Source organism: Gastrolobium bilobum, unplaced genomic scaffold, assembly GCF_033153095.1.
Source record: "Gastrolobium bilobum isolate Gb01-03AN ecotype WA unplaced genomic scaffold, APGP_CSIRO_Gbil_v1 utg40732, whole genome shotgun sequence".
Taxonomy (NCBI): domain Eukaryota; kingdom Viridiplantae; phylum Streptophyta; class Magnoliopsida; order Fabales; family Fabaceae; genus Gastrolobium; species Gastrolobium bilobum.
This window is the reverse complement of record NW_026895402.1, coordinates 1-72,089: the sequence shown is the minus strand read 5'-3', so window position 1 is coordinate 72,089 and position 72,089 is coordinate 1. Positions and strand designations below refer to the sequence as shown.

Here is a 72,089-nt window from a genome sequence, read left to right as displayed (position 1 = left end):
GATTATGATCATCGTATGACATGTGATTTTTTTTTAATCCACTCTCTTTTTATATTATTTTCTATATTTTAATACATGTGTTCGAAATATCTAATTACAGGGAGTTTTCCCTTTCAACCAATTATTCCTGATAATAAATAATATTATAAGATATTTATTAATTATTTTCTCTCTAATTTACATATTTAATATTGGTTTTAACATATTTTTAATATTATAATTAAAATGATAGATATTCAGTCATGCACAATTGCACATACAACAAGAATTTCTCTTCCTCCCCAACTTCGTAATTATTCCATCTATTTTAATCTTGGTTCCCATTTCATGGCAATTTAGTTACGTCACGTATACAAGGACTCCACTAAATTATTGACACGAGAAATTTTAGAACTTCATAATGGATAATTTAATGAACGTTTTAATTTATTTTTCATTGGAAAATAATCTTTTTAATCAATCAAACTATGAAGTGTGTAGTTTTTAAGTTATTAAATGTTTTATTTTTTCTTTATTTTCTATTTAAAAAAATGTTAAGTTAACTTTTTTAACAAATTAGTATTAACGTGTGTTTAAATCCACTGATTTTACATTCAAAAAAAATTTCATCTTAAAATATTTGAGAATAAGAAGAATTCTTAAAAATAATTAAAACTAAACGTGCTATCAATTACTGTGTCCGAAAAATGAAAATTCATGAGATTTAGAAATAATCAATCCTATTAATCTATCCGTCTAAAAGTTACAGCTAATAATTACGAAATATTAAACAACTTTTAAGATGCTAAGATTAGTAATCAATGATTACTATTCAATCAAACAAGCTCTAAGAAATGCTCTAAACTACTAAAAAAGATTGGAAGGGGGTCCCTTTCAGCCAGAATTTATGACTAGAATGTATTCAAATTAAGTTGGTAAAGAAATCATGATTTTATGAGGCTGTAGCTTTATTATATGTCTAACCAAAAAACTTGTTGGCCACAGTTGCGTTACGAAACTCACAAATTCATTCATTGTTGTTAAGATTTGTTCTAGCACGATTTACTTTCATATGTTGAAAGAATGACAGCTAACCAAGAAATTGGACAATGATTTGTTGGTTAATTTAATTATTTATAGCAGTTGGAGACGATGCAATATCTTATTTTTTTATCATCTTTCTTCAATACAATTTTAGTTAATTAATCTTCATGCCATGTCAGAATCTAATCCTAGTGCAACTTTTGTTTTGTCCGGAACAATTTTGGATTCCCTGTCAAACGAAGAGGTAATTTTTGGACTATACTTGCAAGCAACGTGGTGGATCAGTTATTCAAGAAACTACCATTTCTTTATCTCATGGATATTAAAATGGTTGTTGATTGATCATAAAACATTTCAAAATTTGATTCTTGATTAATACAATTGGCGACAAAGTTTTTCCTTATCATGTTTTAATGTTTTAATACAATTGGATGCTCAAGAACTCGAATTTGAAATTCCTGGTTAAATTGAAATAATCCCTTACCCGCTAATCCTCGATGGTAACTAGTATATTCTTTCTATATACCATTTATATTGGTCTTTAGCATGAACCATTAGCAATTTCTTCTGGATAGCCACTCATTGACCACAGTGACAGTTCTAAGCTACTTGTTGCTAGTCTAAAGTAACCATTTTAATAACCACGTTAGTGGACGTGATGGTTTAACATCTTGTCTCTTTAAACAAGTGGTTGGGGGGTTCGAACCCCAACTCTTGTGAATGAAAAGTATTCCGTGGCCAGCTCTTTACCGCTTTGTGCGCTGACCCGGAGCGAGGGATTAGTCTCATGGCTATCGCCATTAGGGATACCCGGATATAATCCAAAAAAGTGACCATTTTAATTAAGAGACAATAACATGCCAACCCCTCATTAACTAGGATTGGGGAAAAAACTTATCATAAGGTGGTAATATTTGACATATTTATTTTCCTAGATATGTGCACACGTATCATAAGGTGGTAATATTTGGCATATTTATTTTCCTAGATATGTGCACTTCTTTTATACAAGTATACATGACAATATGAATTCAAATCATACCTACTTGAAACTTTAACTAGGCTTTTATTTTATTTTATTTTATTTAACTTAAAAGTCTATACCCTACATACTACATGTGCTAATATCGTTTCCCTTCTTTCTCTTCTGCTACTTTTTTTATTGGTGTGCTTTTATACCCTATGCTCCCCCATAACTTTGTTGCTTGCTTCTATAGAATAAAAGTTAATAAACAATTGAAGATTCCATAATCTATTTAATTGAAATTTTTGCAAGATCATAGTGGAGTAGCAACAACCCAAGAACCTCCCTTCACCTCTATGCATTGTCTAATTGGGGGAGTTATTTTGTCCATGTAATTACTCTAAAGCCAGTGGTATTATTTGAATTTTTGCTAAAATATTATTACATGACATGATAGCAATGTTATTAAAATCGGCCCGGTCATTGACCCGATAGAAGTATTGGGTCACTGGGTCACTGGTTCAACTGCATGACCTGGTAATTATATATAATTTTATAATTTATATTAAAAAATTATAAATATACTCAAATATCTAAAAAAATAATTAAAATTTCAAATATTTTAATATAAAAAATAATAAATCACATATTATTATCCAATAAAGGATCAAACAAAAATATAATGATCGTGATACGAGGTTTTAGGTTCAAAAAATGACATTCATAACTATAAATCAAATCAAATTTTTATAAATGAGATAATATTAGTATTGTAAATACATAACTTATGTAAGTTAATAAGTAAAAAAATATTCAAATATGTTTATTATGATTTTTTTTTTGAAAAAAAAAATTTGGAATTTATTTTTGTGACCGGACTGGGTCACCGGTTAACCGCTCGGGTCACCAGTTTTCATGAAAACCGGTCGGGTCGGACCGGGTCATACCGGTTCTGATGCATGACCGATTTGTTGCTTCAACCGAACCGATTATATGACTGGTTTACCGGTTCTCGGATCGACCCAGCCGAGTCGGTCCGGGTTTAATAACAGTTCATGATAGCCTATTGCTTGCAAAATGGAAACCTAATTGAATATTTATTACATTACACTATAATTAAAGCTTAAGAGTGGATGCATCTGTCTTCCTATATTCAACAAGTATGAACTTTTTCCCAAAAAAATTGCAAAACATGAAATATTTCAAACAAAATTGAGAACAGATTCTTTACAACAGGAGCCTCCCAAAGAATGCAGTGCCATAGCCACTATACGGTGTTCAATGAGTAAAGACTATAAGTCCAATGGCCACCATAAATACTGTCTCCATTTGTTGAATATCTACAAGGGAAACTAGATATCTTGCTCTGAATGCTTGAAACTCTGCCAACAGAATGTAGAATTTGACTGGTCACATTTTAGGCCTCAATTCTCAAGGACCTCATGGTCTTCTTAGCTTCACCATTTTAGAAGTTAGAGAGGATTATTATCATCAATTAAGATTTCTTTGGGAAACTTCAAATATAATTGCTGGGTATCCCACTCAGCACCTTTCAACTTCTGAATGAAATCCTCAAACCTATCTTCCAATTCCATTAGGCTATTAGCAAGTTGATCACAAACATTACCATTGTTATCCCAATTCTTACTTAGCCATAAAGTCTGCCACACACTTCACAATACCGAGACACTTGTAGCTCCAACCTGCATTATGATTATAAATGAGAAGGTACCATAAACCTACTAAACTCAAAGCTGAGATACTCCTAAACTCCCTAATAATCCTCTCCCCTTTGGAGAATTGGAGATGCAGCAGCTCGAGGAATCAAACACAAAGTAACAGCTCGATGAATCAAAGAAAAACAATTGCACATCCCCTCATACAAGAGCTATTTTGGGCTTGAAACATGAGGCACACCTACTTTGTGCTAAAACTCAACTTCTAGTTAAAAAAGAATAGGGAGGCAAGAATTGAACTCCTAACTTCTTGGTCTTAGAAGCTCTAATACTATGTCAATGACCAACTATCCCAAAAGCTTAAGCTATTAGGTGAATGATTATGAATGGCTTTTATGTCTACCAATAAAATCCAGGTCAAATGAGGACTAAGCTTCCAATTAATTATCACAAGGAATTAAACCCCTGAGTGTTCGTAAATGTATCCCATGAAAGGTATAGTATGTTGATATAGGGGTGTTTTTAGTAACCGAGGTAGGAACCATGGCTCCATGGGAGCTTCCTAGGTGCTGAATGTAAAATTTGGGGTCATAAAGATTATGATATTGAAGTTTTGATGATAATAAAGCGCCTAAAAACTATAAAGTGAAAAACAAACAAAAAACTCCATGACAATGTGATTTGTGCAAGCTATTATTCAGCTAAAATAATCTGGATAGTGGGGTGGCAAATGAAAAGAAAGGAAGCTGGACATAATTATATACGTGGAACGTAGGCTGCGGGACAATTATATAGACATGTATTATTAGATAGTACTGTGATGTATTTTTAATATTTAATTGTATTTTGTTAGGCCAGAATTTTAGCTATCCGAGCTATAAATTGAAGCTCTTGTGCCGTGTCTTATATATAGAAATGTAAGAGAATGAAAATAAAAAAAGAGAGTGCTTCGATGTAGTGTGTCTTATGTGTAATTGAAGCAATAGAAAAGAAAGAGAAGAGGTGTTGTGTGATAGAAAGAAACAAAAATAAGTGTGGAAGTTAACAGAAGTTGCTGTCATTCGCAGCTTGATGATATATCAAATTGGGTCTATTATATAGACCAAGATTTACAATTGGTTACATCAGGAAATCAGCTAAACTTAAGGAACAGAAAGCATAAATCAAGCTAATCTATTTACATCAGGAAATCAGCTAAACTTAAGGAACAGAAAGCATAAATCAAGCTAATCTATTTACATCAGGAAATCAGCTAAAACTAAGGAACAGAAAGCATAAATCAAGCTAATCTATTTTAATATACAAGGTAACAAACCGTGATAGTTACAATCAGGATCCTAACAAATTAATGCTACTCTAATACTCCCCCTCAAGGTGGAGCATGGAGGGAGGAGATGCCCAACTTGGAAGTCAAAAAATCGAATTGTTTGGATCCAAGTGCTTTGGTCATAATATCTGCGGGTTGAGAACTAGTGGGGATATGTTGAGTAGAAATAGTCTTGCTGAGAAGATAGTCCCGAACAAAATGGCAATCTAACTCGATATGCTTGGTACGCTCATGGAACACTGGATTAGAAGCAATATGAATAGCAGACTGACTGTCACAAAACAGTTGCATAGGGGCTGCATGAGGAATATCAAGAGAGCTGAGAAAAGACTTTAACCAAATAAGCTCAGAAGTCGCAGCTGCCATGGCACGGTATTCAGCTTCAGCAGAGGAGCGGGATATTGTGTTTTGCTTCTTGGTTTTCCAAGAAATAGGAGAATGTCCAAGAGTAACAAAATAACCAGTGACTGATTTTCGAGTCAAGGGACAACTAGCCCAATCCGAATCACAATAGGCACGAAGAAGAAGATCACTGTCAGATCGAAGAAGGAGTCCTTGGCCAGGATTGGACTTAATGTACCGAAGAACACGAATAGCCGCATCGTAATGTATCTGCATAGGATGCTGCAAAAACTGAGAAAGTGTGTGAACTGCATAACTAAGTTCTGGTCGTGTAATCGTGAGATATACAAGACGGCCAACAATACGTCTATAACGTTTAGGATCATCAAACGGAGGTCCTTCAGCAAGAGCAAGCTTGTGATTGGGATCCATAGGATAAGCAACCGGTTTACAACTTTGAAGTCCACATTCCTTAAGAATATCCAAAGCAAATTTGCGTTGAGTAAGAAACAAACCGGTCTTGCTTCGAGCAAATTCAATGCCAAGAAAATACTTGAGGGGACCAAGATCTTTGATTTTAAACCAGGTTTGTAAATGAGCTTTGACACGGTCACAGAGAGAAGGATCACTACCTGCCAACAAAATATCATCTACATAGACAAGTATAGCAACATAATGGGAACCAGTCGAGTAAGTGAACAACGTATAATCAGCACGAGACTGAACAAAGCCGAAACTGAGGAGAGAACTACGAAGCTTAGCAAACCAATTTCGTGGGGATTGCTTGAGACCATAAAGTGAACGTTGAAGCTTACAGGCGTGACCAGACTTGGTTTGGGAGAAACCGGGAGGAAAACGCATAAAGACTTCTTCATCCAAATCGCCATGGAGAAAGGCATTTTGAACATCCAGCTGAAAAATGCTCCATTTTCGAGCTACAGCTACAGATAAAAATGTACGCACACTTGTCATTTTAGCCACCGGTGCAAAAGTCTCAGTGTAATCTTCTCCTTCGATCTGATTGTTCCCAGCAATAACCAGACGCGCTTTATAGCGTTCAATGGTTCCATCAGAATTGTACTTGATGCGGTACACCCACTTACATGGAATAGCTTTCTTACCAGAAGGGAGAGGTTGAATTTGCCAAGTATGATTGGCTTCCAATGCATCAATTTCGGCTTGCATGGCTTTCTGCCAATGAGGATATTGCATAGCCTCTTTAAATGATTTGGGTTCCAGGTTACTATCCACGGCGGCAAGAAAAATCTGATGGTGCGAAGAAAATAATGCATTAGAAACATAATGATCAATGGAATATTGAATACCTGAGTCGATTGGAGAAGTGGAGAGACGAGGAAAGGGTGTAGTCATTGTGTTGCATACATAATCCTTTAAATGAGATGGGGGACGTCTGGCACGCTGTTCACGAATATCTGCCACAGATGCAGTGTTGGGTTCTGTCAACGGAACCGGTGAACCAGGGACATCCGTGGATGAAGTAATAGAACCCGGAACTGGGGAGGACGAACTCCCCCTGTCATCAAGCTCCGCTGTGGGAGTATCAATAGCAGTAACAGGTGCCACATCATAATCGGTGAAGACAGCTTGTGGTGACGGTACATGGACAGAAGGTGCAGATGAAGTTGCAGCCAATGGAAAAATAGTTTCATGAAATAAAACATCACGAGAAACAAATATTTCATGAGTGGAGATATCCATGACCTTCCATCCTTTTTTGTTGAAAGGGTAGCCAACAAACACACACTTACGGGAGCGAGGAGCGAACTTGTCATGTGGTTTGGGTAAAACAGTAGTGTAACATAAACTCCCAAAGACCCGTAAGTGATCATACTTTGGTGGAGTGCCATGCAAAACTTCATAGGGACACTGACCACCAAGGAGTGGAGTCGGTGTCCTGTTGATGAGGTGAGCAGCGGTCAAGATGCATTCTCCCCAAAGAGATATAGGTAAGTGACCATCAAAACGCAAAGCACGAGCCACGTTGAGGATGTGACGATGACGACGTTCAACGCGTCCATTTTGCTGTGGGGTGTAAGTGCATGATAATTGATGATGAATACCGTAGGATGAGAGAGCCTCTTGGACTACAGATGACAAAAATTCAGTCCCATTATCACTCTGAATTCGCTTAACAGATGCATCATATTGGGTGCGAACCAAGTGGAGAAACCGAAGTAAACATGTGGAAGTTTCAGTTTTATTGCGCATCAAAAAAATCCAAACATGTCTACTAAAATCATCGACTACAGTTAAAAAATAGCGGGCACCAGTTGTAGATGCCATATGATATGGCCCCCATATATCACAGTGAAGTAAATCAAAAGGATGTAAACAACGTTTATTATTAATAGGAAAAGGACTTCGTGGTTGTTTGGCTTTACAACAAACGTCACAAGGAGCCAAATTGTTTGCATTGGAAATAAAAGGTAACAAAGATAAATAACGGGAAGATGGATGTCCTAGACGACGATGCCATAGTGCTGCAGAATCTGACGTACTGGCAACATGAGCAGAAGCTGATGATGCACACAATATATACACCCCTTCTCGTTCAACACCCGTTCCAATCGTCCTCTTCTGCTTTAGGTCCTGTATCAAACAAACAGAATTAACAAACAATGCCAAGCAAGACTGGCGCAGAAGCTGAGATACAGAAATCAAATTACAAGCCAACGAAGGGACATAAAGAACATTGGAGAGATGAAGAGAAGAGCCCAAATTAATGCTGCCACATTGCGTAGCAATATCATGAACTCCATTCGGCAGTCCCACAGAACAAGGAGAAATAGAATGCACATTGGATAGATAGGAGAGTGTGCCCGTCATGTGTTGGGATGCACCACTGTCGATGATCCAAGATGGGTGTAAAATTTTACCCGTAAGTTTATCAACTGGAGGGGCAGAAGAGACAGCCAAGGACATGAGATGTTGTAGAACTTCTGGTGTAAAATCTGCCATGGAGATGGATGCTGATGACGGCTCAGAAGGAACCGAAGGCAGAGAAGTATGAGCAGCCCAATTTTCATAATTGGATTGTCCACGGAGGATGACCGTGGTGAGAACAGCACCAGGATTGTCGGATGGGTGCAGGTAAAAGGGTGACTTAGAATCAGAAACCTTGAAGGTTTTAGGTGCGGAAGTCATGATGAAAAAAAAAAAAAAAATGAAGGCTTGTTGATCGTCAAGCTCTTGATACCATAACAGAAGTTGCTGTCATTCGCAGCTTGATGATATATCAAATTGGGTCTATTATATAGACCAAGATTTACAATTGGTTACATCAGGAAATCAGCTAAACTTAAGGAACAGAAAGCATAAATCAAGCTAATCTATTTACATCAGGAAATCAGCTAAACTTAAGGAACAGAAAGCATAAATCAAGCTAATCTATTTACATCAGGAAATCAGCTAAAACTAAGGAACAGAAAGCATAAATCAAGCTAATCTATTTTAATATACAAGGTAACAAACCGTGATAGTTACAATCAGGATCCTAACAAATTAATGCTACTCTAATAGAAGTGAAAGTGAGAAAAAGTGCCTTAGTACTTATATGTGAGAGAGTGATTGTGAGATTCAACAAATTGATAGTATGTGCTTGTATTTTGTTCTTTAGTGAAAATTTAATACAAGAGTTTCTTCTCCATTCTTCATCATCTCTCGTAGATTTCCCACACTATGGTAAGTGAACTGTCATATTGGAATATAACTGTCAGTTGCTGATCATTATTTTATTATCTCTCCCTTGTTTCTCTCCACAGCATCAAGCTTACCACATATGACATTGTTAAGCGCCAAATTGCAGCTAGTGAGAAAGAGTTTCAAACAATTACAAAGGAAAACCGCATCAAACAAAAGAATATCAACAATCAATGAAAGTAAACTTCGGATTCATATTGTTTTAGCCATTTTTGTGTAATTAATACTCCATGCAGAACTTTTCATTATTTGTGGGAATTGATTTAGCCTTTCTGCCAGCAGTGATGATAATTATACGACTGCCAATGTTTCTGTATCCTTTGGCTGAGAATTTTGTAGAATATACATTTTTGCCAGGGTACTCTGTAAATGCTATACTTTTTTTTGATGAATACATCATTAGCTTTAATTTTTTGTGAACTTGGTGATAGAATATGAAAAAATGGTTGTTCTTTAAACACCTTTGCACACAACCTTTTACATCTGATCATATAGTGGTATCTGAATGATTGTTATTTTATTCTTAACCAACTACAATAGAGTCTTTATTTACAGGGTGCAAAGAAATAAAGAAAAAGAAATAGCAGTACAACACACTAGTGCAAAATGTACAAACCTGAGTGAGTACACTTACACTTATTCTTTTATTTCTTGGCCGTGGCACACTTTCATATACAGTGAGAAAATGCAGTATAAGGTATGTTTAAAAGCACCAATAACACCTTACTGGTCATTACATATTCATATTTAGATATATACTATATTGCATAATTCAAATCATCATAAAACGGGGGAAAGCGCTCTATCTTGATGAACAAAGCCATTCAATTAGAGGTGCATAAGACATCTCAGTGACTTCCCAGTGACCAAAAGATCGAATGCATTGTTTATCTCCTCGAAGGGAAGCTCGTGAGCAATGAAATTATCCAGCTTCACCACCTAAAAAGTTAATTAATGCCATAACAAATAAGTAATAGACAAGCATGAGTTTAAACAAAAATTTTAATTTTTAATTTTTTTAAAGAAGGAGAAGAATATTGCAACAACCAATTAGTGTTACTACCAATCAATTTCACCGTTAGATCGATTATGTTGATTCAACGGTTATATTTATTTTCATCTTTATATGATTATGATTCCTTATATTTAATATTTTATATTTATTTTCACTTTTGTATAATTATGATATCCTATTTTTAATGTTTTCACATTAAATATGGGAATCATAACAATATAAAAATATAAATAAATATAACCGTTGGATCAACATAATCAATCTCATAGTGAAATTGATTGGTAGTAACATTGATAGTAACACTAATTAGTTGTTATAATATCATATCCCTTTCAAAGAATATGCAAGTAGTGATGATCATTACTCCTTGTACGCATTCTCTGGCAAAATGAGGCAACTGACTTTTCCCTTTGAAACCTCCAAAGACAGATCCTACAATTCTGCGACCATCAAAGAGTTCCATCGGGTGGATGGGAAGCATCTTTGGTGTTGCTTGAATTCCCAATAATACCGTCAATCCCCAACCCTGTATCACAAAAAATTGACATAAAATTTGAAAGAGTAAGGTAATGACTGATTTTTAACTAGTAAACATCATTTGTAATGAGTTAGAAATTGATCTTTGCTTTCACATGAGGAATAAGTTTAGAAAGGATTGTTGAAATATTAATTACGGCAATGAAACTACGGAGAAGATTATATTTACAAATTTTTTTGTTTACAAACTACGCTGTGTCTGACCGGTTATACATTAATCAAGACTGTATGACCGGTTATACTTAGTATAATTTGTAAAAAAAAAATTGTAAACGGATCATTTCTCATTAAACTATACCTCATGAGCAGACAAGAAGGCATCCCTTAGAACATTCAAGTTTCCAGTACATTCGAAACTGTAGTGTACACCTCCTCCAGTCATTTCTCTGATTCTCTGCAAATAAATTTATCATTTTTGCTAATGAAAATGCATGTGTATATGATATTTTTCTTTTGTGAAATGGGAGGAGATGGAAGATAGAAAAAAATACCAACCTCATATACCGGCTTCTCTTCATCCCTTGAATTTATGAAGTCTGTGATTCCCATTACTTGGGCTTTTGAGCACAAAGAAAAAATGTATTATACACCCCATTAGAATGGAAATTATAAAGTCCTTATATTTAATTTTAATCCTAACTTTCAAAATCAATTAAAAAGATTAACATCATAATTAATACCACTTTGACAATGAATAGGCTACCTTTAATGAATTTGTCTTTGTTGATGTCCACACCTATTATTTTGGATGCACCTCTGGCTCGTGCCCCTTCTGCAACCTGAGCCATGTCCAATATAAAATTACCCATCTAGAAGTTTTAGTAAGAGAAATTGATGCTAACGCAAAAAATAAAAATTAAGAAAAATACTTAAATTTAAATTACCTTTATGAATATTTAATTTTTGGCAAAATATAATAACTTTTTTAATAAATATAACTAGCTCCACTTAAAAGAAAAAAAGGACTCTTATCGTAGTTGTTAGGGTTGGCAAAAATGAGCCAACCCATCAGATTAGCTCGTAACTCGTCAAAAATGAGTCGGGTTGAGTTGGTAAAAATGAGCTGCCAACCCGCGGGTCAAATGGGTCAACTCGTGGGTTGAGTTTTTTTTTTTATAAAAAAATACAAAATATAATATACAAAAATGGACAAAACCCACACACACTGTCATTATCTTTCTTCTCTAAATCTAAGTCTTTAATCTTCTCACATCGCTGCCATTTTTATATTGTTAGGCTGTGCTGGCTCTGTTTGGTTCAAATATTTTATCCATTTGGTAGTAAATGGTTCTGATTGTTTTTCGATGTTTGTGCAAAATTGTTACAAAGAAAATTCGAAACTAAGAACAATTTGTTTTAACTTCTCATTCTATAACTTTCTATTTTGCTTCTTTAATAAACTATTATGTAAGACAATTATAATGTTTAAGCTTACGAAGTCGTATAGCTGGTGCATTAATACTTCATGTTCATTTAAATAGGATGAAAACAAACTAACTCGCGAACCATTTTTTCAAGTCAACCCATGAGCTATATTTTTGAGTCAATCCTAACCCGGGTCGGGTTGAGTTAGATTTTCTGACTCATTTTTTTTTTCCGAATCAACCCTAACTTAACTCATTTTTTTTGGATTGGGTTAGATTGGCCCATTTTGCCACCTAGTTGTTGCCGTCTACCGTCTCTATTTGGATTTTGATGCCGTGTAGTTTCTTAATGATAGGTGACATAGATTAAAGGCTTGAAATTTTTTTTCATCTAACTCATCTGAAAGAAAAGAGGGTCAAACAATAGAGAGGTGACCTCTAGATTCAGTCTTTCTTTTCTAAATACTTTAATTTTTTTTTAATCAAGTGTCCAAAATCTAAATGGGTTCGAGTAATTTGATTTCGAATTTGAACCTGTTTATTCTCTGAATTATGATTCTCGCGAATTGAATCAACCCTTTTAGGCAGATCAAATAGCTTAGGACCATCAACTTTTGGGTATATACCCTATTTTAGTTGAGCCAAAATCATTAATTTATTATTTCAATTTTATTGGGTCCACAGATTTTTTCTTATTACTGAAATTTCAGACATTTTTCGATAAATTTCCTTTTTTGGTTTAGGACTATTCTAATGTTTTGTTCCATTAAAATCAAGGGTTTTGTTATAAAAAAAAAAAAAAAATCAAGGGTTTAGTGTGTGTCATATAAAAGGACACAAGTTATGTTTTTTTAGTGATTTATACAGAGTACGACTGGTCGTACTCTATGTAATTATGAAAAGTTACTTTTTTCACTTTATACGTCAGCGATATGACTGGAGAGAGAAAAAAAAAAAAGTAACTTTTCAATTTTACACAAAATACGACCGATCGTACTTTGTGTAAATCACCTAAAATGACAGAAACTTGTGTTATTAAAAAAAAAAAATACTTCTTTTTTCCTAAAATCAAAGAATAATGAGCAAGAAATAGAAAGATGTGACAGGGATGTGTTAATAATAAGTAGCAATTAAGAAGGGTGGCAGAAAATGAGAAAACTTACAGCGAGGCCAACAGCACCTAAACCAAAGACTGCCACAGATGAACCTGAATGTACATTAGCAGTATTCCAAGCAGCTCCAACTCCTACATTTTATTCAGTTTCAATAATTCACAATCACATCTATTTAACATCACCGACATGTTATCAGAATTTAATACACAATCTTGTTCAAAAAAAAAAAAAAACAATTAATACACAATCACATTATATTATGTAACATCACTGATATGTTATCATAATTGAGTTCATATAACTAAATCTACATTTATTTATAAAATAGTTAAATTTTTAATTTTCTAATACAAAAATATGATACATGTATTTTTAATTTTCTAATTTTTGAATTTAAATTTATTTGAAATTAATTACTCATGTCTTTATAATTTTAAATATTTTTAAACTTAATTTTTATATTACTTAAATTAGATATTACTCAAGATAGCTTATCAACTAGAGTTATTTTCAAAAATAGTTTCTTAGGTTGAAATTTTTTTTACGAGCTCTCTCATGTAATAGAAGAAAAATTATTAAAAAAAATTAAATAAGATCTACCAACTTTTTTTTTAAAAAAATAGCTCATGTTTCTATGTGAGAAAACATAAAATGCTTAATCCTACAACATAAGAAAATGATTTCTTAAATTTTATTCACCAAAAAATCTTTGGTGTTTTGAAGGAAACTAATTGTATAAACAACATTATCATTAATTACCCTTCTTGATATGAGGTTGACTGGTTACTGAATTTGGTAATTGTACAAAAGAGGAGGACATATCTGGCCCACAGAATCCTCCGTCCTTAGCTTTTATTTTATTTTTATTTTTTTTTTAAAAAAGACAAAAAGTTGAGACATTTTCTTTGAAAACAAACAAGTATTCAAAAAAGTTGTAAACAAACAAGGAAAATTATTTTGGCAGTTGTGGCCCAGATAAAAAAATTGATTGGGCTTCATCACTTTTTCTCTCTCATTTTTAATTTTTTTTTTCTCTTATTTTTATATCTGTGGCAGGAAAACACAAGTTGATGCTTAAAGTTGCAAGTATCATAACTCTGATTTTGTCAATGAACTTCTTTATTTGTTTCCTTCTTTTTCTTTTTCTGTGTCTAAGGTCCGTACATTATTTTTTTTGTGGTAAATGCTGATAATGGTAGTGTAAAGAATCTTGGGATACACTACCCTATAAGCTAGCTCAAAGGGTGGGAGTGCCCAAGCTATTTGGTGTAAAGAAACCTTCTCAGGACCAAATGACTTCAGCAACACCCCAAGCTCTTCAAACCTCTATTTCTGTAGTAGCTCTGATACCATGTAAAGAACCTTGGGCACTCCCACCCTTTGAGCTAGCTTTTGGGTGATGTATCTCAAGGTTCTTTATATGGTATCAGAGCCTCTCGCCGTCCCCCACTTTCTCTTGTGAACTTTCTTAGCACAGGTAGCCTGAGCCTGTTGCATCTTCTACTCATCAAGCCCAATGGGCTCTCGTGTGAGGGGACGTGTTGAGATATATAGTCCCACATTGGTTGTATGTGCAACTAATATGGAGTTTATAAGGTTCTTTATATGGTATCAGAGCCTCTCGTCGTACCCCACTTTCTCTTGTGAACTTTCTTAGCACAGGTAGCCTGAGTCTGTTGCATCTTCCACTCATCAAGCCCAATAGGCTCTCGTGTGAGGGGGCGTGTTGAGATATATAGTCCCACATTGGTTGTATGTGCAACTAATGTGGAGTTTATAAGGTCTTGAACACTCCCACCCTTTGAACTAACTTTTGAGGTAGTGTATCTCAAGGTTCTTTACAGGTAGCTCAGAGACACAAACGGTAAGCAGAAGAGACATCTTTATTTTATATATATATATATATATATATATATGAAAAGTAAATTTCCTATCATTGTTGAAAACCCACAATGACGGGGTCTATTTTATTTGCTTTGTCATATTTTTATTATAGGATTTTATAAGAGTTATGTTGTAGGAAAAGTGATTGTGTAATATTATAGAGATTCGTTTTGCGTGCCTTAATTTTTTATTTGTTTTTTTGTTTTAAAAAGTGTGGGCCCCACAAAATGTTGTGAATATAGAAAAATTTGTTGTATTATGTTAAAGGATAAAACAAAAACCATTTATTATTTTCATCAATCCTAAGATCAACGACAGTCGAGGGGGCGTGTAAACCCCACACGAAATCCAAGAACCCTACACATGCATGAATCATTAATTTTATTTCCTTATGTTTGCACTTAATATCTATATATATAAATATAGGCCATATTATTTTATGAGAACAATTATATACTTGCTATCATATTAGACTTATCATTCTTATTATTTTATTGATGATCATTGAATTAATTTAAAATCAATAGTTAAAAAAAATTATCATTAATTTTAAATTAATTAACTAATCAGATAATAAATCTAAAATAGTAACAAGTATAATCTATTGATTATTATACTGGGAACATCGACCAAAGTATCATTGTTTGTCAAAAATTTTATTCAAATGTTTGGGAAAGATTGGCACTTTGGCCACTGTTGCATTATACTGATTATTGATTCAACGTAGATACATACCTGTGGATACACCGCAGCTGAGCAAGGTGAGGTTTTTGAGGTTAAGGGTGAGGTCACGGTGGAGCTTAACGACGCAGGCTGAGTCAACCACCGTGTACTCCGTGAAGGTTGAGGTGTTCAAGAAATGGAAGATGGGTTTGCCGTTAATGGTTGAGAATCTGCATGTGCCATCACCAGCCATAACTTTCTTCATTGGGTTCACACCAAACCTCTCACACATGTTTGTTAACTCGCACTTGCAGTAGCTACACTCACCGCACTCCCCATTGAATATCAGCACCACCATGTCCCCTTCTTCCATGTCACTCACACCTTCCCCAACGCTCTCCACAACCCTGCAAATTCAATTCCATCACTTCTCTAATTCATATATATTTTAATTAAACAATCAAATTTGTCACAACCATATCAAGTTTTTCATGTCATACCCGGAAGCTTCATGGCCAAAAATTCGTGGAAAAGCACGCTGAGACTCATTCTTAATTTGGTAAACCAAAAAAAGAAAAAAAACTATAAGATAAATTTATAATATGGTTTTAATTTTAATAGATCATATATGCATATAATATATAGATGTATATATATATATATATACCTCGCCTCGCCAAGCACTGAGATCGGTGTGACAAATAGAAGTATAGAGAATCTTGATTCGAACCTCCATTTTCTGAGGTGGATGAACAAGAACTTGTTCCACCACGAGGGGTTCTCCCGGACCATATGCCACAGCAGCTAATAATTAATATACCCATTTATTCAGATGATCATGTTTAATTAATATAATCAAGATCAATCCCAAGCAGAATGAGAAATTAGCATGCATATTCTTAATTTGCAGCAAGTATATATAAATGTATGAAATATATATATATATATATTAATAATGGTTTGAATTTAATTTATGTGTTACGTTACCTTTGCAAGTAATGATCTTTCCCTTAGTCTCACTTGGCTTCAAGTTCAATGAGCCGTTTCCATTTGCAACCTTTGCACCTTCCATCTTCCTCTGACTTGTTCTGTGATTAATTACGGTGAATGAATTTGTCAAAAATACAAATATAGGAAGGAATATATTTTCTTGTATTCATTAATTCTTCCTCTGGTGAGGTCTTTTTATACACAAAGAAATGATTCTATCAGATATGCATCAGTAACTGAAACAGATATCCAGAGTAACAAATTGCTAAACTCCTTCCCCTATTTTTAAAATAAAACAATTGTCATTCCTATATTTAAAACAAAACAATTTAAATTCAAACTTGGGTTTTAACATAATCTAAACAGAAGTTATTTATATAAAACGTCATATAATAATGTTGAAATAAGTTAGTCTATAAAAATATACTAATTTAATGATATATTATAATCTTAACTTATTAAAATTTAAAGATAAATATACTCATTTATGTAATTTATCTGAAATGTTACATTAATTAGACAGATAAGTGGGCGTTAGGCATATACCCATTATTTTTTAATACATTCGTCCGTATTACGTTCTTTCGGAAAGCAAAAGATAAAATGTCCCATTAATAAGGTAGATAGCTGGGACAAGTATAATAACTCTAATCTATAAATTGTGATTTTAGGAATTAAATTGATAATTAGGTAGAAATCCTAATTAATTATAATCACGTCATTTTTGGAAAATGAGTAAACAGTGATAGTTTTGGGGATAAAAATATGAGTAGGCAAAGTTATCCAAAACTTAAAAATAAATTAGTGAATATTATTACCAAAATATTATAAGTCAGTATGACAAGTTTGAAAGAGAGTTAAATCAGTGGGATAGACAAGTTTATGCCTGTTAAAATTTGTGTCTAAAATTCCATGAGTTATGAATAAGGATGACGTTTGGTATGCGAGAAATTTTTTTTATTTTAAAAATCACGATTTTCAGGAATATAATTGGAAAATGAGTTTTTCGAGAATGTTACCAAAAAATTGTTTGGTAGACTAACATATTTCCTGGAATATTGGATTAATTTTCTTGATACTGTATATGGTTGTATTAAAATTTTACTTATCATAGAAATCCTAGAATACCACCCACAGATGGTAATTTCAAAAAAAATTATACAAAAAATAAAATCCCGAAAAAATCAGATTCCCGAAAAAAATTTAAAAATCTCATACCAAACGTGGATAAAAAAGATTACCACCTTCAGTTTTCCGGGAATCCTAAAAAAAACTTTGTACCAAAAGGTCCCATGAAGTAATTGAAAAAGAAGAGGAAAGGAGATGTAAGGGTGTGTGGGTAGAAGTCTCACATTCGACAAGTAAAGACAGGTGGAAAGGTTTATAAGTCTCTATCTCATCTTTTAATTTGCCCCTTAAGGGCACTCCATTTTTGTGGGGGAGAGAGGACGCACGTGGGCCTTGGACCACAACACGCATGCGCTATGGCCGGCTCGGCACTGCACTATCGCACGTATGTGTGAGAGAAGTAAATAAATTTTTATTTTTTGTCCAAAATATCTCTGTCATATTCGTTGCTTCCCTCAAATTTTTCAAACTGAAACGTTATTCAACGCCAAATTTTGAACCAAAACGATGTGCTCCATTACTCAACGCTCTTTTGAACCGGAATGGTGCGTTCGATTATAACCGAACCAGTTCCGGTTCATTGTCGTTAGTCATGATGGTTCGTCAGCGACGATTCAGTGTGTCCAATCAATTCGCTTGTGGCTATTCATCGTGCCCGATCAGTGTCCATATATAGATGCTAAGCCCTTCAGAAAAACATATATCCAAATCTTTTCTGCCTCTTCATTCATGCATCCGTAGTTAATACATTATGCCATAGGATTAGTAAGTGTGATTCCTCAAGCATTTAGTTGTGTTCATGGGGGCTCTTAATTGATAGTTCCATCATTCTTGAGAAGCAATCTGTTCTATCTTGGAAGACAATTGTTCATCATACTTCAACATTAATTGAGGGAACAAATTGTCTTAAGGCAATAACAATTGTTGGGCTCGGATTTCTTTAAGCTTTTGCATCATTCACGCATCTGTTTTTTGGAATTACTATGAGTTTTATTGATTACTTTCTATTACAAATTTATCGTAATATAGTATTGCTCCATCTTGACTTCACATATTCTGACCCTTTCTAAATGACTTACTCAATAACAATACTTGAAACACTTATATTTTCCCCAAAACCACTCTCTTCCTTGTGTCTTTCTCCCGTATCCAAAGAACCCCATGAAAATGGAGAAAGAAAGCTTGAAACCATAGATTGAGCTATACTCAACCAAATCATTTCATTCCAAAAGCAAAATAATTTAGAATCTTATCCTTAGTAAAGCCCACACTTTTTCCCGAATTTGAACCATTCTGGGAAGAGATTTTCATCTTCAAAGTCTAGGTGGATTTTCAAATTTTGGTGCTTGGGGAGTTTATTTCTTTATTGGAGACTTGGATTCTGCTTGCACACTTATGTTGAAGCTCCTTGGCAAGAAAGCGTAACCTTTCCTTTTGGATTTCATGCAAATGGCTTATGTTGAAGCTCCTTGGCAAAAAAGCGTAACCTTTCCTTTTGGATTTCATGCAAATGGCATTGTTGGTACATAGGTGTCCTAGAGACAATCTGAGAGTCAAATGGACCCATGTACTTTTTTATTATTATAAATAAATTTTATAAATAAAAACATTTTTTATCTTGTTTCATGCATTGTCTAATTGGGGGAGTTACTTTGTCCATTTAATTACTCTAAAGCCAATGGTATTATTTGAATTTTAGCTAAAATATTATTACATGACATGATAGCCTATTGCATGCAAAATGGAAAACCTAAATGAATATTTATTACATTACACTATAACTGAGCTTTGGGAGTGGATGCATCTGTCTTCCTATTTTGAACAAGTATGAACTTTTTCCCAAAAATATTGCAAACATGAAATATTTCAAACAAAATTGAGAACAGATTCTTTACAACAGGAGCCTTCCTAAGAATGCAGTGTCAAAGCCAGTATATGGTGTTAAATGAGTTAAGATTATAAGTCCATTGGCCACCATAAGTACTTTGTCTCCATTTGTTGAATATCTACAAGGGAAAACATATATCTTGCTCTGAATGCTTGAAACTCTGCCACCAGAATGTATAATTTGGCTTATCAGATTTTAGGCCTCAATTCTCAAGAAGGACCTCATGGTCTTAAGAGAGGATTGATGTCATCAATTAAGATTTCTTTTGGAACCTTCAAATTTAATTGCTGGGTATCCCATTCAGCACCTTTCAACTTCTGAATGAAATCCTCAAACCTATCTTCCAATTCCATTAGGCTATTAGCAAGTTGATCACAAACATTAGCATTGTTATCCCAATTCTCACTTAGCCAGAAAGTCTGCCACACACTTCGCAATACCGAGACACTTGTAGCTCCAACCTGCATTATGATTATAGATGAGAAGGTACTCCTAATTTCTTGGTCTTAGAAGCTCTAATACTATGTCAGTGACCAACTATGCCAAAAGCATAAGTTATTAGGTGAAGGATTATGAATGGTTTTTATGTCTAACAATAGAAACCAGGTCAAATGAGGACTAAGTTTTCCAATTAATTCTCATAAGGAATTAAAGCATACCTTGAAAGAAACATAAAACTTCAAATCTTCTGGCTGCTGGTTCAACATAAGAATATATTTCTCCTTTGCATATAGTTTTAGAAGTGCCTCAACCTGCCTCCATAATAGCATTCATTATATGATTTTCCAGATGGCTTTATTTGAACAATAGAGAAAATAATTATGAACCTCTTGGTTTCCTTCATAAAATTGTGACAATAGCAGCAATATGATCCTATACCATAAAATGAGATCTCTCCACACCATCCATCTTCTCCAAGGGCAAGCCAAAAATTATTTTTGGTTTCATGAACTGCGACCAAGCTAATATATTCTCTTCACTGTTGCAATCCATGCATCCTGAAATAAATCCATCTAACAAAATTGGACATTGCTGGGAAGGGAAATAACTCACACAGCAAAGCACTGAACTTGTCCGAATGTAACCTGGAACATTAGAGTGTAACACATGTGATTTTACCAGTATGCGAGCACGCTTAAGATTTATCTGTAAACAAGAGTTTCACAAAAGAAAAATAATTAAACAAATCAATCATTAAAATAAATATTCGAAGATTGATATCTTAACTTCTCCATCCACAAACTCAGATTTGAAATGTCTTTCTATCAGCTTGCATGCATACAGATTTATTTGCATTAGATGCTACATTAGCTCATGCATTACATGCTTACTGTGTTAAACTGGAGGACTGAAAGTGATTCATAGCGTAGCCGAAGATGCAGAAGTCGTACACTCAACCAAGTTAATGAAAGTACAGGGTATGATTTTACTATGTCAGATGTATCCTGCAGTAAAAAACTTAAAGAATGTAACATGCCAACTAACAGTATCTTGGTGTTGCCACAACAAGAAATAAAGCCATCTCAAAACTTTATTTACTTTACCAGTATCAATATGCCCAAAGCAAGACCAACGAGTTGAGCAACCACTTCCCAAACTTCTTCCTGAGATATTTTGATGAAACAGTTATATGAGGAAAACCCTTTACGATTTCCATTTTCCAACCAGTTGCACATCAGAGAATAACTATCATACATAGCTGCCTGTTTAAAAGAATAAAGGGAGAATTCCTAAAATCAAGTCAAGTCAAGATGTTGGACCAAAAGGGAACTTATTAATGACAATTGATGAATCAAGTCATCTATTGCATTGACCAGTTCCCTCTGGCTCCAACATCTTGGCTTAGCCTTCGGACTCGGTGGTTCTTACAAGAACATATTAAAAGCTTAGACATAACCTGGCCTGAAATATATAGCTATGAAATACAAAATAGATCACAAGCATCTAGTATTCATATTTAGTTGTAATTTTATCATGAATATTGGGTATATAATATAAAATGTAATATATTAAGATTTATCATGAATTTTTGTTGATATGAGAAGATGTATTCATGGATAGGAGAGAGTTAAGATTAATGCTTGAAAGCATGAAAATGACAACTATCAATGCAATTTATGATCACAAGAAAAATTATTACCAGAATGTAAAGTAGTATTACTCTAAAATAATTTATGATATGAGAGTATACCTTCGCTGCAACCTCTCCTAGGTTTCCTGAAATTGCAAAATGGTTTTGAATCACACGAAAAGAAGGATCTTTCAGTCCTCTTGCTACAGCCTGTTTGAAAATAAAACTCAGAAAATTCTACAATCATTTATAAACCAGCTATTAAGCCATCCATCTGTATGCATGAATTGCAGAACTACAAATGCTTTTAAATTACTATCAATGAAGCATAGTTATTTCAGGATTCATGTTCAAAAAGAATTTGTCATAACTGCGCTTGTTTTCAATAATCCTCCAACTTTATTTGGGATAGGAAGTGACTTTTTGACATTATAGTTTGCTAAGCATTTGTTTGGGAGGATGCAAGGAAGCTGAAAAAAAATCAGGTGGCCACATTTTGGAATGTGAAGAGAGACAAATAAAGAATATAAATGGTCAAACTCTCGGTGCAAAGAATCTATCCCGTCTCCCCATTACCCCACAAAAAAAATTAAAAATAAATAAACTGGTAATTACCAAAATGTTCTGTACATAGCTACATATTATTTATCTAGGTTCAGATAATGCAAAAATCACATCAGCAATTCAGCATAGCTATCATCTGTTTCTTTCAGCCAAACAAACAAGAAATGAGCAACTTAAGTTTCTTATCTATATAATTTCATCCCTGTTCTCTTTTTTTAAGACAGAATATTATTATTTATTTATTTTTTTACTTTCCTCCTTGAACACAAAAAAATTCAATAGTAGAAAAGGAAGGGTACTCAGAAAATGACATTTTTGCCAAAGATAATTGTTATATGTTACTTTAAATCATTTGATATCTTTGAACGATTAACTAATAATCATCTATATGTGTCAGAAATTGCAGAATGTGTACTGATCCATGCATAGGCTGGATTTATACAAAGTCAGCCTTGCTAAAAAAGGAAATAATTTAATGTCAGAAACCCTGTTTTTGGGATTTTTTAATTGACTACAATCAAATGTGCCTACTAGTAATGAAATCTGTTACAGAATATTTCATAAAATATATGACAGAATCAGATTGTTCACAGTATAGCATATCAAGGCTTTCTCATAACATAATCGCCCTATTGATAGAATAAAGCTGCATAGTAAAGTACCTTAGTAAGATTTCCAAGAGATGCCAAAGGAAGAAAATAGGCAGGATACAATTGGGTTGTCAGATCAAAAATGCTGCATGAGATATCTGCAGTGTAAGGGTCTCTCTAGAGCCAGATTTTATTTGCACATTTCGATATGGAAACAACTAGGCATACTACTCAGACCTTCCAGCACTGCCAATAAAGTCTGCATACATTCTCCATTGCTTTGGATCATCATCAAAAAGATTTCCAAACCGTCCACCTGAAAAAAGTAGCAACAGTCAGTTAAATCAAAATTTCAGCTCATAATCATCTGCTTTCTTTAGCTTTCTTCATGATTGCCAGACCAATGAATAAGCGTCCAACAGCCCCAATGCCATCCTTTGAGACCCATCTGAAGATGAAAGTATAAAATATGCAATCAACCACGTAAAAATCAAATTTACAATTAAATGGCTGTGTAAAAGTAACTAAGATATTACTATATGCATAAAAATATTTGTATACAAATGCTTAAGCTCTAAAATTTATGAGTCACCTGATGGCAGCAGCAGAAGCAGCAGCTGTGGTTCCAGAGAAAGAGCCAACACCAACAGCCTGCAAGTGAAGAAGAATTTTTGACACAAAGGACAGCCTCACATTTATGTTGTGGAGAAATAATTTTTAAACAGAAGATGACATTCTTGTGGAGCAGATAGAATTGCACAACACTTTGCTGTACAATCACATAGATACAACAAGTAAAACATTTCTTGATAAAAATTAAAGGAACAGAGATAACTATTAAAGGAGATGCCACCTAACGTACATCAACATACTTTAGGAAACTTCAATCAAGATCAGAAAATGTATTTTCAGAGAAATACAATATAAAAATATTAATATGGCCTTCACTTAATAGCTTAAACTTTTGGATTGAATGACACTTTATATGGTATCAGAGCCTCTGTGGCCACGTGGTTACAAGTTCGATCCTTGTTGCCCCATTCTTTTAATAAATAATTAAATATTATGGAGTTTCTTAGCATAAGGAAGTAGATGGACCTACATTATCCACCCTTTAAGTCCAATGGGCTCCTGTGTGAGGGAGCATGTTAGAGAAATATAAAATAAAACCATTAATGTGGCTTTCACCTATCAACTTAACCTTTTGGGTTGAATTGACATTTTATAGTATTCATGGAGCAAGTAAATGATAGAACTAACTCTAATGATTCTAAAGAATTGGCTTTAAGACTCACGGACATGCACAATGGGGCTTTGTGCACCAATTATCAAACTCAATGCTAAGTAAGCCAAATGCACACAAACGAACCATAAAAATTAGCCAAAATTCATAATAAAGCATCCTTGAGAAAAAATCAGCAGCTTGAGCAAGATTGACATGCCTTTAGGAGACTTGAAGTGACTAGGGTGTGACAGATCCATCCAGTCACATTGGTAGGGAACTGTAATAACAAGTAGTTCAAGTAATCATCCGAAACTGAGCCTGCATCATCACTAAGAAAGGTAAGTGCACAAATGGTTTCCCTCCAACTTCACGTAATCACTGGAGTTAAAACTCCAGAAATTTCTCCAAGAAACATCCACTAAAATTTTTAATGTTTGTTTTTTCAAGTTTTCTGCTCTTGTGCAAGACAACCTTAGGTAAGCATCAATTCATTATAAATTTATCATCTGTTGGACACTATTTCAGTGGCATCAAGTTTCAAAGTATTTCATACCAAAGAAGAATGAAAGCATGAGATTATAGAATGGAACATGTTGCGATAGCAATACAATGTTTATCCTACTCTAAAGCTTTAAATTATTATGCATCTAAAAACTGGATCTCAAGTCCATCACTTTAAGTTGAGTTAGTAGCTTTTTAGTTGAATATCCATGACAAAAATGAAAAACAACAACAACAACAGGAAATCAGTTTAACATATTATGTTAATCACCAGGAAAGCCAGCTGGTAGAATAAAATCTTTGACTATCACTGGAAGCCATGATATTCTTTTGTCAAGGGAATGCAAATCCCGGAACCTGTTTGCTGTAGACCTTTCATCTTCGACAAGAAAGGTTTGCAACTGCGAATCATCACCTAATACATATCTGCTCATGAGGGAGACAAAAAAAGTCATAGTTAAAGCCTAGTTTGGAGAAGGCAACCACTGCGAAATCAATGTAATTGTGCAAATGGCGATTTAAAAAAGTTCAAGTGGTTACTAGAATATTCCAAGCAACAAGCAAACATGGCTATGACTATTTCCTTTTCCTTGACAGTTAATTCAGAGAGTGTATCTAACAAAGCAATTTGCATTCATTTATTTCCCATTAAACCCCAACTAGCGAGGGAGAAGTGAAAGCAATCTTTGGACGCAATTTTACCCTTATATATTTGCAAAGAGGGTGTTTCTCATTTTCGAACACTTGAACTTTCAATATAATTATTACTTTTTCTAACAAAGTAATAATTAATGTGTATTATTATTCCATGATCCCAACTTCACAACAACCACCACCAATGCTGCTAACGCAGTAACCTTCACGAATGTGCACTTACAGAAGTAAAAAAATGGAAAGAACCCAAAATATGGTGTAGTTAAGTAAAAACCTCTTAGCAGTACCATTGCTATATCTCTCCACCAATATCACCCTCGACAAGCCTTGAGCTCTGAAACAACACAACAAAATGAAAAAAGAGTTTTGAAACACATCAAAGTCAAAAGCTTGGTTTGATAAATTCAAGTGAAACCTTGAAAGATTTCTCAAAATTCATTTTTCTTTCTTGTCATTAACAGATAAATTATCTAAATTTTGTTGATTGAAATGGCGCCAATGTAACCAAATGCTTCATCAACTTGTAAAATTTTCGGAGAAGCAAATATAAAGATTAATTTTTTTTTGCCCCAGAACAGATAAATTATCTAAATTTCCTTATCCTTCATAAACTAAGAGACTTTTGGTGAAAAAAGAAAAGAAAAATTCAATTTTTTTTCCCTGAAAAATTTACCCTCCATTATCAGCATCATCTTCATCTTTGAATCCGGAATGTTCAGAAGAGCATAGGATTTGAAGGCAGTGAGGTCTAACTCTCTTCATCTTCATCTTCATCTTCATCTTCATCTTGTTCACCTTCATTGAAGAACAGAATAGACTTGAAGAGAATGAGAGTTGCAACGTGTGAGACATTGAAAAAAAAGAAGCAGCAAACTTTGAAGCTTCTTATGATTGAACTGTGAAAAAGTTTCAAACTTTGAAGAGGTTTTTGCTTCTTCTTTTATGGGTATACCTCAAGCTCACACAGTTTTGCTATCTACAAAATCCGAAACTAAAATTGAAAAACGAGCCACGAAATGGGTCGGTTCGGTTCTTCAGTTACCACCCGAATTCATTACTTGACCCAATAATTAATTGTGCACCGGCCCATGTCACTTTTCGGGCTAAATAGTCTGGCCTGCTTAACAAGTTTTTGTAATTCATATTCAAATAATCTGATATGCTAAATGGACTTTGTTTTCAGTTTGTTTAATTTTATTTTATTTTTGGATTGACTGCTATAATAAAAGTTACAGAATATTTCTTTTCGGTTTTATTAAGATATTGCAATCATATGTTTTTTCACAAACACTTCTCAAATGTAAATTTAAACTCTCTCTTTTTGTGGTAATCTTAAACTCTTTTTAATTTGTTTTAAAATGCACTTATGATTTATGTTGCACCGACACCGACACGGAATACGAAACACGATACTCCGACACGTTAATTTTAAAAAATATTAGATTTTGACACGTTAGAAAATATTTTAATATTAAATAATAAATTTAATTTATATAGTGTATATTATTTAATATTTAATATTTAATAATTTAACAAAAAAATGAAAATAAACTTATAATACCCATCAATTTTACAAAGAAACATAAGATGTAAATATTTATTATTATATTTTTAAATTAAATTTTTTTTATACATTACAGTGAGATTTATTCAATATCCAGTTTTAATTTTTATTATAACAGTTTGATAAGACATCGATTAATTTTTTCATAATATGTAATAAAATCTCAAATATTATAGATATTGAAATATGTCAGAGTGTCAAAAAAGACCAGAATATCAGAAATCAAATATAATATTTTAAGTTTTTTGAAATGTCGGTAAAAGTGGGATTCTACACCTTAGTTTATGATGCTGAATTTGTCTTCCAAGTTGGATACAGTGTCACAAATGCTGAACTAATGTGCTAGTAGATTAGTGGTTGGTTTGCTTAAAAAAAAAAAAAAAAAAAGATTAGTGGTTGGTTTCAATGAAGGGGAAGCAATATTTAAAGGAAAAGAATTAAAATTCAGATATAGGATAAAATGATTATTAAGAGAAATCTTTAGTCGTGATAGTACTTAAAAAAGTTGGTTTCATAGTAATCCGTTTATAAATATACATTTCTTTTATGAATAAGTAAAAATAAAATAAAATTAGTTATTAGGTATCACTCTAATACTTACTTTTCCTAAAAATATTACCCATTAAATGTTTGATTGACTTTATGCTATACTTGTAAAATTTTGAATATTTATTATAAAATTATGATTTAATAAATACTTCAGTTAAACAATAAACAAGTTACATTTGCATTCCGTTACATGTCTTTGTTTGCATCAATATTCATGAACATCATAAGAGTCCTCTACGACAGGGAACAAGACTAAGACTTTCCATAATGACAGGCTCCAAAAGTGAGTGCACATGATTTTTATGGTTAAGAGATGTCTTTTATGTCAATTATTAAATGCAGGATTTTCTTTTTCAAATTACGAAAAATGAAAACTTTCCATATCTAGCTAAGTATTAAAATGATTTTTATACAATTCTTTTTTCTTTTCTTTTTTGCTTTTTTCATGTACAAAAAGATTTGGGATAGTTACAACCATGAATGAGTACACTCTTTTTTGAGATCTGATCTCCTTGTCACCATAAAATTTATGTTCAAGGGATTGAACTTGTATCCTCTCTTGAGGGAACATAAGCCACTATTATTATTATTTTCTATAAATATTTTCACCTATTTAAATAAGTCTAATTCTCACATACAATGTTAACGTTTTTACCACTGATTCGAAGATACAACAAAGACTAGCAAAGACAGAATAAAAGGAACAATAAAACAAAAAATTAGACATATATGTAACATTGTTGTTCATTCTCTATCCACCTATCTATCCAAAAACGAATAGTTTCACCAGTGTCGGTAGGAATGATGACATGGATAACATAATTGGTAGGAATGATGGCAAGGAAGGAACTCTCGGTAGTTAAATATAGGAATTGCACTCTGAAGGAGGATATTGTGAAATTTGGGACTTCTTTGGGAGGGCTGTAGAGCTCTCCTCGAATTGATATGCACCTTTATTATTTTTCTGAGGCAGTCTTTATTATTTCTTCTAGTTGTTATTTGCCTTTACTTCAATTGGTGTTTGTATTACAAGCTTTCATTATCAATATATCAACATATTTTTTTATTTTATTGCTACTGGTATTAATAGATTTTATCAATTGGTATTAGAGCTTTCGATCTGGGAGCTCTAAGAATCATGCCCACGCTGACAAGAGAAAATTTGATGCAACAATTGAATGATCATTTGAGATCTAGAAGGGAAATCCCCAAATTCTATGGAGAAGATTATGAACCTTGGGGTGTCTAATCTATTTGGAAAAATATTTTCAGGCAGGGAGAATCCAAGAAGATCAAAAATCAAGAGTGGCTATGAGTGGGCTTAGAGGACCTACATTCAAATGGTATAAATGCTGGTATTGGCTCAATTTGGAGTAGGGGTGGTAAACGAGCTATGGACCTTTGGCTCGGCTCGTAAAGGCCTGAGCTCGTTTAATAAAAGCTCGTGTTGGAACCAGGCTTGGACTTGTATAAAAGCTCGTTTAATAAAAAGGCATCAGGCTCTAATTCAGAAGCTCAGTCTTAGAGCCTCCCAGGCTAGCCTAGTATATAAATATTTATTTATACTTTTTATACTACTTGTAATAACTCTCTCTCATCAATTTATTTCACCCCATTTTATTGGTTTAACAGACTTTTTGAATGATTTTGTTCTATATTATGCTATTTGGATATATATTGAATTTATGTATACTTATGGAATTACTAGTGTTGTTCTATATTATCCTTATATCCTCCTTCACACAAACAAACCCACAAAAACGCATTCGTTCCACTGTGCACTGCTCGTTTGTGTCAATTTATTTTTTATTTTATTTATTTTATTTTTATTTTTGTTGGCACTTTTTTTATAATGGGCTAAGATAATATAACATGTTATCTACCTTCTCTCACTTTAATTTTTATTTATTGTAGACTTTGTAAATTATTGCTGCAAATTGGAAGCTAAGGTTTCTATCTGGAAATTGATTTTTTTGTAGAATTATGTTCTCTTATTTTTATTCTTTAACAAGCTAACAGGCTAAGACAGGCTTCACACAGGCTTTTATTTTTTGTAAATAAACCAGGCCACAGGCCAATATTATATTTGTAACAAGTAACAGGCTAAGGCCAGTCGGACACGTTTAAATACAGGCTTGACCCGTTAAGATCAAAACTCGGCTCGGCTCGGCCCGTTAACACCCCTAATTTGAAGCAAGCTGGTAGAACTTTAATGAGGTGTTTATAGAGAAATATTTGCCTGAGATTTGTTTAGTAGATGATGTAACATTGGAATCTCAAAAACCAGAAATAGATATTGAAGTTGGATCAAAGGTGTAAGAACCCGCACCGTTAAATTAGGGATTTAAATGATTTAATTATGGAATTAGAAAATAATTCCATAATTGAATTTGGATAAATATAGAAAAATCAGAATAATTATTGAGAAGGATAAATAATGCTTAAATCGATGTTCTGGTGAAAAGTGCAGATACTGGTTCTGCTTCGCGGTATAATTGTGTACCGGTGAAGTATCTCGAAAAATTATAATAAAAATATAAATATTCCTAGAAAAATATCTAGGTCAAGAATATCAAGTTTGGAGTAAGAATAATGAGCGTTGATGTCAGAACTAATATCGGCTACGTATAAAACGCGTACCGGCAAAAAAATTTGGTATATTTGGTGTAACAAATGGTGAACTAATCTTCCAAAACAGCAGGGTAATTCGAATCCTAGTGAGAATTTTTTTTTTTGAATTACGTCCGGGTATTCCCATAGGCGATAGCCATGAGACTAATCCCTCGCTCCGGGTCAACGCACAAAGTGATAAAGAGTTGGCCACTGAATGCTTTCTATTCACAAGAGTTGGGGTTCGAACCCCCAACCACTTGCTTAAGGGACGAGATGCTGAACCATCACGCCCACCCACGTGGTTAATTCTAGTGAGAATTTGAGTTAGATTATTATCACACCACTCTACTCGAGATTAATCTCATATATGTTTGGGTTCTTTTTATCTTTATGGGTCTTGAGAATATCTGGGAGATCTAACTCGCTCCAAAGGAATATTTAGGGTCATGAAATCCAAAAAAAAAAAAAAAAATTGCTAAGAGATTAGTGGTTGGATTCAATGAAGGAGTAAACAATATTTAAAGGGAAAGAATTAAAATTCAGATATAGGATAAAATAATTATCAAGAGAATTCTTCAGTTGTGATTGTACTAAAAAATTGATTTCATAATAATACTTATATAAATAAAAATAAAATAAATTTGGTATTTGGTATTTGGTATTTTTCTTTTTGGTAGACAGGTATTTGGTATTTATTACTCTAATACTTACCTTTTTCCTAAATATAATACACATTAAATGTTCGATTGACCTTATGTTATATTTATAAAATTTAAAAATATTTACTATAAAATTATCATTTAATAAATACTTCATTTAAATAATAAACAAGTTACCATTGCATTTCTAGATCATAAAAGAGTCCTTTACGACAGGGAACAAAATTTTCGATAATGACATGCTCCAAAGTCAAACTTGCACATGTTGAGAAATATAGTTTAGGCTATAAAGACAACCCAAATGAGCCGATCAAAGAGCATATCAACCAAACCAAAATACAAAGGCGATCAACTGAGTCCACAGTCAGGTTATGTCACACATTATAACTAGAGAGGCAAGGCAAAGACTTGGGTACATTCATATTTATGAATTAGTGAAGCTTATTTCCTCATACACACTTTAGGGTATACCTTGCATATATATTCACTCCCTCCAACCTCAAATTGCAAGTTACGGCACCAACATACCTCAAATCGGATGAAACTCAATCCTGTGTGATTAGATTCAATTCCTCGTGACCTGATGATACACTTTATTACAAGATGAATGGTTAGTTTTAAATTTTTTGTGTTTTTATTAACCTATTTTGTATCTAAATTTTCTTTTAATTAAATTCTTACTTAAATACTTAAAAAAATTACCATATACTTTGAAATAATGGTATTCAAACATGTCCTCACTCGGTCTGGTAAAACAATTGATTTCTATTAGAATATTTGAACAAAATATCTTACAATATTATTATTATTATTATCATATCTCACAATATTTTATATTGACGTCGATGATATCTTAGTATTAATTTTCATATTTTCTTTATTTAATTATGATTAAAAACCTGCTATTATTATAAATAGAGTTTAGTATTTTATTTTTTATGACACAGTTATGATATATAAGAAAATATTATTCGATCTCTTTATTGTGTCCTCGTCTCATTTCTTACCTAAATCCCTATAATTTTAAGATGAATCAAAGCTATGCTATCCACCTTGAGAATAATTCCTCTCTTAAAATGTGTTAAGTTCATGAGATTTGATTGTCACCACTTAAACACATGTTTTACATTTGTGCTTGCTCCTCAATTCCTTTGCAACTTTTGTCATATTGAGTTTTTAGTCTCAAGTTTGTTGTTATTCCAACTTCATTATGCAAATTGACTCTGTTTCAGCCCGTCTTTCCATATTTTGACATTGTTTAACTTGTATTTCCACAAATTAACTCTATTTTAGCTTGTGTTTTCATAAATGGGCTTTATTTTAATTTTTCTATGTCTTGATTGGTTTCAATTTATCCTGCCTTCCCTCATATTGGCTTCGTGATATATAGTCACTATTTCCAGTAAATCAGCTACATTTTATCTTATTTTCCCTCAATTTGATTCCCATCTCTAGCCTCAAATAGGGATAAACATGGTTAAGAACCAAATTAATTTTCTTCTTGAACCAAACTAAATTGATTTTTATAGTTTAGTTCTTGAAACCAACTGTTTGGAAACCAGTTTGGGTTTGAAATCCGGTTTCGAAACAAGTTCAAAACTGAATTGGTTTTGAAATTGGGGAATGATCCGTTTACAAACCTTTTTTTTACAAATTTTTACAAATCACACTATCTTCTCTTGGGAGAACATAGTGTAACTAGTGTTCTCCCGAAAAAAACATAGTGTAGTTTGTAAACGAAAAAGTTTGTAAATATAACCTGCCCCTTTGAAATTAGCTCTAAACATTTGTGTCTTACAAGTTGGTTTTGGAATTGGTCTTTATTGGTAGTTTTGAACTAATTTCCTCATATGAAAATGTGTTACAAAATTACTAAAATCTATTTGCTCATTTTTTTTTTAAATTTAAGACTATAACTTTGCACTTTTTACTTTAAAGGAATCAAATTCTTGTTTATTAATATTTTTTGTACTTTACTTCACAGTTATCAAAAACATTTTATGATTTGATATTTAATCAACTATATGCATTGAATGCTGTATGTGGCTAAAAATAACAAAGACTTAATATGAAACTATACTTGTATTGAATGCTAGAGTGAATTGTGATCTAGTATAATGTAATATTATAAATGGTTCAATTTGATTATGAACTAATAAGTCCTAAATAGGTTTAGAACCAAACTTTTTGAAATCAGTTCAAGTTCAAGAACTGTTTTACAAAACCAATTCTTAGGGGACATTTCGTTGCAATTTTTAATTTAGTTCAGTTTTTTGTGAATTTTTTGCACACCCTTAATCCCAGATGCTCTCGTCTCCACTTTTAACCTCAATTTTAAAAAAATTTAACAACATATAACAAAACTATCTTTCATTAAAATACTTAAGATATTCACCAAAAAAAAAATAAAGATATTATTATGAAATTAACACTCTCTTTTATTATACTTGTTGGGTATTGAAAGTACTATTAGACAAGGATAAAGTTGGACAACATAATTTTTACTTGTATTTATTTTCTAAATAAATCGAAATAAATAATTTCTCTAAAACAAAAGATAGTTTAAAACCCTATCCTTAATTGTTAATGTTAGCTTCGATGAGAGGAAATGGTGCAACTTCAAAACTAAATTGCAGCTAGCTAGACACATCTAAGAATATTAAAACTAGCTATTCGCAATAAGATTTTTTTTCAAAAAAAAAAAAATTATACAAATTTTAAAGGTTAAATTAATATATCGACACATGTATTGTTTTGGAGATTTTTAAGCAAATCTCTATATTTTATAAAAGTTTGTAGTTGCATTTTTATATTTTAAAATTTTCTAATTATGTCCATGTTGTTAGATTACAGTTACAAGTTTCTAACGTTAGGTTTCCATTGACTTTTTAAAACTATAGGGACAGAGTTTACCAAAAAAAAAAAACACACTATAAGGACAGACAAGTTTATTAATAAGTCTTTATATATTTTCAAAATTTTCTAATAAGACTTCGAATATTAAAATACTATTATAAATTCCTAATGTGTTTTAACGATAAGTATGTAATTATAAACTTTAAATATACAGGAACTTAGTTTAAAAACTAAAATAATAGAGGAACCTAAAAAGATTTGAACTAAATTGATCAAAAGACTGAGATTTGGATTTAGATGTGTTCACATTAACAAACCGCTATTGTTATTAATTATTTCACATATGCGCATAAGACATTTATTAAAAATTAAATGATTTTTTAAGTCTCTATCTTGGTGGGCTATGTAGCACCGATACTGACACGTGACACGACACGTTAATTCTAAAAAATATTAGATTTCGATACGTTATGACACGTTTTGATATTAAATAATATTTTTAATTTATGTAGTATATATTATATTTAATATTCAATAATTTAACAAAAAAATGAATCTAAAGTTATAATATTCATAAATTTTTCAAAGAAACATAAGACATCTCAAATATTTATATTAAACTCAATAAAATGGTAATCGTAATCCAACGAATCTAATAGTTAGAACTAAAAATTCAACGCAACATAGCCTTTGAACCTTTTTTGAATTTCTATAACACGTGTTGGAGTGTCGGAGAGTGTCAGAGTGTCCAAGAGTGCGAGAAGTGTCGGACACGACACGTCAAGGTTTTTGAAGTGTCGATGCTTCATAGTTGGTGGGTGCACGTTATTTATTAGTCTCTAAGTTACGTAAAACCTTGATCCCATTGGCCAGCGCTGTTATTGGACCAATTAAAGTTGACGCCTTAGTCACTGTCTGTCTGGCATGTCACTTGATATGGCATTTCTTTGACTCATGGACCCAACTCATTTAATTTGATGATATGGATCACCTGCACGTGAATATTAAAAATAAATAAATAGAGATATAGTATATAAAATTATTAATGTCATATTTACTAATTAGTTTAAAGTTTATTCCAAGTATTAATATTTTAGACTGTCATTTTCATCCCATGCATATTTTGTAGCTGAATATTGAAGTCCCTGACCCATTGTGTTTCGTGTTGGTTAGGCCGAAATGATGGAGAAGAGTGCAAGAAGGACCACATGGTTTTCGATTAGGGTTGGCAAAACGGGTCAACTCGGCTCGACCCGGCCCAATCCGCATTCAGTCCGAAAAAATGGGTCGGGTCAGGTTGGCTCGAAAAAAAAAATGAGCCCGAAAACTCAACTCGGCTCGACCCGAGCCGGGTTAGGGTTGGCTCGCGGGTTGGCTGGTAAAAAAGCTCACGGATTGGCTCAAAAAAAGCTCGCGAGTTAGCTCGAAATGATGCCAGTGGGTTGGCTCGCGGGTTGGTTAGCTCAAAATATTGGCTCGCGGGTTGGCTCAAAAAATTTAATTTTTGTGGTTTGTTCTCCTGTATAAAATTATTGTATTTTGCAGTCCAACTACAAGTAGAGTAGTTTACAAAATCCAAAAACATTAAATGAAACACAAACCTCTCCACGAATCACAGGAGTCAGTTATCATGATTTTCTGAATTACTCTAACTCACGATAACCATAAAACGTATATAAAGCCAAAAAATAAAAAATAAAAGAAATCCATTATATATTTCAACGATAAGCATCTAGAATCAAAAGCCAATTATGAAAAAAAAGGACCTGCAAAAGCGACCAATATAGTAAAGTCCATCAGTGGAGATTAATCCATCAGTAAAGTCTATTGTATTTTATTAAAAAAAAAATAAGAGTAACCCGCGAGCTGGCTAGTTTGAGCCCGGGTTGGCTCGGGTCGGGCTAAATCGAGCTGGCAGCTCATTTTTGCCAACCTAACCCAGCTCGTTTTGTGCGGGTTACGAGCCAACTCGTTTGCCACCCCTAGTTTCGATGTAGGTTTTCGTCGCTTTGCATGTTCCTAACAAGTTTAATGTATATATACTGGTTCTTTTGGGTATTTTGTAGGTTATTTTGGTCTTTTGTATGGGTTTTTTAAGGCACTTTCTATGATTTTTTGTACCTTAGAGTATTTTCTCGTGTATTTTATAGGGTATTCAATAAAGTATTTTCAGGTATATATATTATACAATTTTTTTGTACAGCATTTTGTATGGTATCTTAATAGTATTTTTGATTGCTTTTTTCATGCCGTATTTTGGATTTGGACTCTATTTTCAGAATGGGTAAACAATGGAAGAGTAAGTACCAGAACTTCAGAAGAAAAGTATACCTATACATGTGAAACAAGAGACATGCATTAATGCATACCTAAATTTTTGCATATCCTTGCAGTTTTTCTTTATTACAGTGAAACAAAATAAATTTTGAAAAGTCATTTGAATTTGTAATTATATAAGCTGACGGTAAAGTTTATAGAAATTTGTGTGATTTTGGGAAAGTTTTTTGCAATTCATTTGATTAAGGTTATTGAGATTTTATAATTTTTATATTTATATATAATTATATCAAGAAGTATTAACCTTTGTTTCATGATAAAAATTGATGATTCAATTTGTTGAACTTGTAATATAACAACATAAACCCTTTGTCTATCTCTTATTTCCAAAAATCATGTAGTCCATGATCATTTAATCTTTGATTTAATTATTAAATTATTTATACTTATCACTTGTTCTTACAAGTCAAATTAAGATGCTACAACACCTGCAAATTTTATATAATATGAAATTTGGACGTGAACCTCATATGTGTAACTTGAGATTAGGTCTCATATGCCTTAAAATATTTTGGATGAAGTTAAAAAATAGAAAAAAAGTTCGAGTCCATTTAAACAGATTTACGATTATATTTTAATAGATTTGATTAGCTTTAGACTCATTCAGTCACTTTTCTAAAAAATTTCCCTCAATCAATTTTGTGAATTATAATGTGCAATACCTGAATAATTGTCACCGCCATTGGATACCATATCTTAACAAAATCTTTAACATATTAAATTTATGGGTTATTTAATTATGAAATAGAATATTATATCTATTTTTTTATGTCTATTTATCTACTCATTTTTAATATTATTTGTTAAAATATCAAAAGATGAGAAAAAAATAAATTTTTTTTGAAAATTTGATATATCGATGTTATAAAAATAATAAATAAAATAAGAATAAAAAATATAAGTATAATATTTTATTCTTTTCTTTATATATATAAAATAGAGAAAAATATTTATCCTTTTAAATGACACAACTTATATCTTTTCACTTTCACAGGTGGGACCCCACCTTTATATTTTTTTGTTCACCCTTTTTTTTTTTATCTATCTCTTTCTTTTATTTAAAATGATATAATTTTATATCCTTTAAAATGATACACATTTTTTCTTATAAGATATTAATTTCAAATTCCGCCGCCTCTTTTGATGATAAAGAAATCCTCTGACACGGTTTGGTTGTCAATTGCCAGACAAGTCAGAGTAATAATAATCTTTTAAATTGAACGAAGACATTAGTATATTTTTAAGAGAAAGAATTTATTTATAAATTGTTTTTACAAATTAATAATAAGTATCATCCGTTATAGTTATACACTATTATTTAAAGAGGAAGGTTATAGTTACAACTTTTTTTTTTACAATCTCTTACAACCATATTTTATCACCGTTGATTTTCGTCAATCAACGGTTATCATTTATTGTGAATTAATAATTAATTAATGAGTTTAATTTGCTAAAATGATAATCGTTGATTGGCGAAAATCAACGGTGATAAGATATGGTTGTAAGAGGTTGTAAAAAAAAATGTTGTAACTATAACATTTCTCTTATTTAAATCCATAATGCTTAATATAGTTTGTAAGAGTTTATAATTAACAAATTTATAAATAAATATAATCTTTCTCTATTTTAAAATTTATAAAAGTAATAGTATGCATAAATCCCGAGGATGGAAAGGCTTTGATCAAAGGAGAAGATTTTTTGTGGGACGGGACCATAGTGGTTCCCCCTAAAAAAAAAAAAAAAAAAATAAGGATGGAGAGAAAAAAAAAAAAAAAAAGGTAGAAATGAAAGAAAAATTTCCATTTATAAAATAGGGACCACCGAATAAATGGTGGGTCTGGAGCATGTTAATTTTTTTCTGATCAAAGATGGTTTTTTTAGGGACCTAGGATTATAGATCTCTCATTCGAATTTTAAACAAACAATTTGGAATTAGTGATAAATTTTTTTACATCAATGGAAATTAGTCCGTTCAATTGAATAAGATATCATGGGAAATAAAAAAAAAAATTTGTATGCATACACATTTTACTAAATTAAAAGTGCCAACCTATATCAAATAATTGTAATTCAATTGACCCATAAAAGTTGGGCATGTGAGGATAAAAATATGTAATCAATTATTTTCAATATTATATTTGACATATCCTAGAGAAGCTGAAAAGCCTGTCAACCAACTCTACCTTGATCTTCTATTACAAGCACCGTCAAAGTTGAGCTTCAACCAATCAAAGGGAGGTGCAGTCCACCCATTTTGCGTCGCATGAGCAGTGTTGGGGTTACCTCGTTGCTTAGCTCTCAGGATATATATATCTTGGAGTTGGATATATAACTGAACACAATTTCTTGGGTGTTTTGCGGATATGGGAAAAGACTGGTTCATGAACTGTGCAATTCCTCCAAGACCATAAAAACCAGCTGCAGGAGGTAAAAAAATACATCTATCGATCCATTCTATATCTCTCTGCCTTGGTCTCAATTGCGTTGTAAATTATTGTATAACCAAGACGTTGAGTTACTGATAGTTTGGTAACCAAGTCTCCCACAATTTAACATGTTTTACGTAAAGCGCATCAACAAGATTATATTTGTTATTCAATTTTGGTAAGTTATAATTATGATTACGGGGAAGGATCCACTTACTACCAAAAAGTTTACAACTTTTACAACCAATTTAATTACCGTTGATTTTCGTCAATCTAACAGTTATAATTTATTGGAAATTAATAAATGTGACACAATAAATGCTATTAATTTTCAATAAATTATAACCGGTAGATTGACGGAAATCAACGGTGATTAAATTGGTTGTAAGAGTTGTAAATTTTTTTGGTGGTAAGTGGATCTGTTCCCTATAATTATAAATAATTTTTTTACAAATAAATTTCGATTAATTTGATTAACTTCATTCACCTAAAATTTGCTTTCTTTGTCATCTTTGATCAATTTAGTCTCAGGTTGTTGTTGGCCTTTTATTCAATTTCATTTACCGTAAATTTTCTCCGTTACCGTTTTTCAAGTAATACATTTTTCTATATGTTTAGTTTTCCCAAAAGATAATACGGGAAAATGGTATAAAATAAGGGGAAAGTGTGTGTCATTTTAAGATAGAGAAAGAGATAGATAAAGAAGGAGGGAGAGTTGACAAAAAAAATAAAGGTATGGGTCTCACCTCTTTGTGAGAGTGAAAGAATATAAATTGTGTCATTTAAAACACTTTTTTGATAAAATAATGCGTGAAGGCTTGAAATCAATTCTATCATACTAGAATTTCACATCAGCTGTGATGTGAAAATTTTATGTTTAAGTTTCATTTATTTAAGGTTTATGAAATGAGGATTAATACAAATTTTTTTAATATAAAATCACGTGATGAAATTTAAAAATTGGGATGATCCATTTATGTAATTTTGTTTTTCAAAGTAGAAGTGCCCCCTGTACGAGAAAGACCTGTCCCAGCTATCTACCTTATTAATGGGACTTTTTAATCTTTTGTTTTCCGAAAGAACGTAATAAGGGACAAAGTAATAAAAAATGGGAAAAATAATTGGTATATTTAAAGCCCCGCCCCATATGCCTAGCGGGCCCACTTATCTGTCTAATTAATGTAACCTTTCAGATAAATTAAATGAACGAGTATATTTATATTTAAAAAATTTAATAAGTTAAGATTATAATATATCATTAAATTAATATATCTTATAGGCTAACTTATTTCAACATTATTATATATATGATGTCTTATATAAATAATTAACTTCTGTTTAGATGCATTCACCGTAAATCACAGAACAAGACAGAGGAAGATGGAAGGTGCAGCAGAGGTTGCAAATGGAAACGGCTCATTGAACTTGAAGCCAAGTGATACCAAGGGAAAGATCATTACTTGCAAAGGTAACGTAACGCATAAATTAAGTTCAAACCATTATTAATATATCTCATACATATATATGTACTTGCTGCATATTTAACCATATGCATGCTAATTTCTCATTCTGCTTGTTCTTGATCTTGATTATATTAATTAAACATGATCATCTGAATAAATGGGTGTATTAATTATTAGCTGCTGTGGCATATGGTCCGGGAGAACCCTTCGTGGTGGAACAAGTTCTTGTTCATCCACCTCAGAAAATGGAGGTTCGAATCAAGATTCTCTATACTTCTATTTGTCACACCGATCTCAGTGCTTGGCGAGGCGAGGTATATATACATCTATATATATTATGGGATATGATATTATGACAATCAAATAATGTTACTACCACATCTTAACCGTTGATTACCATATCTTAATCGTTAATTTCCGTCAATCAACGGTTAAGATGTGGTAGTAACATTGGTAGTAACATTATTTGGTTGTCATAATATCTTATCCCATATATTATATGCATATATGATCTATTATAATTGAAACCATATTATAAATTTATCTTATAGTTTTTATTTATTTTTGTGATTTGCCAAAGAATGAGTCTCAACGTGCTTTTCCACGAATTTTTGGCCATGAAGCTTCCGGGTATGACATAAAAAACTTGATATGGTTGTGATAAATTTGAGTGATTAATTAAAATATATATGAATTAGTGAAGTGATGGAATTGAACTTGCAGGGTTGTGGAGAGCGTTGGGGAAGGTGTGAATGACATGGAAGAAGGGGTCATGGTGGTGCTAATATTCAATGGTGAATGCGGTGAGTGTAGCTATTGCAAGTGCGAGTTAACAAACATGTGTGAGAGGTTTGGTGTGAACCCAATGAAGAAAGTTATGGATGGTGATGGCACAAGCAGATTCTCAACCATTAACGGCAAACCCATCTTCCATTTCTTGAACACCTCAACCTTCACGGAGTACACGGTGGTTGACTCAGCATGCGTTGTTAAGCTCCACCGTGACCTCACCCTCAGCCTCAAAAACCTCACCTTGCTCAGTTGCGGTGTATCCACAGGTATGTATCTACCTTGATCAAATTCAAACACAAATTCCAGAGATATTCAAGTGTGATAAATTTCACATTAGTTAATAGTGGCATAAGTTGATATATATATACATAAGTATGATAACTCATGAACCCGAGGCCTTAAGATTTTCGATTAAGATATAATGTCAGATCCACTTGATATGGTGACCTAGCTTAACTCATTGGTGATATCCTCCATCATGGGCTTACCTCCTGATAGTGGTATCAGAGTCGGATTGGATTCAGGCTAGCCAGAAGCTAAATATTTGACTAGAGACGGGTTGAGTACTTTGAACCTAAGTACTCAGTTGAGAAACCATGAATCCAATACCACACAAACTTTTAAATTTATCAAAGCGGGTATGGGTTTAAGAATAAAAAAATTATATTTAATATTAATTATTGATCTATGCTGATTCACATAACTAAAGAATTAAAGTCATCAAATCCACCTATATTCAATAACTCAAGTAATTAAAGAATTCGAGTCATTACATATAAATGAGATCAATAATTAAAATTAAGAATATAACTTATATTGGAAGTATAAAATAATATGATTTATATAGAGTTTACTGTCTCTTATGTTGTAAAAAATAAAATTATTTCGCACATATAAAAATATATAGAGCCCATATATATATATAAATTTTATTTTCTATGACATAAAAAAAACATCAAAGTCATCTATATATAGATAGATATTAAGTGCAAACATAAGAAAATAAAATTAATCATTTAATTATACGTTTTCTGTCGCATGTATGTGTAGGGTTCTTGGATTTCGTGTGGGGTGGGGGGTTGATTTTCAACGGTCAAACATTTACCCGAATGTTGTTAATCTTAAGAGGTCTTCCATTTATATAGAATTGATGAATATATTAAAAATAGGAAAAAATGTTTGTTATTTAAATGACATAATTTATATCTTTTCACTCTCACAAAGAGGTGAGACCCACATCGTTATTTTTTTCTGACCACTCTCTCTCCTCCTTTAATTTATCTATCTCTTTCTCTCGCTTAAAATGACACAATTTTACCTCCTTTAAAAATATACACATTTTTCCTTTAAAAATATGAGAAGCAAAATAAAATAGACCCGGTCAACAACGATAAAAGATAGAAAATTTACTTTTCAAATTTTGATTATAATATTTGACTTGAAATTTTTTTAATTTTATAAGATAAAATTGTCTATTATGCTTACCCTTTGTGTGTCTGAGCTACCTATGGACCATCATCGGCGTTTACCACAAAAAATAATATACAGTAGACCCAGAAAAGAAGGAAACAAATAAAGAAGTTCATTGAGAAAACGGAATTTTGTCCTGTGTTATGAAACTTGCAACTTCAAGTATCAACTTGTGTTTGTCTGTTTGTTTCCAACTTTTCTTAGCAAAGAAAAAGTCTCCACTTTTTGTTTTTTATTTTATTTTTATTTTGAAAACGAAATAAAAGCTAAGGATGGAGTATTATGTGGGCCAGATATATGACCCCTGTTTTGTACAATTACTTAAGACAGTAACCACTAACCAGTCAACCTCATATATCTAGAAGGGTAATTAATGATAATGTTGTTTAAACAATTAGTTCCATTCAAAACATGTAAGATTTTGGTGAATAACGGAATTTTTTACATTAATATTACATTCAAGTCTTAATGATGTGAGCATGACATTTTTTCTACCTAAGAAACTGTGTTTGAAAATAACTCTAGTTGATAAGCAAGTAACTTGAGTAATATCAAAGGATTTTATCTTTATCATTTAACATAATATAATTTCACTTTCTTACACACACATTAAAGAGGTGGGGTCCACATGTTTTTCTTTCTCTTTCATTATTTCACTTTTTCTCTCCCTTTTGATGTGAGAGTTGAAAACAACACTTACATTATGTTACATAACACTAATAAAACCCAATATCAAATTAAAGTGAAATATAAAAATATAATTTTTTGTTGGTAAACTATAAAAATATAAATTTAAAAAATATTTAAAATTATAAAAATATGAAAAATTAATTTAAAATTTTAAATTCAAAATTTAGAAAATTAACAATACATGTATCATATTTTTATTGTTTAAAAATATTTTTTAATTTTATATATAAATGAAGATTTAGTTATATAAACTCAAATATAATGTGATTGTGTATTGAATTCTGATAACATGTCAGTGATGTTAAATAGATGTGATTGTGAATTATTGAAACTGAATAAAATGTAGGAGTTGGAGCTGCTTGGAATACTGCTAATGTACATTCAGGTTCATCTGTGGCAGTCTTTGGTTTAGGTGCTGTTGGTCTCGCTGTAAGTTTTCTCATTTTCTAGAACCCTTCTTAATTGCTATTTATCAATGGAAAAAAGGTGTATCATTTTAAATGACATACCTTATATTCTTTCACTCTCACAAAGAGGTAAGATCCATATCTTTAAAAAAAATTTCTCCGACTCTCTTTCATGATTTATCTCTTTCTCTCATTTAAAATAACATAACTTTATATCCTTCGAAATAATATACACTTTCCCTTTTATTAATACATCCCTATCCCATATTTATATTTCTTTCTCATTAGTTCTCCGTGTGTTCGCCCTTTTGTTTGATTCTAATGGGACAAAACATTAGAATAGTGCTGAACCAAAAAAGGAAATTCATCGAAAATGTCTGAAATTTCAGTAATAAGAGAAAATCTGTGGACCCAATAAAATTGAATAATAAATTAATGATTTTGGCACAACTAAAATAGGGTATATACCCAAAAGTTGATGGTCCTAAGCTATTTGATCTGCCTAAAAGGGTTTATTCAATTCGTGAGAATCATAATTCAGAGAATAAACAGGTTCAAATTCGAAATCAAATTACTCGAATCCATTTAGATTTTGGACACTTGAATAGTATTTAAAAAAAAATAAAGTATTTAGGAGAGAAATACTGAATCTAGAAGTCACCTCTCTATTGTTTGACACTCTTTTCTTTCAGATGAGTCAGCTGAAAAAAAATTTCAAGCCTTTAATCTATGTCACCTATCATTAAGAAACTACACGGCATCAAAATCCAAATAGAGACGGTAAACGGCAACAACTACAATAAAAGTCCTTTTTTCTTTTAAGTGGAGCTAGTTATATGTATTAAAAAAGTTATTAGATTTTGCCAAAAATTAAATATTCATAAAGGTCATTTAAATTTAAGTATTTTTCTTAATTTTTATTTTTTGCGTTATCATCAATTTCTCTTATTAAAACCTCTAGATGGGTAATTTTATATTGGACATGGCTCAGGTTGCAGAAGGGGCACGAGCCAGAGGTGCATCCAAAATAATAGGTGTGGACATCAACAAAGACAAACTTATTAAAGGTAACTTATTCATTCTGAAAGTGGTATTAATTATAATGTTAATCTCCTTAATTGATTGAAAGTTAGGATTAAAAAAGGAACTTTGTTGTGAAAGGTTTACCCACTTAATGTGATCTTCCGCCTCGAAAGAATTAGTCTTCGACTGTCGGCTGGAGGATACCTTGGGAAACCAAAAAAAAAAAACTTTAAAAGCTTTACTTATAATATAATGAGGTACATAATACATTTTCTTTGTGCTCAAAGCCCAAGCAATGGGAATCACAGACTTCATAAATCCAAGGGATGAAGAGAAGCCCGTATATGAGGTTGGTGTTTTCTGTCTTCCATGTCCTCTCATTTCTCAAAAGAAAAATATCATATACACATGCGTTTTCATTAGCAAAATGATAAATTTATTTGCAGAGAATCAGAGAAATGACTGGAGGAGGTGTACACTACAGTTTTGAATGTACTGGAAACTTGGATGTTCTAAGGGATGCCTTCTTGTCTGCTCATGCGGTATAATTTCATTGCCATAATTAATATTTCAACAATCCTTTCTAAACTTCATCCCCATTTGAAAGCAAAGATCAATTTCTAACTCATTACAGCCGATCTTTACTAATTAAAAATCATTCATTACCTTACACTTTAAAATTTGATGTCAATTTTTGGAATGCAGGGTTGGGGATTGACTGTAGTATTGGGAATTCATGGAACACCAAAGATGCTTCCCATCCACCCAATGGAACTCTTCGATGGTCGCAGAATTGTAGGATCAGTTTTTGGAGGTTTCAAAGGGAAAAGTCAGTTACCTCATTTTGCCAGAGAATGCATACAAGGAGTAATGATCACCACTACTTGCATATTCTTTAAAAAAAAATCAAAATTTTGTTTATTGTCTATTACTTATTTGTTATGGCATTAACATTTTAGGTGGTGAAGCTGGATAATTTCATCACTCACGAGCTTCCCTTCGAGGAGATAAACAAAGCCTTCGATCTTTTGGTCAGTGGGAAGTCACTGAGATGTCTTCTGCACCTCTAAAAATGATGCCCCTTTAGAATGGCTTTGTTCATTTAGATAGAGCGCTCTCCCCCGTTTTATAATGACTTGAATTATGCTAGAGTTTATCTAAATATGAATATGTAATGACCAGTAAGGTGTTATTGGTGCTTTTGAACATACCTTATACTGCATTATCTCACTGTATATGAAAGTGTGAATAAGTGGAAGTGTACTCACTCAGGTTTGTACATCTTCCTACATGTTGCACTAGTGTGCTGTACTGCTATTTCTTTTTCTTTATTTCTTTGCACCCTGTAAATAATAACTCTAACTGTAGTTGGTTAAGAACAAAACAACAATCATTCAGATACCACTATATGAACAGATGTAAAAGGTTGTGCACAAAGGAGTTTAAAGAACAACCATTTTTTCATATTCTATCACCAAGTTGGGTAGGTACAACATCCCCGAAAAATTAAATCTAATGAAGAATTCATCAAAAGAATATAGCATTTACAGCGCACCAAGCAAAAACATATATTCTACAAAATTCTCAGCCAACGGATACAGAAACATTGGCTGCGGACAATTAGCATCACTGCTGGCAGATAGGCTAAATCAATTCCCACAAATAATGAAAAGTTCTATATGGAGTATTAATTCCAAAAAAATTTCAAGGGAGGAAAAATGGCCAAAACAATATGAATCCGAAGTTTACTTTCATTGATTGTTGATATTCTTTTGTTTGTTGCGGTTTTCCTCTGTAATTGTTTGAAACTCTTTCTCACTAGCTGCAATTAGGCGCTTAACAATGTCATATGTGGTAAGCTTGATGCTGTGGAGAGAAACAAGGGAGAGATAAGAAATAATGATCAGAAAGCATAAAAAGTTTAGGTGACACGAATGAAAATCTGGATAAGGTAAAACATCTAAGCATTGCAAAAAGGTAACAGTCAACACATCATAATCTTATTTCTGTAAAAAGTAGAATATCACAGGAACCTGCTATTTGGTAGGGTTTTTAGGGCATTGGGCACAAATCCCCGATACAAACCATTGACTCCATCTCGTGCCACAATACCTGCATTAACAAAAGTATAAATTTGGTAAAAGCGCAACCTACAGAAGCATTAAAAAATAAAAATTCCCTTCGTTTAAATAAATTCCAATGTTATGGTCAGCTGATTTTAGTTTGAAGGGAATCGGTAGGGCACAAACTAATTCATGCTTGTCTTCACTAAACAAAGACAATCAGACACATTAACTGCATGCCTCAGCAAACAGCTACAAAGTTCCCCTCATATGTTATAATACAATAATTCAAATAACTTACCATCAAGTGCACCCTCCCAGCATTGCTAAATGTATCAATACCATTGTGTTACATTACAATCATGATTATAAACATATTGGGTAACCTTTTAGGTATTATAATTCTTATAGAATTCAAATGTTATGAATAAGAAGTTGAGTGTAAAGAGATGTGCCTTTTCCCTGTCGAACAGACATAACCATTCATTGGTGAGCTGATACGATTCTTCACCGCCAAACAGGCACCCTTCATGTCTAGTCATGGTTTATAAATATAAAAGGAAATCAGAAAAAACCGGTTACTTTTTTTATTTCTCTCCTTTACCGAAACTTTGCCAAAACGTTTTTGAAATCTTTGTATTCATTATGCATTCACTTTGTGTGGTAGTTCAAACAAAGGTTGCATCCGCCGGTGCTGTTTGTTCAAGAGTGCTGTCAACAAACAGAGGTAATCCGTTGTATCCTGGGAGACAATTGTCATTCACTCTTAGGCACTATAGAGAGGGCAAATTATCTTAAAGACACAGTGTCTAATAATGAGCTCAGATTTTATTCTTTCATTTTACTATTAGTTTGCATCGTTTATCTGTTCATCAATTTCATTATTGATTGCTTGGTTGCATCCACTCTTCAAACACAGATTTCCCCCATTTTTCTATTTGTGTGCATCTAACCCTAACATCAGATTAAGAAGTAAAGAACAACAGCGGTAGACATACAAATACAATGGTTGACCTCAGCCTGTTAAAGCAACCCTCAATAAGAGTATTGATTCCCCCCAATTCCTATCTATACTAAGGGATAATTTTACAGTGGAATGATCGACTTAACTGGTTTCATCAAATAGAAAAGTATTCAGTTAAGAATTGGAAGATTCTGAATATATTGTATTCTACATGTGTGCTTAAAAAAGGGCAAATCCAGGTGCATAAGCTCCCCGACTTGCGACGATAGAGATGAGGGTCGATTGTACACAGCCTTAACTTGCAGTTTTGCACAGAGGCTATTTCCTCAACTCAAACTTGTTACTTTTCCGTCACAAGGAGCAACCTTACCGCTGCTCCAAGGCTTGCTCTCACATGTCAAATTAAGGAGTAATAATTCAAGGCACCAATAAGGTGACTTAACTACTGCAGCTACAATCCTAATAACTGTGAGCCAAAGAATAGGAGCAGGATCTTATAAAAAATGTTACAACACACAAGCCAGAGTTTTTAATATATTTGTCACTAACGTGCACACAAATCAAGTATGTGTGGGTGACTATAAATTGCTGAAGCAAAAAAGTAAACAGGAGTAATCCTCACCTGAAATAGCATCTAATATTGTCTTATAAGGTGTACCCTTCAATTGCATCTGTCTTCGCACAGTGTCCAGAGGATAGCATGTAAGTGTGGCCAGAGATGCCGAAAGCACAGCAGTGAGTATAGATGTTTCAGTTCTCTTTTGATATTTCTCAGGCAACGACTTCTTTAATCTATCATCCATAGAAGGTCAGGATGTTTCAATGTCCAGGTCCATTGTCCAACAATTTATTTAAAAGAGAAAATTATTAATGAACTTACAAGTCAAAAACACAAAAGTTCACTGCAATATAAGGAGCTATTGCAATAAGAGAAGGCCCAAGGCCTCTGTAAAAAGATGCAAACCCTTCTTCCCTTAGCATGCTCAAGGCAACCTGTAAAAGCAACAATATGGTTCATCTTCATAGACGCAGATCTTGCTTAAATACTAAATTAGTTCAATCATACCTCTGACATGGTTCGATAACCAGGTTCGACAGCTAACCGTAATCTCAGAACATCTAATGGGTAGGTTATCTAAATGGATATAAAAAAAGTTAGTTACATAGATGAACATTAATAAAAGATATGAACTGGACATAAAGGATATGAAAATATTAGTTTACAAAAAAGAAATTGCGTACAGGTATTAACTGTATTATATAATTACCTATAACAAAACACAAACACCACCAAACCAATGAAACCATAAAAGCAAGGGCCCCCCAAATCGATTACTTACAAAAGTGGATGTCATGCCAGCAAAAGCACCTGCTGTAAGTCTTCCCACAACAGAGAGCTCACCATTCTGTTCCCTGAATATTTTCTGTAAATCCAAAAGTAGAGCTTCAGACAAGAACAGTTAATAGTTGCTATGAGAATTTCTAAAAATATAGTTATGGGTAACCTTATAAATTTCATAAGCAAAGAGCTGGACAGCACTATAAGGTATGACCCGAATCACCTGGAACATTAAAGAAGCACTAAAACAAATGAAAAGACTAGTCAATATTATAAGGAGATATAATTACAGAAATACCATTACATTCTTCCTGAATTGTACTGACCTGGGGGAGGTTGCCCTTCCAGTAACCTTTAATGCCTTCTTCCTTCCCTATAAATGTTATGGCCTACAATTTACGTTCATGTAAGATCCAACAAAAAAAAAATTTATAACATTTAGATCAGAGAGCTTAGTACATATAAGATGAGTAAAAACAAGATCATCAAACAAAGAGATTGGAGAGGCAAATAAACTACATTTAGTCATTAATATGCGATGTGTAAATATAAATCCTTAATAACACGAGGTAATTAACCATGAAAGTAACCTTCTATTACAATTAGTAAGCTGGCAATCTTTACACACAGAACTTGCCAATTTCCTTTTCTAAAGATGGCTACAATTACAAGACAGCACCATCAAGAGCAAATATTCTAACCTACACCATAAATTATGAAATATCAATTACAACCAGCAACATTCATATAATGTTTAAAGCATTTGCAAACACAATTATTATGCAACCACCTTGTTCCAGTTTCAACAAAAAAGGACTTTCATCTATTGGTAATACGTTCAATATTTAATTAAGGTAATGGAGTCTGTGAGGCAGGTATGAAACTTCTCACGTACCTCAAATTTTCTTCCTTGCCACATTTCTTTTAGAGATATATAAAACTATTAATGTAACTGATGCACTTACAGTTGGCCCATTGCACATGGCCCAACCATTGACTCAAGAAGTTCAAAGTCAACCAGAGTTGTGGCCCAATAAGTATGGCCCAAATGTTGAAAGAAGCAGTGATTTAAAATATAACAAATTACGATCAAATCCAAGTCCCAATAAAGTAGCAGATATGATTTTGATTTATTTGGCAAGAAAAGGAAAGCAACACATTTCGCGTGATTTGAGATATAAGATTTGTGATGTATTTTGAATGATTTAATTGTAATTAATTATTTATTTTTAGAAGCTAATTACTGTTATATCTATTTTAGGAAGTTTTCTTATTTTTAGGATTTTAGATTTTTGAATTTTGAATCAAAATTGTAATTAGTCTATAAAAAGGTGCTTATGACCTTTATTCTAGGAGTTGAATTTTGTTAATTTAATAGAAATTGAGAGCCGGAGGGTTACTCTTTTGTGAAAATCTCAACTTTCTGTTAGCCACTTTTCTATGCACTTTCGACATCAGTAACCTCACCCACAACTTAAGCTTTTGGGTTGAATTGGTTTCTTACAAGGTATTAGAGCCTTAATGTCATGGATTCGATCCTCACTGCCCCCCATTTAATTAATAATTAATTAAATTTTGTAGAGTTTCTTAGTACAGGTAGGTGGGCCTATGCATTGTCCACCCTTCAAGCCCAGTGGGCTCTCGTGTGAAGGGGCATGTTAGAGATATATAAAACCATTAATGTAACCTCACACACAACTTAAGCTTTTGGGTTGAATTGGTTCTTTACAATTTCTTTTAGTTTATTTTATTTCAAGTTTGTGAGATATAAAATCATTAATGTGCTTTACCAAACAGCTTAAGCTGTTCAGATAGTTGGTTCTTACATGGTATTAAAGCCAATAAAATCATGTAGTCTAGAGTTCTATCCTCGTTTCTCCCATTCTACTAAATTTATTTTTAAAAAAAGAAGATAATTTTCAGCACAAGTAGGATAAGCCTGTTCATTGTCCACACTTCAAAGCCCACTGAATTCTTGCATGAGAGAGTACGTTAGATATAAGGTCATTCATGTGCTTTTAACCAACAACTTAAGCTTGTGGGATCAAGGTTGTCAAACTTGAGAGTATACGCAAACTCGTTAAGTGTTCACCCAATACAAAAATAATATTTAAAAACATTTATACCATTGCCCTGAAAATCTGCCCCATGTTCCCCCCAATATCAGTCCCATTTCCAAGAGCTTTTTCCCTAGTTTTAGAAGTAGAAACTTTGAAGCATGAGGACCTTGACCCACAAGGTTCAGACAATATATAATGGGGAGAACTTAAAATAAGCTAGAGGCAACCAATAAACCAAGAACCAACAATCCACAAATCACAAGATGGGTTGAAAGAACAGTACACAGCAAGTTCAAAATTTAACGAACAGAACACAGCCACCATCCCACAGGTTGACCCGCCCTAAACCCGCCTACATACGAGGTGGGTTGTGTTGGGTTGGCAGGTTGAGATATACAACCCAACCTGCCCCATATTGGCGGGTTGGTGGGTTGACCTGTCAGATTCAACCTGTTTTGCCAAATCTACACAACGGGTTTGAAATTGAAAGAACATAACACAAACAGGATGTTAGTTCGAAATGGACCTGGAGTTCACGACAGAATGAGGACAGGTTCACGAAAGATTTATAGAAGATGAAGCTGGGTTCACAATGTGTTGAAGATGGCTTGATGCTGGATTCACAATGGCTTTAGTGTCAATGGCTTATATTGATTTGCAGAAAAAGAACGCTCAGCTCTGATGGGTTTGTTCATGCTGAGCTGTGACTAAAACGATTGAGTGACCAGTTTGTTCACGATGTGTTCTGTCTCACGTCTTCAGTCCAGTGCCCTAATAGAAAACTGCAAGCTAAGATGCAATTTGCATTTTCTTGGCAACATTGTCATTTTGGCAATTGGGTGTAGGTATTTGGCCTTCTTTTAAACTCGTTCACTCACCCATAAATTCGCGATTTTGTGCGAGATTGAACAATTCTACTTGAGTCCACCAGTGTTTGAGGAAACAAGTTTTAACGTGTGTCAACTCAATTTCCCTACCTAGAATCGTAAACTCATTCGATTCTATGAAATAACTCAAGAGTTTGACAACCATGTTTGGGAATTGGAATAGTTAGTTCGTGACAAAGTTAGCAGTTGGAGGGAAGCTGGGAAGGATCATCCCTAAGAGCTAGAATTCTCTTATACTAATAAGACAGCACTTGCCATGGATGATACAATTCAATAACACAAAAACTTATTTCTAGAAGGCTAATCTTGTTCCAATCATTTGAGAAAAGCCCTTTTTCTTTGTCATTAATGAAATTTGATATACAAGTTATAAAATCTCATCTCTTTCAGTCTGATATGGCAGATTTTTTTTTCTTTTAACCCGTACATACAGCTTTTAAAGGTATCTACAAGAAAGGTATTAGTAGTGGTCAATGAATAGCCCAGTAGTAGCAAAAAACTTAACCATATCGAGTGAGTGAAAAACAATAAATAAAAGAACACTCCTCATATCCCAATTCCCAAATAGATACAAAGCTATTCAAGTTTTAGGCCAAAAGAAGGGTGTAAGGGAAGTACTGAAGTAGATCATTATAATATAGTACAACGAGAACAACTTACACATCTACAACTTCAGGTCAAACATCACACTCTTGAATCTCCAGATTGAAACAAATAGAAGAACAAAACCGTTCAACACATAACAAATTAGGATGGAAGAAATGAAAAAGCTTGAAAATTACCTCAATGAAACCCATTGCCTTCTTAGCACTTTCTTGCCCAACCCGCACACCATGAGTCTGCAAATACACAGTGAGTGTTTGATTTTTACTAATTAAAAACTTCTCTGCAACCTTTTGAATATTAGAGGGTGTTTGGTTTCTTTTTTGTTTTCATTTTCAGTTTATATGTTTTCATTGATAATTAAAAAAAAAATTCTTTTTTGTTTTCAATTTTGTTTCCCGTTTACGAAATTTTGCTAAGGAATCGATAACCAAAAAAAAATAAAAAAATTCCTTGTTTTCAACATTTGATTAATTATAAACTCCCACTGCAACATTTTGATCATATGTTTTTCCTAAACGCAAAGTAAACCATGGCCAAACATGCACATAAAGACTAGACAACTTCTACATAGAAATAAATCATTTATGAATAAAAATTAATAATAAGCTTTTTTTTTTCTTTTTTCTTTTCCACATTTCTTATACAACTCTTTAAAATGAGACATCACATGATTTTATTAACAAGATTAAACGCCTGCGTTTGGGTTATAGTTTCAATTAACAAGTTGTTAAAGTTCAATTACAAGTTTGTAAGAAGTTAGTTGCTGTAGTTACAAGTTCAGTTAGTTACCATCAAATTCTACATTAAAAATTAAAAAAGAAAAAAAAAAAGAGCATTATCCGCACCTGCATGAGGAGCTTGATCCGGTCGAGCGGCGCCGTGACGGTCTTGCCAGCGGCTCCGGCGATGGCGCCGGCGGAGAACAGAGCGGCGTCTCTGGGAACGAAGGCCACAGCTGCCAGCGGGTGCTTGAGGAGCTGAGACAGCGTCGGCATGAAATCGTGATGCAGTTTCGTTTCCGCCACCGAGACACACGCGAACTTACATTCGGCGGCGGCGGAGGAGGAGAAACTGAGGGTGGCGTTGTGGCGGAGCGGAACGACGCCGTTTTTGAGGTGGGGGATTTTGCGCCATGAGAGTAGAGCTCTCTCCTCTCTAGCTGACATTGAAATAGACATTTGAAGTGGCGGAGAGGAGATAAGGCGCTAGAGGAGAAGGAGGGTTGGGTTTAAAAACCTTACTCCTACGAATAAACCCAATTTTTTTTTTAATAATCTCATATGTATCATCTTTTGGTGGCTAGGCTTTGATTTAAATAGATGTGTAAAAGATCTTACACTTGGCCTGACCTGTTAGTCTTGTATAGACTTAAATTATAAGTCTAGTCTGACTTATATTTAAAAAAAAAATATGATACATGCACCGGCTTGTAGACTTATAGGTCCGACATATATAAAAAAAACGCATGACTTGCTTTCTAAATAAGTTTTTTTAAAGGGTTTTATAATTCTCATTCAACATGAGAATTCAAATTTTCCTACACACCCTTCGATTTTCGTGCTGACATGGGTCCTACATATAATTTTTTCTAACACATGGGTCCCACATGTTTTTTATCTCTACAACATGAGAATTGAATTCTCATTCAACATGAGAAAATCAAACCCCTTTTTTAAAAGCATTAATATAAGTTAGGTAATAGGTCTCTGTATGCCGACGTAATCAATTTACACCCTAATCCTTCAGTCGTAACCGAAAATTAATCCCCATTGAGCATTGTTGGATATTTTCAGAGCGGCTATCTGAAATTCTTTTTTTTTTTTTTCATTCATAGAACTCGAACTCAAAACCTCTGGTTAAAGAGCCCAAACTCCTTATCGCCTGTATCAAAAAAAGTTTGATAATTGTTTAACCAATAAGAAAAAAAAACACAAATATTAAACTATATTATAGGTGAAACTTGAAAGAAACACAAATAATAAGTTAAAATATTAAATGCACTAGTTGATGTAAAAATTTGGCGTACTTTTTTATTGTTATTATTAAAAAAAAAAAAAAGATGATATATTGTATTTTTGAACTATGAAAATAGGTTTTTGTTTTTATTTTAGAATTTTATTTAATATATAATTGACTTAGAGTTTGCCATCGCCGGAGGATCACGGGTGATTTTTTATCACTATCTAGCAGTCCGATTGTGGGAGCCCAACTTCCGACCATATCACGGCTTGGATGAGACTACCAGAGATCCCAGAGCTATTTGCCACAGAAGTGATTAAGGCAATAGGTAATTGGTTTGGAAAATTCAATAGGGTGGACAGAATTTTGGCTTGGAAAATTCATTAGGGTGGACACAACTACAACTACTCTAGCCAGGGGGCAGATTTGCCAGAGTGTGGGTGGGGGTGGATTTAACCAAGCCTCTTCCAGGAGAATATGTACGGCAAAAAAATTAAAATAATATTTTTTAATTAAATAATTATGTATTTATTGCAGTTTTGAGAATAATTATGGATGTATTGTACAATGTGACGTCTCTTTTGGGCGTCACATGTAACGTCCCATTGAGGCGTCTCACCCTAAGGAGAAACGCCCAAAAGGGGCGTCACATGTATGTGTGCCCTATATATACCTCTACCCCTCCGTTCACTCTTCACATCTCTTCTCTCACTCTTCATATCTCTCTTCTCTACCAAAATTCCTTTAATTTAATATTTGAATTTTATTTCTTATACTATTTAAGAATGAGTTCACATCCTAATTCTGTTCGAGTTGTGTTATATTACAATGGTAGGAAGGTAGAAGGTCGACGAGGTGTCATATTTGAAGGTGAAAAAAGGCCAACACGTATTCAACGCAATGCAACCATTGGCGAACTACATAAGAGAATTCGACAAAAGTTAAGTCTTCAAGGCAACCAATGTATCACTCAGATCACGACAAGGTTATGACAATGTGATAAATACATTAGTTTGCAAGTGGTTGACGATGAAGACGTGGAGATGACAATGGAAGAATTTTTCAGCCAGTCAAGGACAGATTTTCTGGAGTTGTATGTCGACATTGCCGCAACGGATGAAGTTCCATTACCGGTGAGGTCAGTTGATTTAAATTCTCGCCGTCTTCCATCTTCGTATGTCGGTCATGCGTCTCCAGTTGGTAACTTTTCTGAGGGAGATGAAAATGATCCGACTTGGGAAATGGACGAGGAAGACGACGACGACGATGAAAATATCGCAATGGAAGTACGTCTTTTGGCGGAGGATGCTAGTGCTTCAGAAGGAGATGAAGGTGGTGAGATGGGTGCGTCTCAAATCCCAATATTCCATGAACCAGTGGTCGCGCAAATGCCGCAATTGCATGACGTTGTGTCAGCCCCATTAGGTAATCATCATGAAGTTAATTGATATAATTTGTATATACCTGGATAGATACCTGATTTAATACATGATGTAGGAAGTTTGTATTAAAAAAGTTATAATCCGCAGTTGCAGGTGACGAGGTTGTTATTCCTTTTTGGCATGGAATTCCGCATTTTTCGTACATTGATTGGAGTTATCGGAGCGAACAAGAATCATGCACTGATGGTACGGTTTCAGGATCAGGTTCAATACAAGGTCCGTTGCAACTGGGTGACAAGTTATTTGTGAATCAAGAATTTGCAACAAAAAAAGATGTCCAAATGGCACTTAAGCACAACCTGAATAGGGATCATCAAGAAGCAATTGTAATTGAGAGCACGCCTGCAAAGTTATCCATGAAATGTTGTGCGTATGATAAAGGTTGCCCGTGGCGTGTCAGGGCGATCAAACCAGTGTTTGGTGAAAATTGGAAGATTACGAGATGGGGTGGACATCACAATTGTTTGAATGAGCATATTTCCCAGGGACATAGACAGCTCGATGCGGACGTTATTGCGGATCTCGTTCTAGGTACGTATTTATTTTTGATAAATTGTCAACGTTTACATACTGCTGTTTAATTAAATTCGTTCTATTTTGTCGAGTGTGTGACCTGTTCAATGCAAGGATGATAAGGGAAGAACCATCTGTCTCAATTTCTTTGGTTCAAGAAAGGATAATCTCTAAATATGGCTTTAAAGTTTCCTACAGAAAGGCATGGTATGCGAAGCAGAAAGCGATGGCTATTATGTACGGTGATTGGGAGGAATCTTATGCTTTTTTGCCAAGGTGGTGCGAATACATGCTTCACTTTTCTCCAGGTTCATTTTATCATATCCAAACAAATTATTTGTATGCGGAGCATGGGTTAGTTACTGGAAAAAAGGTCTTTCATCGCATTTTTTGGACGTTTAGACAGTGTTGTGAGGCGTTCAAATTTGCCAAACCAGTCATACAGATTGATGGAACACATGTATATGGGAAGTACAAAGGGAAATTGTTGGTGGCCACAACCCAAGATGGTAATGATGAATGTTTACCGATCGCTTTTGCCATCGTTGAAGGTGAAACCTTGGATGCATGGGACTATTTTCTTGTTAATATCTGTGCTCATGTTACAGACATGTCAAACATATGTCTGATCTCAAATCGTCATCGTAGCATAATATCTGCTGTGGAGAATAACCCTAATTGGCTGCCACCAAAAGCATATCACGTCTTTTGTATTCGTCATATTGCAAGCAACTTCAATCAAAAGTTTCGGAATGAGGGTTTGAAGCGGGTGTTAAAGAATTTAGGTAAACTCATTCACAGATCCTTATTTATTTCTTTCCACAATGTTTCACAATTTATGTTTACGGTGATGTCCAATTTGTGCAGGCTATACTCCGGCCATGGTTGATTTTGAAATGAATCTTGCGAGCTTTCGTGAAAGTAGTCCTCAAATTGTTGAGTGGATTGATGCCATCCCTAAGGAAAAGTGGTCGCGTGCCTACGATATTGAAGGACGAAGGTACGGGTATATAACCGATCTAAGAATGAGATGCGGAGGTCACCTGAATGATGGAACTCATTGGCCTGTGGAGCCGCGCCAAAAACAGCAACACAAACAGCGGGCCAATCCTCATTTGTAGATCCGGTAACGACTTGCCCGTCAGTAGGAAATCCCAATATGCCGGCCACATTCTGTAAGGTGATAGTTATCTCACCTTGCGTCATGTGGAAGGTATGTGTCTCTGGTCTCCACCTCTCGACCAGAGCACTAATTAACGGGGCATCGATCTGAAATTAATTATACAATTATCACGTGTTAACGAATGATATTAAATAATTACATAAGTACAAAATGGCCGTAAATTGCATACCTGGAGATGTCGCATCCGGGCAACATGGATAAAGTCGGCCTGTGTAAGGTAGTGTGTGACCACCTCTGGAATAGCCCCGGTAGGTGGCCCACCCTGTGGTTTCCCACGCCGGGTCTTGAGTCTCCTCATATGCTCCGTGTAACACCCCGTGTATACTCGGAATATTAACATTACATCGTATTAAGTGGTGCTTAATTAAAAATGCGGAATATTCTTTTTCTTTTCAATTATGACGTCATTATCAATTACCAACTTGATTACTTAATCAATTTCATAAAATATCGCCTGTATGTAAATTGCAATAAGACAACTACTGAAATACCTTAATATATAGATAAAGTGTGTATCTAAATCACGGCATTACATCAAGTAATCCGGACAATATCCTGATACATTATTACAACTCCAAGAGACTCAAGGCATAAACGAGACGTAACAACACTATGTGTCATGGACAATCCCCATGCTCACCAAATAAACACATTAAACAACAAGTCTCAACATAAAACTCCAAAACATAAACTGAAGCTATAAGCATAAAAGCAGCATGCAAATCCAGCATCCAATCATGGCAGCATAATATAACAGCAATCTAACTCAGCTCCGGCCTCCTGTTGCCTGAGGTCTCAACATTACCTGACCCTGAAATAAGCATTCCCCAAACGTGGGGTGAGATCTCTAAACTAGAAATCTCAGTAAGACAAGGGGTCCTCAAGGATCTTCCACCCCAAGCTCACTTACATGTGCAATATAAGTTCAAAAAGCATTTATATCATTATCGGTTCCAAAACTATGTAGTGCAACAGATATCTATGGCATGTGTGTAATCATTATCTACTGGCCAGAGAAATGTAGGAATACGTCTATTCCCTACATGTAGTACAAGGAACACCGCTTGCACCTCACCCACAGCCTCACCCTCTTGTATGTTTTACATACTCAGGCTTACCGTATAGGTGGAACACCTCCATGCATATCAACAAGGCACTAACATACAATAGCTCAACAACATTTCCAAAACATCAAAAAGCATGTAACACAGCATGCATATACCATATCCCCATGGGACATGGTGGAACCACAACATGGCTAAACCGAGGACACGAAAGCTTACCTCTAAGCTAGCTATCCAATGCCACAAGCTCAAAGTCCAAGCACAGCAGATCACAAACTGATATGGACCAAATATAAATCAATAACATGTACCACATGCATACAATTAAAGACAACGTCTTTTCATTACGTTTTCAAGTCTTAAAGCTTCTAACAAAGCCACAAGCCCTTAATCCCATGATTCTGGCTTAGTCCATTAAATACAGAAGTTCAACTTCATCAATCTAGGGTCCACAAACCCCCAATAGCCTACTGTATACACAACACAACTACTGTTCTGCGAAATCCCAGAATATCCGGATATTCCTCGGGACCATATCCGGATATTCAATATCCGGATATCTCACTGCCCATATCCGGATATGCAATATCCGGATATACAAATTCACATATCCGGATATCCAATATCTGGATATCCCAAAACCACATATCCGGATATCCAATATCCGGATATCTGTTCGACAAATATCCGGATATTTCACGACAGAATGCAGTTTCTGCTTTTTCGTGAAGATATCCCTTAAAGGTTCCCTTTTTACCGATTTTAAACTCCTAATCATGCATTTATAGGCGTGTTCAACATTACCCAACAACAAGTTATCAACTTTAAGTTATTAGATGCATCAAGGTACCATTTTTAAGCCTTAAAACTCAAGTTAAAGGTTGGTGATCATACCACAGCTCAAAAACAGCAAAGGGAGATGCTCTTGGAGCTCAACACAGCTCCTCACAATTCTGACTAAGAAGGTGCACGAAAATGCACAACAAGATGGCTCCTTTCTCCACAAAGATAGACACTTGGAGTTCACAAATGGCAAGACCAAGGCTTCCACTACTCAACCTCCAAACTTAGCCCTCAAGACTGACTCAAACAGTGGCTAAGACTCAGAAAAGACCCTCCTTTCACTCCCACAAGGATGCTCCCAAGTGTTTACAAGGTGGAAATGTGAAGAAACTCAAGAAAGATCACAACTTGGCTCAAGAAATGGAAGGGAAAGCCAATGGAACAGTGTTCAAGCAGCTGGTCAGCCTCTTCTCACGCAGGAACTCTGGTATCTAGGGCAATGTGCCCTTAGTAAGTGTATTTATAGTCAAAACTCACTTAAGCACACAATATTAACTTTAATTGCTACGCTTAGCATTTTAATCCCAAACTTTGGATTATGAAACTACATAATTTTCTAAGAATTAAAATATTTTTCTTATATTTTTCTGAGCAACTTTCTGGTACGCGCTTTTCAAAGACAGTACCGGTTTCTAGCACCAGTTCTCATTATTTGGACTTGAAACTCGTTTTACAAGTCCTACATATTATTCTAGTAATTATCATGCACTTACTTTAATTTTCCGGGATACTTTTTCGGCACACATTTATACCGACTAGCATAACTGGTATCTGCACTTTTCTTCCGAAAAGCGACTTTCAGCATTCTTAATCACTTATTATGATTATTAAGCCTCATAAATAATTATTATGGTCAATTATGGAATCATTTCCTATTTTTGCATAATTAATTAATTAAATACCTTAATTAACGGTGCGGGTTCTTACACTCCGTATTCCACACTCGTTGTGAAATATGGGCACCCTGCGTCCTCTTACGAAGGACGTCCCATTTATAAGGGCCAGGGATGATATACATGCTGGGATCGGTAGGCTCTGCATACGATGCACCACCCGAAGATGATGATGATTCAGCTATGACCGTAAATTATATAATATTAATAATAAATAATTAAATTAATCACATGACACAACATTTTTTATGTACAAATTAATTAAGCAATGCCGTTATTATAAAAAAAAATTAAGCATAAACCCTACGTTTTTACTAGAATCGAAATTAATGAAATAATATTAATACGTAGTACAGTCATTTATTTGTAATTAAATAATAATAAAACAGCATATACAAATTAAATCATACTGACATAATACTTAACCCTAAGTCACTCATAACTTCATAAATATGTACTAATCATCACACCTAACTGACTACATAATTATCAATACACTCCCGCATTAATAACATTATACAAAATTTACAAAGTCACTATCACTATTTTCTAAATCACTAATTCATACGCTAAACCCCAATGCATAATTAAATATTAATAATCATAACTACGTAACAAAAAAATTACTATAGCATTACAATATTCTAAAGCATGGTACAAAATTTCTAAGTGACTATCCTAATGTTCAAAGTCTCTAATATACGATAAATCCTAACATGTTTGCAAGGTAGCAAAAAAATTACTATATCATTACTAAATCTAAAGCATGGTACAAAATTTCTAAGTGACTATCCTAATGTTCTAAGTCTCTAATATACGATAAATCCTAACATGTTCGCAAGGTAGCACTGTAATTTAAACGTATATATAACAGGTATTATGAACTTACCTAAGTTGGCAAAGCTTCGCAATCAAAAGTTTCGCATTCGGTCGGGAGCACAATCCAAGGTTAGAGAGAGGTTAGAGAGATGTGAAAAGTGAGGAGTGAAATGGTAAAAAAGGGGGTATTTATAGGACACACATGAGACGCCCCTTTTGCGCGTCTCTCCTTAGGGTGAGACGCCTCAATGGGGCGTCATATTGTGCAATACACCCGTAATTATTTCCAAAACTGCAATAAATGCGTAATTATTTAATTAAAAAGAATTATTTTAATTTTTTTGCCCAATATTTTAATCTTTTTTCCGAAGTCCTTGTATTCAACCCTTTTGACTACACCATCTTGTACATATTCGGCAAAAAGATTAAAATATTGCATTTTAAATAAATTATTATAAAAGCGTAGCAATTTGAAATTTATTTATGAATGTGTAGTAATTAGTCGTGCTCAAATATAGGTGCTATAGGGGTGCAGTCGCACCCAAACTCTCCAGAAAATAACACATGATATAAAATTTTAAAAGTTTTACCGTAAAATTTTGAAAGGCTATAACTGAACGAAGTATTTTTTTTTTTATTTTATGTAATATTTCAAAATCTACATGCTGACAAACACCACGAGGGGATTTGGTTAAATTTTTTTTTCCAAAATATGTTTCCTTATGCCCATTTGGCATATTTTATATTTGTGAATGATGTTATTTAATTAATATTCTTATGTTTTTCATTATCCAACAATAACAAATAATCGTGACTTATTATTTCAATGGACAAGAGTGATTATGCAAAACTTAGGGGGTGTATTTGATTGAGATTTCAAAAGATTTTAATGGATTATTTTCGGACAAAAAAATCCATTGGTATTCAATTAAGATTTTAAAGAATTGAAAAAAAAGTCACGTGGTATTCGATTAGGATTTAAAAAAATTATTTTATAGTCTAACCAAATTCGTTGGTATTCAATTATGCTTTTAAATAAAGGAAAAATAATCTTAAAATATTCAAAAATATGACAATTTTAATGGATTTTTTATTGACGTGAATTTCGTGAGACTTTTTAGTGAGAAATATAAATAGGATGTCTCTCTCACAATCTCACCTTAACCCGAAAGATTTCTTGCGATTTCTCTATTTCGATATTTTCTTCTCCCTTTGGCGAGTTGACCCGCTCGAAACGGGTTTCACCATGGGTCGTCAAAACTCAAAAAGAGCATATTTTTTAGTGATTTTCATCACAAAATAATCCATAAAAAACAAACCAACAAGATTCTAATATAATCCATCTCAAAAAGAATGGATATTTGAGAGCTTTTGAAAGTTTAAAAAAATTATTTTTCAAGCTACGAGTTGCGATTTTTCTTGTCACAAAAATGTATGATTTTTATAATAAAAAAAAATAGTGGGAAAACAATAAGGGAACTAAAATCCTCAAACAAATTTTTTTTACATCAATGAAAAGAGATCAATTTAAAGAAAGATTGAAGCTTTCATAATATAAACCCTATATTTTGTAAAAATACATTCATCAATGAAATTCTTTCGCTATAGGAAACAATTTTCAAATAATTTTTGTGTCAATAGATAACTAAAAACTTATTTTTCAAAAGCCCCAAAGCAATTTAAGGTTTTAATGTATCGATTGAAAATAACTTGAGAAATTTTCTAAACTTTCATATAATAAAGCCCAGAAATTAAGATTCAAATTTTTCTTAGAATATTTAATGAAAATATGCATATGATATATGGTCAGAAAACTCTCATCACTTAGAACAAAGATCTCAAAATTTTCAAGATCAATTGCAAAAATTCCAAACGAAATTTTATCATGAACTTTAGGTTCTATATTCAAATTTAGAATTATTTTAATAAGTAAATAAAAATTGGGTCTTATAATCATATATGCATAGCTCTGATACCAAATGAAGAAGATCATTCTCAACTCATTGGTCAAACCCAAGAGTAGAAATGAGAAAATGCTAATGCACGGAGGACCAGTATAGCTTTAGATATGCAGAGTGCTGTTACTTAGTAATTTTGAATGTTTGTCAAAAATTATATTAGGCTTTACTTTTTTTTTATTAATATCATTGCATTTCTTTGTTTTTTTATTGACTCTTGTAATTTTGAATGTTTGTTAAAAATTCATATGATTTTTAAAATCTTATAAATTCACATTGTCCTTTCAAATCTTATAAATTCTATTTAAATCTTTTAAAATCCAATCTTATGAAATCTTGATGGTAAAAAAGTCTTTAAAGTCCCTTCAATTCTAGATAGTCATTTAAAATCTATAATAAAAATTTATCTCAAAAAATTCTTTTAAAATCTTAATCCAATACACCCCCTTATTCAATTTGTCAGAAAGTAGGTATATGTATCCCAAAACTTTGTACACTGTCAGGATCTCTGCATTATATGTAGAATTTGTCGATTATGGATAGTTTATGTAATTTAAGTTGTGTGATTACACAATTACGTGAATTTGCCAACGTGTAGATTTCGAAAAGTTACTTGGAATAAAAAAAATCACTCGATTCAGACACCCAAGTCTAAAGTTATAGCTTTCTAAAATTTTGTATCACGTGTCGTCCTCTGGTGAGTCGTACTCAAATTAGGACACCACTGCTGTCCGGGCTTGGATTTGGGCGCAACTAAACCCTTATAGATCGTGCCCATAAATAGGTTTTAAATTGTTATATTTTTATAATTATTTATTTAAAATACAATATTTTAAAAAAAATCAAGAATCCACAACTGCAACGGTAGGAAACGGATCAAAATAATTGAATCATTCATTTGTATTTTGTAGAGGGTTCACTCAACAATAGTCAAGCTTGAAAGGATTTCAAACAATTTAGTCATTTCGTCAAGTAAACATAAGCTTCATGTCACAATTTAACATTCTACAAGATGTCCAAAGAATAGCTAAAGGCTCACATATTGAAGTCTCATCTTTCCATAATTCCAGTAGGAATACCAACACATTATGAAACAAACCACCCGACAAATATTGACATTCAGCTTCTAATTTTATAATTTTTTTAATACTGTGATTCTGACAATATCCTTCAACTTAAGAGCAACTCAATTTTAAGATAGAAATACGATAGAAGGTTTTGTCAAGAAAGAATTACGGCAATGGTTCAAGCCTTCAGGTCATATAGCTTGCGATAATTTCAAGAGTAATTAAATACGAGGAAGGTTATATTTATAACATTTTTATTTACAAAACATTAAGTATGACTGGTCATACTTTAATCAAGAATGTATGACCGGTTGTTACGATGCGAAGGTCCACGAGGAGTAGGAAGCGTTCATCTATGCTAACAGACTTTGTAGCGTGACTTATACTTCATGCTTCCATTTGTAATGCTCTGTTAGTTGGTTAATCCACGTGTACAGATTGCATGTCCTTATTAGTCGGTTAGTTAGTTAAGCTACACGTGCGTGTGTAGTTGTCAATTGGGTATATTGGAAGGATTATAATTAGGAACTGTAAAGAACTATGGATTCATTCATTCAAGATCAATAAACTGAATTTCATTCTCTTCTTTTATCTCTGTCATGTTCTTCCTTAGGTTTTAGAAACCTAACACCGGTCATACTTAAAGTAATATATAAAAAAATTTATAAACTGATAATTTCCCCTTGAATATAACACATTAAAAAAAAAAATGCAGGTCCAAATACTCAGCCTTCCCTTGTTTTATTCCCCTCCTCCTTAATTTGTCTTTTTCCTTGAAGTTGAAAATGTACTCCTATTACTATAAAAGTCTTCAAATAAAGTAGAGGAACATTGACTAAACATAGACAATTAACTAGAACAGAACCAATTTGAGGACCATGGGTAGTGACCTCATATTTGCTCTGTCGTCTAATGTTCCATTGTGTAAATAGTGTGGGAATCTCCTCTTTCACAAGCTGCAACAGCCTCTGATGCTTTAAGTTTGACGCCAGTTTTAACCACATTGACATTGGGTTTCATTGAAGGCATGGTTAAGTTCTGTTGCCCCAAGGGCATCACAATTATGATTCAATCAAAATGGGGGGCCATGAACCATTTTCACACAAGCAGAGATGGAACCAACTGGAGCAATAAATATCAAAATTGTATGTACAATATGTTCTTCCTACATGTAACAAAGTACTGTCTATGTTCAGACGTGTCATGTGGAGTTTTGGTGTACCATAGAGGCCATCACTTTGTGTAATAGAGACATCACTTGTCATTGAACTTTAGTATATCTTCCAACATAGGCTAAGATGATGACGTTTTGATAGAAATAAATTGGGTTTGGATTTATATTAACAACTTAAAATGCTGCATTAAACAATCTTAACGTAATATGTTACATAATTAATTGGTTTTTAAAGTCCAGAAGAAAAATTACGAATGCAGATTCATAACTCGCGACATGGAATTAAATTTTTTAGTCATACGTGCCATGAACTAAGATTCAGCTTTCAAGGCATAACCTGAAATCATGGAATTGTGTAGAGCAACTCATTCTCCAAAAAGGGGAAATACTGAAGATGGACATCCATATTTTTTTAAGATAACAATTGGTATCCCAAGTCTTAGTGGATCTTTGGTTTTGGATTTGTGCCTCCCCATCATTTATAGAATTTGTGACTTTTTTTATGGATACAAGTGAGAATTGAACACACAACCTACTCAAATTCCTCATTACTACACCAATCCCGAAATTGCGTCTCTTGAAATTAGAATTCACTATCCTTTAAGTTGGTCAAATATTGAGGTCTAATTGGATCAATACTCGATAATGCAGCTCAAGAGACCTACTTGGTATCTCGGATTCAAGCATGGATAAAAAAGATTAGTCTGTAAGGGTGCAACACACCTATAGAATATTGAGTATGGCTCATGTTGGGTAGTATTTTTCTCAAGAGAAAGAGTTATCGTTCTCAGGGAACAGGTTGTTTAGTTTTCCCTTTTTTAATTCCTATTTCTAATTTCTTGAAATTAAGTGATCAATCTTTTAAAACTAAGAAAAAACTAAATCAAACAAGGTATTTATCAGATTTGTATTAAACAAAATTTAACAGAGAGATATCTAATCACAAATGTATCAATTATAAGGTTCTAGAATTCTTTGAATCATGGATGAAGGAAAAATTTCGCATTCCTGCGTTTTATAACTGCTACGGCACTTTAATATCAGAATTCGAATTACTATGGCTATTTTATCTGAAACTTCCCAGCTCCAGATTTTAATCTTTAGAATGATCTTTTCCCAAAGTCTTCTAAATCTTTAAAAATTGTATCAAAGACCTCCTTGAGTTATCCCTAACCTCAAGGGTTCAATTAACAAGGGACATAACCTGATTTCCCAATCATAGCTATGCTAAAATTATTCAAGACCCATTCCCATGGTGTTCTTGAACTTAAAATCAAAATCTTGCTAATCAAATGAAACTAAAGCAAGCCATCACAGTATTCAGAAAATTAAAGATCACCCAATCATCGTGAATCCCAGAAAGGAAAAAATCAGAAACTCATATTCAAAAATATTACAAATCTAAAAGTAAAGAAACATGCATCACAAACATTCATGAAAGAAAATTCAAGGTAAAGTTACAAACCGGTTCTTAAAGAGTCAAAGTTACTAAACTAGAGCTAGGAAGAAAAAGATCAGAAATGTGAAAACAGTAGCTCGTATGCAGATCTGTGGTTTCTTTCCTTGAAGTTGCGTTGTCAATGCACTTCGAGATCAAGAATTGAAGAACAAGCACCAGCTTTCAAGACAATTTCTTAACACTCAGATTCGAAGAGAGAAAATACAAAATTCTAAATATAAAACTGAAACTAACAAGTACGGTCTCTGACCCTAAATGACTCAGACTTCTATTTAACTAAAAACTAAAAAGCTGCCTCAAAATGCATTGCTGTCCATCCATCTCTTTGTCCATCCAATGGTTCAGATTTGATCTTGCTTTCAAAAAGTTGATCTTGCTTTCAAACTGCAGTAAAAATAACAAAAGAGAATAATAAATCATCAAATTACCTCTTTCTCTCTCTTTTTTTTTACCTTTGGGCTGATTTGTACTCATTTGGCCCATTACCATGCACTAATATCCAGCCTTCACCTCAAATATTATAAAAACTAAGCCATTAAAATTAGTCATAATTGATAGCTAACAAAATACCCCAAACTTAATTAATTACTTGCCCTCAAGTAATCAGACAAACTTCACTCATAAGTTAGATATCAACACAGATATGATTACAATAACTTAGTTAAATTAAATCAGCCATCCGTGCAAAACATCACTCTTCTTAAAGCTTTGACCAGGTTTAATGTCAACCAATTCCTACAACCAATTAATCACCCAACTCCAGTCAATCAGCAATTACATAAACATTCAATCAAAAATTCATGCTCATTCATTTAGTTGCAACCCTTAACTTAAAATGATTCAATTGAAATTCCACTGAATTCCTTGTCAGATACATTCAATCATTCACACTCTCTCCTGTTTATAAGGGAGGTCACTCATTGTCACTATGCATGAATACTTTCAACCTACACTACCATTTAGAAACTTGAAGTCCAATATGCTATCTCCATCAAAGGGTCTTTAAGGCTTGTAATGAGGCAGGGCTAGGATCTTTGTTTTTCTAGTCACTTGGCTAATTAAGCTAACCCTTAGTGTCTAACTAGTCCTCATTAGCTCTTTCTGATTTTTGCCTAAACAAGACAAAGGGAAATTAGTAACTCTCTTTCCCTTTTTGTTCAACTTTTTTCCTGCCTCTTTCCTTTTTTTACAAAGATTCAAGCTCAGAGATCTCCTTTCTTTTTTTCTTCTTTTTTCTTTTTTTGAAAACAGAACAGAGAACTCTTTTTATAAAATCATTGTGTCCCCCTTGTTTTTCGATTTTCTTTTACCTCCTGATCCCCTTTCCTTCTTCTCTTTTGCTAATCTTTTTTTTTTCGTTACAACCAATTCCCCTTTGCCTCATTTAGCTTATTGTATTTCTCAGCTAATGAGAAGTAGCTAAATACTAAAACAGCTATACAAGGTGGACAAGGAAATTGGCTCATAATATCAGGGTACATGATCAGAAAAGAAAGGCCTCAGGCTCAAATATAGGGACCAAGAGATATAATCAAAGGGTAAGGCTTTAGGCTCTAAGCTATACATTCAGAAACAATGCCCCAATCACACAGAAATAGCATATTAGTCATCCAAACAGAGTGCAGTATTCAAAGCACCAATGCACAATGACCACTCACAAATGAATAGAGTGTTTAGGTTCAAATATCTCATATGGGTTGTTAATCAGTGGGTTTTCAGTGAATCATCAAATTAAGGATCACAAAAAATTATGGCTTGTAAATTTGATTTGCAGCTTATATAACTACTTATCAACTAAGCATAGATCCTTAATTGACTCGGAATTAATTTAATTAAATCTGGCTATACTTAATCAGTGATAATGTTAAACACATCATGCTATAAATTATTTCCATGTTACCACTCAAATAAAATCAGCACAGAACAAAGAGAATTATATAATTTTATGGACCAATCAGCAAAGAAATGGTAATAGCAATTAATCATCCCAAACTTAAAATCAAGCTGGGTCCTCACAGCAGAACATAAATATATATAAAAACAATAAATTGAAAAAATAAATAAATAAATTATAATAATTAAATTAAGAACCTGGGTACCAACAAGAGATTGGGCTGCTGTTGTACTGAAATATGAATCAGTGAGCAAATAGAAAGAAAATGAATCTGTTAATAAATAAAGGCCACTCAGAAATATCAAAAGGAATCAACAATAAAATAAATAAAATAAAGCATTTACAGAATATAAGAAACACATTTACAATTTTATTTGAATACTTAAGATAATCAAATAAAACTGTTGGTGTAAATGGATAGTTGAGGGCTGTAATAATATCAACACAAGATGCACACGTCTTATTTGTATTATAACAAGCACTATATGCATTTATAGAAGAATTTTAATCAAAGAGCTTTAACTCATAATACAACAACTCATTCTACCATAATTAATTTGATGCATTCTAATTTATCTCCTTTTGGCGATTTAGTCTCATCACATACCTCTAATACCAAAGCCTCAAATCCATTAGGAAATATAGCATTGGATTACAATGGTTTTCAATATGGTCATTAAGTACATGGTGACAACAATAATAAATGCATGAATACACACAAATGCATGTGTCAATCGTCAATGTTACAACAGAGAAATAAACACCTATAAATGACAGTAATTTAACAAAAATATCATATTCAGAAAATTAAACATACCACTCATGCATGTAAGATAAAATAAAAATATATTTTGAGATGAAACATTTCACAGGCACATGCAAAATCAGGGAGTACCTACATTTCTTGGCAATATTGTTGTTTTCATTTCTCACAACATGTCAGGTAAAGCTAAGATAGAGTTGACAGTATGCAGAACAGGGAATTTAATACATCAACTATCTTACATCCCAGCCAAATAATTATGAGTGCCACATCAATCCAATTAGAACAACCATTACACAAGTAATACAAAACAATGAAACTCCTAAAGAGAGCATGCAAGTGAAACATTGGAGTAACACCTTTTTTTTTACTTTAATATTTTTGTTCTTAACTGGGAATTGGTGTTGGGTGCAGGAACCAGGAGGCACACCACACATAGGCAGGGCAATGCATTCTCCAAACCATTATCGTTATGTCTGAACATTCCTTATGGAAAAATATGAACGACACTACACCCTTAATTCTGCCATCTAAGGGCCCAGGGTCCCACTATGAATATGGACATAAACTCAACCAATAATCAAAGACACTATGTGGAGGAAGACACGTACATAACAATGGGTTAAAGTATAAAATTGGTTAGAAACAACGGGGCCTACAACTAAAAATAATAAACAAACATATGACCCATTTATCCTTATGTAAATTTGATTTTTAATTGATTTTTATTGGGCCCAATCTAATTTGGAAAAGCCAACGACACACTCTACTAACCTTATTTCCTTGGGTTAAATTTTTGTTGTATAACACTTTCAACATTTTAATTTCTACCCAATTCAATATATCTCTAAATTTACAACATTGGGTCATAGACTTAAAATGGACCAAACAATGTTTAATGAGAGTCATGGAAAACTTGGATCCAAGACACTCCCCTCTCTTTTTATACTTTTTTGCAAAAGTAAACACTCAGTGCACACAAAATTTTTCTAAGGTAAGTGCAACTTAATAGGTCAAGAAATTGAATTGTGCTTAACATAGGTAGCTCACACTTACCCCAAACTTAGTGATTTGCACACTCTCATAATGTTCACTTAGCACAAGAGAGCTATTTTAACTCAATCAACTCTTTCTTTTTATTTCACAGAACAAATTTTCCATTGATTTTAAGAAGACAGCACTAACACATGGACAGTAAAAAAAAATAATATTAAGACTCCTACGTAGCATCTAAAAATTCAAGCTCACTACAACAAGTTGAAAACTACTCAGAAACATATCAGCAATTACACACACTAAACTAACCTAAGCTACAACATCTACAAGTACATATACTAACTAACTAATCAATTAAACTCCTTTTTTATTTCACCCAGCATCTAGTAAAGAAATGAAAATCTTCTCTTTATTCACATGCCTTGTCTAGTAGTGCTTCAGCCATTTAACCTTACTTGGAAATAATTTGATTCTTATCTTCAAATTTAGAACAATTTGTCCTGTATCCAACCATTTGATTATTTTCTTTTGAATCAAATCTTTCAAGAGTGGATTGTCTGGTTTAGTCTCTATATGATTGAAGCTGCCTTATTCTAAGTTGGTATTTTCTCTATTTAAAAACACATGATCATTAACAAGATGATCCCAAACAGAAATAGCAGAACAATTATTAGAATCCTCATCCATGACCTTCAAGACATTAAAAGTCATCTTTTCCTTATTAACTCCCATGGTTAATTCTCTTGTTTTAAATTCAATTATAGCATCCTCTTTAACTAAGAATGGCCTATCCAACATAATAGGCACATCCTTGTCAGCTTCAAAATCAACTATTATGAAATTTGTAAGAAAAAGAAACCTATAAATTTGCACTGATTTGTTCTCTAATTTTCCATCATGGTGTGCAAGTGACCTATCTACTAATGCACTTGAAATTAAAGAAGAACCTGGATTTTCCAATTTGGGTGGCAAATTGTTGGAGAAACAATGCTCTTGTTGCTGCTCTTGGAGTCTTTGAGGAAACTGGATCTGTCTTGCCTTTGATTTAGGTTGATGAGCCTCAATGTTGTGCATAGGCTTGTCTAATCCATTTGATTTCAATGCTGCCCTTAATGGTTCAGCAGTGTTTTCCTCTTCTTTTTCTTCTTCTTGATGTGAAGTTTGAATGGTCGATGGTTCGGTTGAAGGTGCATCTTCCTCTTGTTTCCCTTCCTTCTCCATTAATTTTCTCATAATAGATGGCTTTATAACAGGCTCAAGTTGATCAACTTCTCTGCCATTCCTCAATTGGAGAGTCTTACTAGCTTCCATTCCTTCCACTCTTAGTATCTGAGTGTCATTTGGTAGTGCCTCCAATGATTTGCTACTAAGGGAAGAAACAAGCTGTCCCATTTGTCTCTCAAGGCTCTTCAAGATAGCTCCATGACTTTGAAGCATAGCTTCATGGTTTTGTAGCATTTGATTCATCCACTGCTCATTTGGAGGTTGAGCTTCTGCAACATGTTGCTCTAGCTGTTCAACAAAAGGAGACTGCACAAAACAAGGTGAGTAAGGTTCATCCGGTTCAAATGACTGTTGCCATCCATGATAAGGCTGCTGATATAGGTAACTTTGGCCTTGATTTTGGGCAAAATTACATTCTTGGTTCAGCCATCCTTGCTGATCAAATTGGTTGGGGTTGTTGTAATTGTAGTTGAAGCCACCCACATAACGAACAGATGTTGGGTTGCTGGGACATTCTTCAAAGGCATGAGCACCATAGCAAAGTGAGCATATAGGTGCTATAGCAACTATTGGAGTAGGTGCTGGTTGCTTGGATTCTTCCGTAACCATGACCAAATCCTTTATTGTGTTATGCAAAGCTGCGAGTTGAGTTGCCAATGCCATTGTGATCCCCCTGTAGAGTGTTTAACAACTAAACTTTTTTTTTTTTTTAGATTTGGCAGAATGCTAAGTGTATCAATCAGTTTTCATAGTAAAAAATTATTGATCTGCAAAATCTACAAGGAAAATGTAAGTTCAAGAAAAATTAAAAATGAAAATGAAAGAGAAC

The 72,089-nt window shown here is 33.4% G+C and overlaps 4 protein-coding genes across 6 annotated transcripts; 1 reads left to right on the top strand and 3 right to left on the bottom strand.

Annotated features, from left to right (window-relative positions):
* Nucleotides 1-9,880: 9,880 nt before the first annotated feature.
* On the bottom strand, nucleotides 9,881-16,702 carry LOC133309344 (alcohol dehydrogenase-like 3). Its single transcript, XM_061510112.1, has 10 exons — nucleotides 16,618-16,702; nucleotides 16,298-16,434; nucleotides 16,131-16,180; nucleotides 15,703-16,037; nucleotides 13,132-13,214; nucleotides 11,308-11,383; nucleotides 11,100-11,161; nucleotides 10,903-10,998; nucleotides 10,432-10,593; nucleotides 9,881-9,991 (listed from the first exon to the last, which is right to left on the bottom strand). The coding sequence occupies exons 1-10, from the start codon at nucleotides 16,700-16,702 to the stop codon at nucleotides 9,881-9,883; spliced, it is 1,197 nt and encodes a 398-aa protein (XP_061366096.1).
* A 2,775-nt stretch (nucleotides 16,703-19,477) lies between these two features.
* On the bottom strand, nucleotides 19,478-26,103 carry LOC133309385 (protein root UVB sensitive 5). Its single transcript, XM_061510147.1, has 15 exons — nucleotides 25,915-26,103; nucleotides 25,516-25,575; nucleotides 24,859-25,013; nucleotides 24,304-24,404; nucleotides 23,454-23,512; nucleotides 23,263-23,309; nucleotides 23,099-23,177; nucleotides 22,934-23,006; nucleotides 21,828-21,917; nucleotides 21,181-21,240; nucleotides 20,968-21,081; nucleotides 20,722-20,782; nucleotides 20,516-20,634; nucleotides 20,296-20,388; nucleotides 19,478-20,097 (listed from the first exon to the last, which is right to left on the bottom strand). The coding sequence occupies exons 1-15, from the start codon at nucleotides 26,091-26,093 to the stop codon at nucleotides 19,858-19,860; spliced, it is 1,530 nt and encodes a 509-aa protein (XP_061366131.1). The 5' UTR covers nucleotides 26,094-26,103; the 3' UTR covers nucleotides 19,478-19,857.
* A 13,489-nt stretch (nucleotides 26,104-39,592) lies between these two features.
* Nucleotides 39,593-45,379, top strand: LOC133309320 (alcohol dehydrogenase-like 3). 2 transcript variants are annotated; one of them, XM_061510092.1, is made up of 10 exons: nucleotides 39,593-39,713; nucleotides 39,886-39,959; nucleotides 40,289-40,338; nucleotides 40,432-40,766; nucleotides 43,007-43,089; nucleotides 44,059-44,134; nucleotides 44,378-44,439; nucleotides 44,537-44,632; nucleotides 44,796-44,957; nucleotides 45,050-45,379. In XM_061510092.1, the coding sequence occupies exons 1-10, from the start codon at nucleotides 39,626-39,628 to the stop codon at nucleotides 45,158-45,160; spliced, it is 1,137 nt and encodes a 378-aa protein (XP_061366076.1). In that variant the 5' UTR covers nucleotides 39,593-39,625; the 3' UTR covers nucleotides 45,161-45,379. The 2 variants fall into 2 exon arrangements, with proteins under 2 accessions (XP_061366076.1, XP_061366071.1); XM_061510087.1 differs by having other exon boundaries at nucleotides 39,886-40,022; nucleotides 45,050-45,376.
* A 189-nt stretch (nucleotides 45,380-45,568) lies between these two features.
* Nucleotides 45,569-53,246, bottom strand: LOC133309365 (thylakoid ADP,ATP carrier protein, chloroplastic-like). 2 transcript variants are annotated; one of them, XM_061510133.1, is made up of 11 exons: nucleotides 52,855-53,246; nucleotides 52,186-52,242; nucleotides 48,783-48,845; nucleotides 48,623-48,679; nucleotides 48,458-48,541; nucleotides 48,184-48,252; nucleotides 47,998-48,110; nucleotides 47,697-47,909; nucleotides 46,379-46,405; nucleotides 46,124-46,240; nucleotides 45,569-45,956 (listed from the first exon to the last, which is right to left on the bottom strand). In XM_061510133.1, exons 1-11 carry the CDS (start codon nucleotides 53,185-53,187, stop codon nucleotides 45,842-45,844), a joined length of 1,248 nt encoding a protein of 415 aa, XP_061366117.1. In that variant the 5' UTR covers nucleotides 53,188-53,246; the 3' UTR covers nucleotides 45,569-45,841. The 2 variants fall into 2 exon arrangements, with proteins under 2 accessions (XP_061366117.1, XP_061366120.1); XM_061510136.1 differs by lacking the exon at nucleotides 46,379-46,405 and having other exon boundaries at nucleotides 46,124-46,202; nucleotides 47,740-47,909.
* Between the last annotated feature and the right edge of the window lie 18,843 nt (nucleotides 53,247-72,089).

What these genes read in the sequence shown, in the direction of transcription:
- LOC133309344 (XM_061510112.1), bottom strand. Translation starts at nt 16,702, where the DNA reads ATGGAAGGTGCAAAGGTTGCAAATGGAAACGGCTCATTGAACTTGAAG. An exon ending in CAAAGACAAATTCATTAAAG is followed by an intron (nt 11,162 to 11,307) that starts GTAGCCTATTCA and finishes TGTGCTCAAAAG; the next exon opens with CCCAAGTAATGGGAATCACA. An exon ending in CCAGAGAATGCGTACAAGGA is followed by an intron (nt 9,992 to 10,431) that starts GTAATGATCATC and finishes TTAACTTTTTAG; the next exon opens with GTGGTGAAGCTGGATAATTT.
- LOC133309365 (XM_061510133.1), bottom strand. Translation starts at nt 53,187, where the DNA reads ATGTCTATTTCAATGTCAGCTAGAGAGGAGAGAGCTCTACTCTCATGG. An exon ending in AGGCAATGGGTTTCATTGAG is followed by an intron (nt 48,846 to 52,185) that starts GTAATTTTCAAG and finishes CGTAAATTGTAG; the next exon opens with GCCATAACATTTATAGGGAA. An exon ending in TTTTGCTTCAGCAATTTATA is followed by an intron (nt 46,406 to 47,696) that starts GTCACCCACACA and finishes GGAACTTTGTAG; the next exon opens with CTGTTTGCTGAGGCATGCAG.
- LOC133309320 (XM_061510087.1), top strand. Translation starts at nt 39,626, where the DNA reads ATGGAAGGTGCAGCAGAGGTTGCAAATGGAAACGGCTCATTGAACTTG. An exon ending in AAAGATCATTACTTGCAAAG is followed by an intron (nt 39,714 to 39,885) that starts GTAACGTAACGC and finishes ATTAATTATTAG; the next exon opens with CTGCTGTGGCATATGGTCCG. An exon ending in AAGAGAAGCCCGTATATGAG is followed by an intron (nt 44,440 to 44,536) that starts GTTGGTGTTTTC and finishes ATTTATTTGCAG; the next exon opens with AGAATCAGAGAAATGACTGG.
- LOC133309385 (XM_061510147.1), bottom strand. Translation starts at nt 26,093, where the DNA reads ATGTCTCACACGTTGCAACTCTCATTCTCTTCAAGTCTATTCTGTTCT. An exon ending in CTTTGGGCATATTGATACTG is followed by an intron (nt 21,082 to 21,180) that starts GTAAAGTAAATA and finishes TTTTTACTGCAG; the next exon opens with GATACATCTGACATAGTAAA. An exon ending in CAGTCCTCCAGTTTAACACA is followed by an intron (nt 20,783 to 20,967) that starts GTAAGCATGTAA and finishes TCTTGTTTACAG; the next exon opens with ATAAATCTTAAGCGTGCTCG.